The sequence below is a fragment of the Spermophilus citellus genome (genome assembly GCF_964194105.1).
Source record: "Spermophilus citellus genome assembly, chromosome: 9".
NCBI lineage: Eukaryota > Metazoa > Chordata > Mammalia > Rodentia > Sciuridae > Spermophilus > Spermophilus citellus.
Window position 1 is genome coordinate 113,090,384 of NC_138191.1, and position 57,485 is coordinate 113,147,868.

The 57,485-nt window shown below is 39.6% G+C and overlaps 1 protein-coding gene across 2 annotated transcripts; it reads right to left on the reverse strand.

Moving 5' to 3' along the window:
* Positions 1-4,781: 4,781 nt before the first annotated feature.
* LOC308655855 (protein argonaute-4) lies at positions 4,782-44,174 on the reverse strand. Of its 2 annotated transcripts, none has more exons than XM_081306195.1 (18): positions 43,706-44,174; positions 37,962-38,127; positions 34,748-34,868; positions 32,187-32,368; positions 31,726-31,862; positions 31,481-31,615; positions 29,991-30,078; positions 28,632-28,779; positions 28,258-28,377; positions 27,975-28,103; positions 27,390-27,523; positions 25,759-25,943; positions 24,557-24,716; positions 20,911-21,226; positions 20,647-20,781; positions 11,135-11,236; positions 10,673-10,872; positions 4,782-8,556 (listed from the first exon to the last, which is right to left on the reverse strand). In XM_081306195.1, exons 1-18 carry the CDS (start codon positions 43,776-43,778, stop codon positions 8,448-8,450), a joined length of 2,640 nt encoding a protein of 879 aa, XP_081162321.1. In that variant the 5' UTR covers positions 43,779-44,174; the 3' UTR covers positions 4,782-8,447. The 2 variants fall into 2 exon arrangements, with proteins under 2 accessions (XP_081162321.1, XP_081162322.1); XM_081306196.1 differs by having other exon boundaries at positions 43,760-44,173.
* Between the last annotated feature and the right edge of the window lie 13,311 nt (positions 44,175-57,485).

A 57,485-nucleotide genomic window follows, 5' to 3' on the forward strand; every position in this document is an offset into this window, starting at 1 on the left:
AACCAGCGAGGCGCTAAGCAACTCTGTGAGACCCTGTGTCTAAATAAAAATACAAAACAGGACTGGAGATGTGGCTAAGTGGTTGAGTGCCCCTGAGTTCAATCCCAGGCACCTAATAATAATAATAATATAGCTCCTCAGCCTGCCTTGAGGTCGTTTCCCACCCACCTGAGTCCATTTTCCACGCAACTTCAAAATGTTTCTGACTCCAGATTAAATCACTTGCCTGCACAGAGTCCTTCAATCGCTGTGCCCTCAGAATTAAAGCCACAAAATCCTGTGAACCCTAGGGCACCAAGAGGGACTTGCTAGGTGGGCGGGCTCGCATAGAGTCCTCGAGGTTTGCATTCCGCGCCAGCCCCGCCCCGTCGCGCAACAAGTATCTGATTGGTGAGCACCGAGGAAGATCTGAGCATGCGCGACCTCCCTCCCTCCACCCTTACTGTGAGATACTAGGTCGACAGAAATGTAGAATTCCTACTCTTCCCTAACCCCACAAATTCTATTGCTGTGTAATTGCCACTCAGTAAACCGGACGTATTTAAAATGTGCAATCTGATGAGTTTTGCCATAAGTGTGCACACAACCAACCACCACCACAATCAAGATAATAACATACACATTGCCCCCTAAAGTTTCCTTCTGTCGCTTTGCTTCCTATTCCTCCTCCTCCTCCTCTCTTCTGCAACCACTGATACACTTTCTGTTGCCATTGGTTTGTTTTCATACCGGAACATTTTTGCGCGGCAGGAGAGCCTGGCTTCTTTCACTTGCTACTTTACTTTGTGATTCACCCTTGGGTGTATCAATAGTTCCTTTCTTTTTATTGCTGAGTAGTATTCCATTGTATGGATATACAGCATGACAATTTATGTATTTCACATGTTGATGGATATATGGATAGTTTTTACTCTGGGACCATTACTAATAAAACTGCTATGAACATTTGTCTCTAAGTCTTTGGATATTTTAATTTCTCTTGGGTAAACACCTAGGAGGAAAATGTTTGGGTCTTAGAAGTGCATAACTTTTTAAATTTTTATTTCTATACTAGGGATTGAACCAGGGACACTTAACCATCGTCCCCAGCCCTTTTTATTTTTTATTTTAAGACACAGCTCATTAAGTTTCTCAGGGCTTCTCTTTAAATTGCTGAGGCTGGCTTTGAACTTGTGATCCTCCTTCATCAGCCACTTGAGTTGCTGTGATTACAGGTGTGTGCCACCTTGCCCAGCTTTTAACAGGTCTCTTGAAGAACAAAAAATGATTTTGATGAAATCCAGTGTATTGATATTTTACTTTCATAGTTGATGCTTTTGTGTTACATTTTTAAAAATCTTTATCAAACTCAAGATCACTAAGATACTCTTATATTTACCTTTTACATTTAGGTTTATGATACATTTTGAGCTAATGTTTTAGTGTGGTGAGAAATAAAGGTTTAGCTTTATTTAATTGTTTCCAGCATCAATTGTTGAAAAGATGACCTACTTTAAATTCACCTGGAACTTGTTTTGAAAAGCAAGTGGTCAAAGGCCAGAACTGGTTTTCATCTGGAGCCTTGACTGGGAAAGAATCCACTTTCCAGCTCACATGGTTGTTAGCAGCATTCAGTTTTCTGCAGCTGTGTAACTGGGAACTTGTTTTTTTCTTGGATGGTAGCTGGAGGACATCCTTAATTCCTACAACCTCCGCACAAGTCCTTGCCACATGGGTTTCTCTAACACGACCAGCAAGGAGAAAGACAGGGAGAGGAAAGACTCCAGAGTGAGTAAGGCAGAGTGTCTCATAGAACTCAATGTAATCACAGGGACATTCCATCACCTTTGCCATATTTTGTTGGTTAGAAACCAAATTGCAAGTCCTGTTTGCACTCAATGGGAGAGGATTCTACAAAGGCCTGAACGGTAATCCCAGCAATTTAGGAGGATGAGGCAGGAGGATCACAAGTTTGAGACCAATCTGGGCAACTTTGCAAGACTCTTAATAAAAAATTAAAAGGGTTGTGGATATAATTCGGTGGTAGAATACTTCCTTAGCATGCACCAGGCTCTAGGTTCAATCCCCAGTACCTTAAAAAAAATTGTGGCTATTGAAGGATATATTTATAATCTTGACTGCAGTATTTGTTTCACAGGTGTACGTTCAAATCTACTAAATTGTATACATTAAATATGTGCAGCTTTATATATATCAATTAACCTCATTAAAACTGTTTTTAAAAGAGAGTGATTAACTTTAGGCAGAATAGGTTCAGGTAGTGACTATCTTACCACTTCTAGTGGTCCTGGGGCCTTCTGGAGCACTGATAAGCTTCTGTTTTTAAATTTGGCTAAGAATTACATGAATGTCTTTCCTTTGAGAAAATTTGAACTGATAACTTATGATACTTTATTATATGTACATTATACTTCAAAAAAGTTAGAAAATGCTATGACATACAGCCTCCTCCCACTTTTGTTTTTCTCTGTTTTTCTGCTTATGTGTTGGATCTTTCCCTTTTAATATCCTTCAAGTTCTCCCTCTATCATTTTTTTTCCTTTCCAGTATTTCCAATTTCTACTTCTTTATTTGCTCCTTCCCCACAGCATATATATGCTGAAATCTCTCCCATTCTGAAAAATGAACTACTTCCCACTCCAGCTAACATTGAAAGTCATTCTTTCCTGTTATCCCTAACTAGAGGGTCTGTACTATAGCTTCCTCAGATCTCTAAAGTCAAGGTCTGCCCCCTTCAGCACAGACATTGCTTTCCCCAGGGTCACCTCTAATTTTCCTGCTGTAAATTCTAATGGATACTTTCAGATCTTTTCTTTTTGGGGGGTTGGTGGTGGTGCTGGGCATTGAACCCAGGGCTTCACACATGGGAGCCCCGTGCTGTATCTCCAAGCTATACCTCTAGCCTCATGATTCCTTATCTTTAAAAGGGGATACTACTGTCAGGACTCAAAGAACTGTTGTGGGACTAAAGATGTCAATAGAGAGGCTGGGGTTGTGGCTCAGCAGTAGAGTGCTCGCCTAGCACATGCGGGGCGCTGGGTTCGATCCTCAGCACCACATAAAATTTTTTTAAAAAAAGGTATTGTATCCAACTACAACTAAATATATATATAAATACACACACACACACACACATATGTGTGTGTGTCAACATAAAGTGACTGACATACACTTGGCACTCCAATACTGTTAATCTCAGTGCTTCCTCCTCCACCCCATGTCATATTAGAATGAACTTTTTTTTTAACCTTAAAATTCTACATTATTACAAAGATGAATCCTGATCCTTGTGATGGGCTAGCCCATGGATTTCTAGAAGGGAGGATGGGCCCCCTAACTTTTTGGATTCACAGCAACAGGGGCAGCCACTTGTCATGTCCCATCATGCTAGATGAAGATGTCTTTGATCTCCTCTTTGGAAGCCTCATCCACATATTTCTGGTAACAGACCACCAGAGCTTTGGAGATGAATTTACTGATAGTGTAAATCTGGGCCACATCACCACCACCCTTCACATGGACCAGATGTCCAGCCAGCAAACAGCTTCTTGCATAGAATCAGAAAAGGCTCCAGGAACGGACTGCAGCACACGTGGCTCGAACATCTCCAGCAGACCTCAGTTAACCTTGCTGAGCCCAGTTATGAGCTATGCTTGCAATGCTCCATGATCCTGACAGTCTTCTTGCATCAAAAGACTTGCAATGACGGCAGTGAGTGGTTTAACTGCACGGCTGGGAGTTTAGAGGAGAGCTTCTCAGCCCGTAGCACCACAGCTGGAAAAAGGCTAGCATGAACTCTTTTCAGCAGGGTGTGGTGGTGCACACCTATAATCCTAGATACTTGAACAGCAGGAGGATGGCAAGTTCGACACCAGCCTGGGTAACTTAGTGAGACCCTATCTCAATATAAAAAATGAAAAAAGGACTGGGGACATAGCTCAACAGTAGAGCACCTTATGTTCGATGCTACAAGAAAATAAAAAATGAGATTTTGCTCTTCTGTGTTCCCAGAACCTAAGTACAGTTTGGCATGTACCGAGTTCATGATAAATGTTTGATAAGTGACAAATATGAAGGAAATATTGTGCTGATAGAAAAACAAAAAAGAAAAACTCACCTTCTAGTAGAGTTAGTTATATGCAAGTCTTTCTTTTCTGGTACTGTAAAGTTCCATGAGAGTAAGGGCCATATCTGAAAATTCCTACATTTCCTTACCATGACTTAGCAAAAGGGTTTTTTGCTGGTAATGAATTCCAAAAAGAAATGAACTAGGCACAGTGGCACATGTTATTTGAGAGTCTGAGGCAGGAGGGCAGAGATTTCTAGGTCAGACTGGGTAACATCGTGAGGCCCTATCTCAAAATAAATAAGTAAATTAATTAAATTAAAAAAAAAGACATAAGACTGGAAAACCCCAGGTTGGTTGGATTTAGAAAACTTCCTGGAGAACTTAGTATTTTAAATGTAAGTATGTGGACACCGCCCTGTCTTGGGACTTAAATTTTTCTTAAGGCCTCACTGAAATAGATCTTCTCATTGAAAGCTGAATCCAGAATTCTGATGAATCATAAAAGTTTCCATTTGTGAAATGTTGCTGAGAAACTCTTCTAAAATTCTCATATAGCAATTCCTAAAATACGGTGACCCAGAAGTTCAAAACAAAGTTTTCCCATTTTTCTTCTTTGTCGAATTTCTCAAGCTGAGGAAATTGGTTTTAAAAAGCAACATGTATGTTGCCATACAGTGTACTCCATAGTTATTAGAAAACTGACAAGAAAAACAACTTTTGGCACAAGAATGCCAATTTATTCCCTTTTTTTTTTTTTTTTTGGACACATGAACACAAAATATCCCTGCAGGCCAAAAAAAAAAATTTGCAAATTTAAACAACCATTATTTTATCTCCACATGGGGATACAACCCCTCCCTTAATAGCTTAGAAAGTACCTCGTATTGCTAGAGACATACATCCAGTCCAAATTTAATAAAATACATTTTAAAACATTACAAGTCTAACAGTAGAGGAACAAAAATCACACCATTAGTCAAATGAACCAATGCAAACATTTTCAGCCACTAGACATGAAAGAGCATGAATATGTCAATAGCAAGGGATAAGAAAATGGTTAATTGGTAGATAACAAGCTCTTTCCTTTAATTTTACAAGGAAAAATTCTTGGAGTTGAAGCAGTATTGATACAATGCCCTCAGCCTCCACCTTCTTAAAATGAAAGCAGAGTAACCACCTTGCTATTGAGCAAGAAAACCTTACAGCACACCATAAAGGGTTGCTAGGACAGGGTGGAGAGGGTGAGCTTTGTTAAACCTTTGCCCATGGGAAGGGGTAGGTAACTCAGCCAGATAGGTAAGCTCTGATATAGGCTGGGCACCAGATCCTAAAATACAAACTATATAGAACATGTCTGCATGTAAATCATCACCTTTGGAAGCAGCAAATAGAATTTACAGTAAGAATGAATATGTTCTGCCTGCCCAGAATGCTGGCTGCATTACACCAGCTGGTTCGCTTTATAACAGCTAACAATAACAACAACAAAACATAATTAGTTCAACATTTGGGTCTTCACCACTCTCTTAATGTCCTGCTCCTTATCCTCAAATTGTTACTCTTTAGCATTGCTACATTTAAATCTTTCACACCACATGACAGAGCCTAAACAGGCTGCATTTTTAAAAAACCAAACAGCCTAACACTACTTCTAGAGAATGCACACCTCCCATTGATTGACACATGCATAACGATTCAGTCAGTCCCAAGGGGGTTTACCTATTGGCTCGTCAAGCCAAATTAAATTAAAACTATGCATTCAGACTTGCTTGCAATGGAATTGCTGCAATTCTGATTGTGCAGTAATTATCTTTTAAAGATTCACCCCTCAGCAAGTTTTTCCCAATAATCCTACTTCTTTTTGTCCAAAATGACAGCATTGCACCCTTACTGGTACTGTTTTCCTATAAAAATAGGCCTCCCGGCTTTTCCTCCACCACCACACTGATTGGCCCCAGTGTACTAGGACTGACTGAGGTCTACAAAAGGTATAGTTCAAGGTTGAGCATACAGCCCAACTGCAGGCAAGCGTATCAGGGCTTCTGGGCACTCGGCCTTGCTCCCTGCTCCGTAGATGCCAGGAGATGGTGAGCGTTCTGTGCGTTTTTTAAGAAGCAAGCCCGAGGCACTCAAGTGCAGGTGTAGTGCCTGCTGGCCAGCCAGTCAGCCACCAAGAGTCCTTCTTCTCCTAAAAAGCTTCCATTTTTTTCCTCCTCTTGGGTCCAGAGCGGCCATGCTGAAGAGTATTTTCTGTGCTCTCCCTGAACAAGTGTGAATAAAAGCAGCAGCCAGCCCCTCACCAACATGTCCTGATTTGTATTAACCAAGTGAGGTATTTGCAAAAAAGGAAAAATCTTAAGAAATTAACATCTGCCATCTCTTCTCTCCTGCCTATGTTGTGCTTCAGTCACAGAACTTGCTTTCTTCCCACTATCTGCAGAGATTAAGGACATCTGCACTCATGGTAATGAGCTATAGGACTTGATAGACATTATAAAACTCTCATTCAGAGACCAGTCTCAGCAAACACTGGTGGCACCGCTGAGCAACAGTACATGGAAATGTAAACTTCAATGTATTTACAAGCTTGTTTAAAAGACTGAAGAAAAACAGTGCTTTATATTGCTGGGATTTTGAGAAGGCCAGTTTAAGAGATTTGGACCAACTAATGAGTTCAAGCAAACATCCTTCACCATCTGATCCAGTGTTTCCCACCAGCAGTTTCCAGACAAGCGGCAAAATTGTTTTCACCACATTGTGTCTGTCTCTTCCCCCAGCATCTTCCTCAGCCAATGGAGTATGGCTCCTCCAGGGCCCTTAATCTCTCACTCCAGTGGTTCCAGGATGGAGAATAAATCAATCAGTAAAATGTGGGCTGGGAAACACTGGCTGGAACTAACAAGACTCTATGTAACTGTCGTCCATTACAAAGTATTATCTACACTAAATACAGAATATATTTTCCCTTACATTTTAATTGATGCTTGCTTTAGATCAACTCCCTTTTTTGGGCAAGAAAGGAATCCTGTCTCCCTGTGAGTGGATTCCAGAATCTTCAGAAAAATCAACCTTTTCTACACAGTTTTAGTTGAATAAAAGGAAGGAAAACCCAAGTACATTTCAGGTTGAAAGAGAAAGAAAAAGGAAAAAAAATGCACTGCAAGTAATTGTGTAAATAAACTTGATTTCCAGGAAAAAATGTTCAATGCTGGTACTTTTTTTTTGCAAGTGCAACATCACTGGCAAACCCTATCCAATAAGGAAGCATCCTGGTTCTAGCTTATTTTAGAACAAAATGACAGGACACCGATTCTGACTATAAAACAAGTAAAAAACAATTCTTTCAAAAGGCATGGAAATATATGTCTTTTCTGACTGGTTTCAGAAATTGCCAGATTATGATATATAAGAAATAGCTGATAAAATCATACCGAAATCTCATCTAGAAAACTACATCATTGGGGGAAGAAGAGGAGGGACCTTAAAAAATGTTTATTGCCAAAGTTAACTTTCTATGAGAAAAGTTTAAAAATCATTTAGATCTAACAAATCACACCACAGCAGCATAAAATGGGCACTTTTGAAAACTTGGAAAAATAACTAAAAGCTAATTTTTTTTCAAATAGAGAGAAACATGTACTTTTTCCATGGCAGTATTATCTGTCACTGTGACATGCATTTCATCTGTTTATGTCACACATTCATTAAAGTCAACTGAATAAGAGAAGTGCCTGTTTGAATCTGCAGCCAAATATAGTGCAATTGCCTAGCAGTCTATACTTGCACCAGCACAAGTCTGCAGAGATCAATAAGATAAAGTAGTAAAACTAATAAAACTCTGTAAAACTTTCAAAAATTAATGCTCGTTAAAGGCATTTACAGTGGTAAAGTCAGAAATCTCCATTAAAAAGTCTATGGGCTCATCCAATTAGTTACACTGAACTGAAGTAGTTTGTTTGGTTTTTCTTTCCCACTTATGCATACACCCCACTCAATAAACACAGAAAAAAAGGGACAATCTTCTCTTATAAGACTAGAGGGATGCGGTGAACACCACAGCTAGCAAAATATTCCATAGAAACCTTTCTTGTAAAGTCCTTTAGAAAGTCAGGCTGATCAGCCTTTGCACATTGAGGTAAAAATTCTGTCCAGTGCATCAGAAAAGATAATCTATGAGTATCTATTACTTTAAAAAAATGGCTCAATTTGTTGATGCATCAGACAGTGCTGCAAAGTATAGATTCAGTGCAACTATTCCGAACTGCTGGTAGAAGACCAACTGAAGTCAACTTGGCTCTATCTAGAGGCGGTAGGCATTTGAAACATTTTGAGGCTGTATGGGGTACCAAACTGGTTGAGTTCTTTTTTTCTGAGACTCTCAGGCAAAATACATTGTGTGCTGGGTATCATGGTGAATCTGCACAGCCTTAGCCAAGGCCTGAGGATCCCGGCCGTTGCTCTGTCCTGACACATGACTGCCTTCCGCGCTGTAACGAGAATAAAGGAAAAAAAAAAAACACATATGACAGAACAGTGCTTCAAACTTCACCTGTTTCAAACAGCACAAATGATACTGGATCAAAGAAGATCTTAGGTTCAAGCCTGGGGTTTCTTTAATAATTTATGTCTCTCTAAACATCAACTGAAAAAAATGTAATGCAACTTATTTAATGAGTGGTTACAATAATTAAATAAAATAATGTCTATAAGAATCAAATCTTTAATGATACCTATATAAGGACTTCTATGACCATTGTGTCTGGTTAATTCCTACTAGGCTTCATTTGGTTACATGTCATTTTCTACATAGTAATCTTTCCTGCCTCTTAAGTCCAGGTCAGGATATTCTGGAATATGGTTTTATAGAATCCTGTACTTTTATTTTAGGGTACTAAACACAATTGAAATGAAATTATTAACTGAGTAATTATTTCTTTATCCACGGGAATGTAAATTCAAAGAAAGTAAGAACTTTGTCCATTTTACTCACCACTGTATCTGTAAGGCTTACCACATAATATAGTCTCAATAACGGTTGAATGAATGAATCTCTGTGCCTAGCACAGTGCTGGAACATAGTAGACACTGCAAATGTTACTGCACAGCCATCTTTTCTTGCTTTCCCCTCCTAGCTACACAACCTTGGACAAGTAGAGAGGCCTCTGAAATTTTTTTTTTTTTGGGGGGGGGTAACCAACAACTTGTAAATATACTCCTTAAGAATATCATGTGATAAAAAGAGCTCTCTTCTAACTTCTCTTCACATTATTATCCTTATCATTTAGGTCCAAAATCTTTCATCTTTTATTTTATCCTCTCCTCTGCCACTCATACTCAATACTGTTAAATCCTGTGTATTCTATCCCAGGAAGACCTTTTTACATTTAACAAGACAATCTTACTCTAACATACTTTTCCAGCCTCAGGCTTGCTGTTTCCCCTTAATATGCTCCAGACAAACATGTCACTTGATTTCTCTCCTTTATGCCCATTGTTCTCACTGCCTGGAAGAATCCTTCTCTCTTCTTCATAGAGCCAAATCCAGCTATATACTCAACTAGCTATAAATCTCCTATTGCACTTTTATCTATATTGATTCAGACTGTCTGCACTTCTATATTTGCCTGTATGTCTCCCACACTGAAATATAAAATCCCCATAGACAGGAAGCCTGTCTTACTCATCTTGGTATTTCTAGCCCCTAGCAGAGTACCAGGCACACAGTCAATACCTAATAAATGTGTTGAATGAATGAATGTATATTACAGAATGAAAGGTACAAAGCCACAGCTGGGCATTTTCCATAATAGTGTATTTTCAACCCTTACAGAAATAGACTTGCAGTGGAATGTCTACTATTTAGCAGCTGAATTCAGACTTGGGGGAGAGCCCAGAAAGGGCTACACTTCACAGATGGTCATTTGGAAAAGAAAATTAATGCAAAGGGCTTGTTTAGCTATTTAATAGTAGCTCAGTAACAGGTCAAAATGTCTGATTCTCTTGGGATCCCTATTTGGGGGTGAGAAGGTCTGGCTCCACTCCTACAGACACCCAGGTTCACTCTGGTGCATTCTTCCAGAGGGTACCAAAAACAAAGTGAACTAGTCAGGGCTGGGGTTGGGGCTCAGCAGTAGAGCACTTGCCTGGCATATGTGAGGCTTTGGTTTCGATTCTCAGCATACAAATAAATAAAAGTCTATCAACAACTAAAAAAAAATTTTTTTAAAGTGATCTAGTCAGGGAACCCCCTTACATGAAGTAGAATCCACAGGCTTGTGATTGCTCTGATAGGAGCACTGTGCTGGGTACTGTTGGAGGTTACTCAGGACCTAATCAGAACTGAAATGTATTTGCTATATGGGAAACCCACAGGCAGCTCCAAATCAGACTCCTGTAGAGACACAATACAAGTATAAACAAGACTGAGCACTTCTTGGACCAGAAGTTATACTATGAGCTCTCAGAGGCTTAGGCAAATTTATTTCTTCTGTGCAATTTAAGCCCTAAAAGGAAACTTAAATCTTTCAGAGTTTTCTGTAGTAGCTCATTTTTTTAACATGCTGGTAAAATAGAAAAAGATTTTATTGTGCCTGAGAAACTTGCCTGTCATGATCTTTATCCACCAGATGATACCTCGCCCTAAATGCTACTAGCCGGGCATAATATGCAGGGGCTGGAATAGAGACTGAGCGTGTGCACCTCACATAGGTGTGACACAGCTGATAAGTCAGTAGCTGGAGCTCATCTGCAGTGAAGCAGTTGTCATCCCACAAGACCTGGTAATGTGAAGGGCGGCTGGTTCCCTGGAGAGAGAGTTTTAGGATTAATGTATTTCTAACATAGGTGGACTACTTGAGAGGAAAACTGAAACCTAATCCTCATACTCAGAAGTATTACTCCCTAGCACACCTACAAGCAGATACCCAGATCAAAAGATAACAATTTTAGAATATAAGTATTAAAAAGTTAAGCATAATATTTAATAACAAGTCTACTCAAGCTAGTTGCTAAATTTTGCAAACATCTTCCAATCAGGCCAATGATCTGAATCAGCTTTCAAATTACCTGAATTCCTGCATGACTACAAAGGTAAAAGTCAAACTCAGATGGATGTGTGATGGTACTATCCACCGTAGTGCCTGCTGGTACATTGCCACTTTTCCCCACCTAAATATAAAAAAAGTAATTAGTCAGAAAGCTATGCCCAGGCCATTTTCTTCTTTGATGTGTTAATTGGTAACATGTTGATAAACTGCTCTTAAGTGGAGTCCTGAAAAACAGTTTAGTCCAAGATGTTGAATTCCACCCACATTTCTCTTAACCCAATCATTCATCCTGAAGTATTTTCTGACACAAATACCTATCCAGGGTCTCTCTAGGGAAGTCTAGACAAAAAATTAGTTTACCTATGGCTCTGTGCTTCATACTGTCATCTATTTATAAATGACATGCTGATATCTTCCCAGAGGAAGGAAAATGAGTATTTAAGGGCTAGAGATGTAGCTCTGTAGTAGAGCAGTTGCCCAGCACATGCAAGGTCATGAGTTCCATCTCCTGCACTGGGGGGAAAAATTTAACATTCAAGAGGGATAATGCTGGTCATGGTGGCACACACCTATTCTACTTGGGAAGCTGAGGAAGGAGAATTGCAAGTTAGAGGCCAGCTCAGCAACCCTGTCTTAAAAAGTAAAAAGAGGGCTGGGCACATCAATGTTTATAGCAGCACAATTCACAATAGCTAAAACTGTGGAATCAACCTAGATGGCCTTCAGTAGATGAATGGATTAAAAAATGTGGCATATATACACAATGGAATATTACTCAGCAATAAAAGAGAAAAAAATCATGGCATTTTCAGGTAAATGGATGGAGCTGAAGATAATGCTAAGTGAAGTTAGCCAATCCCCAAAAAACAAATGCCAAATGTTTTCTCTGATATAAGGAGTCTGACTCATAGTGGGGTAGGGAGGGGGAGCATGGGAGGAATAGACGAACTCTATATAGGGCAGAGGGGTGGGAAGGGAAGAGAGGAGACAGGGGATTAACAATGATGGTGGAATGTGATGGACATCATTATCCAAAGTACATGTATGAAGACATGAATTGGTGTGAATATACTTTATATACAAACAGAGACATGAAAAGTTGTGCTCTATATGTATAATAAGAATTGTAGGGTGGGGATGTGGCTCAAGCGGTAGCGCTCGCCTGGCATGGTGCGGCCCGGGTTCAATCCCTAGCACCACATACAAACAAAGATGTTGTGTCTGCCGAAAACTAAATAAATAAATATTGAAATTAAAAAAAAAAGAATTGTAATGCATTCCACTATCATGTATTTAAAAAATAAAATCAGGGCTGGATTGTGGCTCAGCGGTAGAGCACCCGCCTAGCACGGGTGGGACGGGGTTCAATCCTCAGCGCCACATAAAAATAAAAGGATTGTGTTGTGTCCATCTACACCTAAAAAATAAATATTAAAAAAATAAAATTAGTTTAACAAATAAATAAAAAATAAAATCAATTAAAAAAAAAAAAAAAGAAAAGAAGGCTGGGGTTCTAGCTCAGTGGTGGAGCCCTTGCCTAGCAATTGTGAGGCACTGGGTTCGATTCTCAGCACCACATATGAACAAATAAAAATAAAATTCTATTAACAACTAAAAAAGGAAATACATGTATATATATATATATATATATATATATATATTTTTTTTTTTTTTTTAAGTAAAGAGAACTGGAGACATAGCTAAACGGTAAAGCCTCCCTGGGTTCAATTTCCAGTGGCAAAACAAAAACAAAAGAAAATTATGGATAAGTTTCTTGAGGAAAAAAATCAGTTTCATACCTTACTTGGGAAAAAATTAAAACAAAAATCCACAATTTTTTAGTAAAAGTTAAGATGAAGGAATCTTTCAACTGATTGACCAGGTTCAACAAAACTAATACTTACATGGGATCACTAAAAGAAGTCACTCTTTCAGGAAGAGAGTACTGAAATGGGGATTAAGAAATCAGTTTCAGATCTAGGCTTAGCCTTGCTACTATACATCTTGAATAAAGCATATCTCTCTGCCTTAATATAATCAGCTAAGAAATTAGAGATGATCTTTTGTGTTTCTAAGATTCTAAGGTTTTTCTATGGCCAAACTTTTCTAGAAGTTTGATTTTAGTTTTTCTAAAATCAAACTTCTAGAAAAGCAGAGCAGGAACATTCAGACATGCATTTATAAGGAATGGAATTAAATCTTGCTATTTGGTTACCCTCTTCAGCTGTATAGCAGAGTTCAACATGAGGAAGTGTATTTAACATAGAGGTACAAATCTGATGGGAGTTTCGTTGGCTCCATTTTTAACTGCTGTGACCTTGGGTTAAAGATCATACAACAATGCATGTAATAATTCTGAGTATAGAAAAACCTCCTTCTGGGCTGGGGTTGTGGCTCAGTGGCAGAGTGCTTGCCTCACATGTGTGAGGCACTGGGTTCAATCCTCAGCACCACATAAAAATGAATAAACAAAATAAAGATATTGTGTCCATGTGTAACTAAAAAATATTTTTAAAAAAGAAGAAAAGAAAAACCTCCTTCCATCAAATTCATGTGTAAACTTGGGTACCAAAGGTAGTATAACTGAGTTATGGTAGTTCCCCCTTATCCCAGGTTCTGCTTTCCACAATTTCAGTTATCTAAAGTCAACCAGGATCCAAAAATAGTACTAAAGTACAATGAGGGATTAAGATATTTTTAGAGAGAGAAAGAAAGAGACCACATTCACATAACTTTAATTACAGTATAGGGTTCTATTTTATTCAGTAGTAGTTGTTGTTAATCTCTTACTGTGCCTAATGTTTATTTATTTATTTATTTTGGCAGTACTGTGAATTGAAACCAGGGTCTTGCAAATGCTAGGTAAGTGCTCTACCTCTGAGCTGTATCCCCAAGCCCTTTTTAATTTTTATTTTGAGTCAGTGTCTTGGTAAGTTGTCAAGGCTGGCCTTAAACATGCAATTCTCCTGCCTCAGCCTCGTGAGGGTTAAACCAAAGTTTAAAAAGTTTTCCTTTTTAGCTATAGGGTTGTAGCTCAGGGACAAGTTACTTGGCTGGCACGTGTGAGATCCTGGGTTTAATCCCCAGCACAGAAAAAGATAGGGGGCTTTTCTACTGTATAATTTTTCAGAAGCATTCTTAAAGTATAATATTTAAGAAGATGATAAAAATTTCCCAAAATTACTTCACATAGAGCCTCTTCAAAATTTTTTTAAGTTCTACCGAAAGAGGTGGTATCTTGGGGAAAAGGGAATTCAGGCACATTCAATTCAACAATTATTGCTTGAGCACCCATGTGCTAGGCTCTGCAGCAGATGTTGGGGATGAGAGCCAGAGGCAGAAAGAACTAATGAACTTGCCTTCCTTAAAGTAATATGCAATGCAAGCACTGTAATGCAATGTGATAAGGGCATGTGTAAAGCACTAGGAAAATCTGGGGGAGAGAATAGTTGAGCCATGCCTTTTAGGATAAGTAGGAGTTGAAAAGAAAGGTGGAACAAAGACTCCAACCACTCCAGGTATCCCTAAAACAAGAAACAGATAAACTGTGGCTTGTCCATATAATGAAATACTACTCAGCAATAAAAAGAAACACATTACTCATATACACAGTAACTTAGATGAATCTCAAATGCATTATGTTACCTAAAAGAAGACAGTCTTATCAAAGGCTATGTGGTTTTAGTTACATGACATTCTGGAAAAGGTGAAGTTATAGGACAAAATTCATATCAGTAGTTGCCAGGGATTAAGGATAATGGAAAGGATGACTTCAAAAGGGCAGGTGATAATTTTTTGAGATTTATAAATCTTTACTGTGGTGGTGGTGACAGAATGACAGGCACGTCAAAACTATACATTAAGCCAAAACTATTCTCTAAATGCAGTAAGTTTTACTGTGTGTGTTTTATACCTTAATCAAAATAATTACAAGATTGGAATGGATATAGTCATCCCAAGGATAAGAATGCACACCGTAGCTGGGCATGGTGGCCCACACCTGTAATCCCAGCTGCTCTGGAGGCTGAGGAAGGATTAAGATTTTTTTAAAAAATATTTATTTTTGGGGTGTAGATGGACATAACACAATGCCTTCATTTTTATTTGTTGCTGAGGATCAAACTTGGGTCCCACCCATGCTAGTCAAGCGCTCTACCACTGAGCCACAATCCCAGCCCCAAGGATTACAATTTTGAAGCCAGCCTGTGCTCCTTAGTGAGATCTTGTCTCAAAAGTAAAAATAAAAAGGGCCAGGTATGTAGCTCAGTGGCAGAGGGCTTTCCTAGCATGTGTGAAGCCCTAGGTGCAGTCTACAATGCCACACACACAAAAAAGAATGTGCAGTGAATATGGAAAATGGGAGGGATATGAAGTCATGGCAAAAGAGGTTTGTTTTGGCTCCCTTGGAAAAACAGCAGAGGAAAGTGTTTGTAAGCAATGGTGGAATGCTTGAAGAGTTCTGAGTAGTGGAGTGGCACAGTAAGATCTGTGTTTTAAAAACCTAGCCCTGGGCTGGGGATGTGGCTCAAGCTGTAACGCACTCGCCTGGCATGCATGCGGCCTGGGTTCGATCCTCAGCACCACATACAAACAAAGATGTTGTGTCCGCTGATAACTAAAAATAAATATTAAAAATTCTCTCTCTCTCTCTTTAAAAAAATAAAATAAAATAAAAAATAAAAACCTAGCCCTGACAGCAGGGTGGAGAAGACACTTGTGAAGGAGAAATGGAGACAGGGAGACTGGTAGGAGCCTCCTACGAGACAGACAAGTTCTGCCTAGGGCAGCAGGGATACACAAGAGGAAAAACTGAGATGAGAGAACTTCGAGTAGAACACAGAGGGCTATTTGACCTACTGGACATGGGGACAACAAGGGAGGAGAACAATTTACACTCAGCTATGAGCTTTCCAGCTTGGCCGATTTGATACACAGTGATGCCAAGTAACAGAATAAAAGAAAAACTAGAGGAGAAAGAGGTTGTGGATGGAGATGAAACAGTAAGTGGAAGGTTTAGACGTGTTTTGCTTGAAATGCCTGGGGTAGGTTATATCGCTGGTGCCAAATATTCTTGTGCCCCTCCCTGGGGAAAGATTAGACATCCGCACCCAATTATCTCAGGAGGGGCCATGTGACTTGCTTTGGCAGAGAAAATGTGTCCTGAAATGTGTTACTACTGGGCAGAAGCTTTAAGAGCCACACATGGCTTGTCACGTATCTTTTTTCCCCTCTGCCACGATGATTGGCTATGTTCCAGATACATGCGTCTCTGCCAGCCTGGGTTCTGAAGGGAGGACAGCAGGGTCACAGCTGTAGCACAACCAGTGAATGTGTAATGTAAGCAAGAAATAAATCTTGGTAAGCCTGTAAGATTGTTTTGTTGTTGTTGTTACTGCTGCACAGTCTAGGTTGTCTTGGCTGATTCAATGCCTATAAAGCATCTAAGTGAATATGTCTGGTAGATAATTGGAAATACAGATCAGGAGTTGCATAGAGTGTTTGGGGGCAGGAAATACAGATTTAGGAATTGATAAGAAAATAAATGAGCCTAGAAAAGGGGATGAGACTAAAGAGAGAGTTGAAGTTGAGAAGAGAGAAGTATAAAATGCCAGGAAGCAGCAGTGTTTCATGGACACAGGAGGAAGAAGAGTCAGAGGAAACCTGATTACAAGGTGGGGAGCAAACCTAGACAGACTGCTAAGTCCAAAGGAGGCAAACTTTGTGTGAAGTTCTAAGAAGAGGTCAGTGAGGGAATCTGACCCCCTTAGAGATGAGCAAGTCACTGAGGGAGGGAACACCTCTTGATCTCTGGACTTCCTGAAATTGAAGTCAGTCTAGAGAATTGAAGTCTGATGAGAGCAGGTAAGGACAGAAAGCCAAGTGATTGGTTTTGCAAAAAGTTAAGCCGTGAAAGAAAGAAAGAAAGAAAAATAAGGTATCAGGTAGACTAAGGGAGAAGCAGAGTGAAGGGATGTTTAATGGAAGAATCGAGGAAGGCAGGGGCAAGTGTATAGGGTGAAAAAGAGGTCACAGGATGAGAAAGACTGAAATTCTAAAAACAGAAGGGGTCACTAATGAAGTGAGTCTCTAGAGAACGCAGAAAGAATTAGGGTCAAAAGCAAAGATGGAACCGGTGTGGTGGCTGTAATCCCAGTGGCTTGGGAGGCTGAGACAGGAGGATCATGAGTTCAAAGCCAGCCTCAGCAACACCGAGGCACTGAGCAACTCAGTGAGTCTCTGTCTCTAATAAACTACAAAATAGGGCCAGGGATGTTACTTAGTGGTAGAGTGCCCCTGAATCCCTGGTACCAAAAAAAAAAAAAAAAAAAAAAAAAAGGAAAGAAAGAAAGAAAAAAGAAAACCCAAAAATAAAGATGGAGAATTAGCCTGGGATGTTAGAAGAAGATAAGAAAGCAGAAGATTTGGGACAGGGATGTGGCTTGGTGGTAGAACTCTTGCCTAGCATGCACTAGGTCCTGGGTTTGATCTGCAGCACCACAAAACAACAAAAACAAAACACAAAATTTAACTAAATTAGAAAAGAGCCATCTGTGAACACTCACATCTTCCAGATCTTATTTTCTGGGGAAATAGAAGGTAGGACTTAGTTGACAGTGAAGACAACATGGGTAGGTAGGGGACTTGAAAAAAAATATAAAGGTTTGGAACATATGCTAGGGAGAATAGTATACATTTTAAAATTACAGAATCTAAGGCCTGACTGAGATTTGCAATTTGTTATCATGTACTTATAATATGGTTCATGATTGAACAAATTATTTTCCCTCCAGTAACTCTTGTCAGCTAGAGAGTAGAAGCAAAGAAAATGTCAAGTGAACTAATTCAGATTTAGAGATGGCAAGAGGCAAGTTTAGAGAACTGGAAATGTTGGTAAGGATCAGTGATATGAAGTAAACCAAGAACTGCAACTATCAGTATTGCAAGGAGTTTAGTGACACCGGATGGTAAAGAACAGAAGTAGGAAATAGTCTAGGATTTTGGAAAGTCCTAAGGCTACAAGGACAGCAAGTTCATAGAAGTGTGGAGAGGTGACCACAGCTGTTGAGGATGGGTGGCAGGATACTTTGTGCCCAGCATTCAGGTAAGTGTTCAGAAAATTTGTATTAACAAAGTTTTAGCAAAATCTAAAAAGTCCTGTTAAGTCAGAGTTTGGGAAATTTACAAGACAACATTTTTATTTTATTTATTTATTTTTAAGGTACTGGAGACTGAACTCAGGAGCCTTCTAACACTGAGCTCCATTCCTAGCCCCTTTATTTTTTATTTTTGGTACTGGAGATTGAACCCAGGGGTGTTTTACCACTGTGCCCCATCCCCAGCCCTTTTTTATTTTGAGACAGGGTCTCACTAAGTTGTTGAGCATCTTCCTAAATTGCTGAGGCTGGCCTTGAATTTGGCCATTCCCCTGCCTCAGCCTCCTAAGTCACTGGGATTAAGGCCCGTGCCACTGCACCTGGCAAGACAATATTTTTAATTTAAACTGATTGGTAGGCCCACAGAGAGAGAGAAAAAAAAAACTTTGCTCTCTATTACTTTTTAAAATTTTCTAATTGGATGGGGGTACTGGGGATTGAACTCAGGAGCATTTGACCACTGAGCCACATCCCCAGCCCTATTTTGTATTTTATTTAGAGAAAGGGTCTCACTGAGTTGCTCAGTGTCTCACTTTTGCTGAGGCTGGCTTTGAACTCACCACCCTCCTGCCTCAGCCTCCTGAGCCACTGGGATTATAGGTGTGTGCCATCATACCCAGCCAACCTTGGTTCTTTAAAGATTCAGAAATAAAAACAAGTGGGGTGTGGTGGTTCACATTTGTAATCCCAGCTACTTAGGAGGCTGAGGTAGGAGGATCACAAGAGCAACTTAGTTAAGACTCTGTCTCAAAATAAAATGAAAAGGGCTGGGGATGTAGCTCAGTGGTAGAGCATTTGCCTAGCCTGTAAGAATTTTAAAAAAAGAAGGAGAAGGAGGAGGAGGAAGGGGAAGGGGGGAAATAAAGAAAGAAAAGAGACAAAAAGAAACACCTCATTCTTGGATTAGACAAGAAGCAAAGGGTGTACTAGAAAATAGTGGGAATGTGGCCAACCAGATTTCATGATTAGGCAATGAAAAGGTCTGATCTCTTGGGGATGGATCAGGGAGGGTCTGGACAAAATGAGGTAATGTCATAAAATATCAAAGAAGCAAAATTGTGGGGGCACAGTGCTTCAGGACCATAGTCACAGCTAGTCAAAAGGCTGAGGCAGGAGGATCACTTGATCTCATGAGTTCAAGACGAACCTGGGCAACATAATAAGACTTTTGTACCAATTTTTAAAAAATAGTTTTTAGTTGTAGATGGACACATTTATTTTATTTATTTATTTTTATGGTGCTGAGGATTGAACCCAGTACCTCACATGTGCAAGGTACGCGCTCCACCTTGAGGTACAACCCCAGCCCTCTTGTACCAATTTTAAAACTATATGCTAAAATAAGGAATTCTCTACACTGATATAAAATAGTTTGGGGAGAAAACTTTTAAAAATATTTTTTAGTTGTTGATAGACGTTTATTGAATTTATTTACTTTTTATGTGGTGCTGAGTATTGAACCCAGTGCCTCATACATGCTAGGTAAGTGCTCTAGCACTGACTTACAACCCAGTCCCAGGAAGAGAAATTCTTTACTTCCAACTGTGGTCCAGGCATTGGCAGTAAAAAATAGCAAATGGCAATGAAGTTCAAACAGATAAACTCCCCCTTAAGTTTATCTTTGTCACCCTAATGTACTTGGTGTGTTTCTTACTCCTCTTCCCCAATAAAGCTCTAGAAGACAGCATTTCTATCACACAAAAGAAAATTCATTCCTGAAATTTGTACCATTCAGAATTAGCCAGGTAAACTCAACTGCAATTACTATGTTTATTAAATTATTATTAGGTACTTGTGCTTTTGAGGGAAATAAATATAAATATGCCCACTTCAGATCTGGCTGGAAGTGATGGCACAGTCTTGTACCCCACAGCTATTCTTTTTTTTTTTTTTTTAAGAGGGAGAGAGAGAATTTTAATATTTATTTTTTAATTATCGGCGGACACAACATCTTTGTTTGTACGTGGTGCTGAGGATCGAACCCGGGCCGCACGCATGCCAGGCGAGCGCGCTACCGCTTGAGCCACATCCCCAGCCCACCCCACAGCAATTCTGTGGGGTAGGAGGCTGAGGTAGGAGAATCAGAAATTCAAGACCAGCTTGGACAATTTAGAGAGATCTTGTCTCAGAAAAAAAAAAAAAAAAAAGGGTTGGGGATGTGGTAGAACCACCCTGGGTTTAATACCTAGTAGTGCGAAGGAAGGGAGGGAGGGAGAAGGAGGCATTCAGGGGCAGTGGGTGGTAGAGCAGGATGCTTAGTGTGCACAAGGCCCTAGTTTCAATCTCCAGAACCAGAACCAAAACCAAAACCAAAACCAAAACCAGATTCCCTTGCCACAGAGTCAGATAATGAAACTTTACACTACCGTCTTCTTACCCTTTCTGTTTTATCTGCACAGAACAGTCTTGTGTGATGTCTCTTTTGCACCACAATATATGTTATTCCTGGCCGATAATCTTCCTCCAAACTGATACATGCCTTTCGAATCGCTATTAATTCCGGCCAAGCTACCTAGGAGACAGAAATGGAATCATGTCTCAGAGAGTATCTCTCAGAGCTGATTTACTGAGGAGCCCATGGGAGGAAGCCCCTTTAGATTCCTAGAAGCTCCAGATGGCAACAATGGGCTAATGAGAGTACCTGTTTCATTTGTCCCTCGGATACCCCTCCGCGGTAATAGATGATGCGAGTGGGTTTGAAGCGCGTGGATTTGTAGAACTGGATCAGAAGTTCTCGAACCATGTTAGTGAGGTCCTGGATGACCTCCTGACTGTAGAGGAGCTCTTGGGAGATCTCCTGCCGGGAAGTCTGCACCCGAACCGTGGCGCAATACCTGCTGGGGTGGCCATCCATACTGCCCACCACGGCCGCTATGGAGGGCTTCTTCCCATCTCCCGCTGGAGGGTGAGTGACATCTGCTCCCAGGAAGATGACAGGTTGCTGGAACACCGAGGGCCTGCTCAGAATCAAGGAAACAGCGCCACTCAGACATACGGGTGAAAATGTTTGGGTCTCGAAAAACTGTATCATTATCATGATCATAGATATAATCTTAAGAGAGAATCTGTGCCTACGAGGAGAGAACATAAAAGTACCCAAACCTCAATTCTCTTTAAAATGTGCAACTCAGGAACAGAATCAAGCCTATCTTTTTCTTGGTTTTATTTTTCTCCATAATGTTTATCACTTATACTATATATTTTCACTTATTTATTTTATCTTTTTGTCTGTACACGCCTGTGAATGTAAGCGCTATAAGGGTTTAGAATGATGTCTTGTTTCGTTTTGGTCACTGTTATTTCCTAGTGCCTAGAACACTGCTTTAGCTCATACTTGGCACTGAATAAATATTTATCGAAAGAATGAACTCATTTATTTGGCACTGATTTCTCTATCTAAGGAATCAAGGAAAAAAAATGGCTTGCATGTTTCTCTGGTTAAAGCTAGCCAAAAGAAGGAGGAGGGGGGAGAAAAAATATGATATGAAGTTTTAAAATTCTTAAATATAGGATTTGGGACTGTGAGTATTCATTCTTCATCTAGGAAGCATCCCAAATCTAACAATCTCATGTAACAGGTATTAAAGATGAGATTCCATGAAGACAGAGGCTGTGTGCTGTTTATTTCCCTATCATCAGGAAACACAGGCTCAGCATTGAACAATTAATAACAACAAACATATGTGCCATGTATATGAACAACATAGTATCAGCTCGTGTATATTATGTGAGAGCTACCCTGCTTCTACCTGTATTAACTCATTTAGTCTTCACAACAATTCTATGAAAGAGGTAAAATTTTTCTCTATTTTCTAGATTTAAAAAAAAGATGAGACATAAGAGAATAGAGAATGTGCCCAAGATCACAGACTTAGGAATACAAACCCAAGAAATCGACACCAAAGTTTGCACTCTAAGCCACTGTATTATCTCAAAAGAACGAAGTAAAAATTAAGTGATCTTAGGTTCTTTCCCTATGACCTGTATGCCTCATCACCAATGTTTCAAAAAAGATTTATTTACCCAGATGTTTCACTCAAGAACAGAAATGAGAATTGTGATAAGATTGCATAAGTACAAATCACTCAACATCACACCCTCTTTTCAAATGCAGCAATGACTAATGCTACAGTCCTAAATTTAACTTTTCAAATCATTTTCACATATAGGATTTCACATTAAAAACAATATTTTAGATTTGATAAGGCAGATATTATTATCTTGAAAGATGCTGGTATATGTGAGGGTCTAGGTTTGATCCCTAGCAATACAAAAAAGAACGAACGAAAAAAGTTCATACGGGCACCAATACTCAAATCTCCTTTTAAAAAAAAATTATTTTAGTTGTCAAAGGACCTTTATTTTTATTTATTTATATGCAGCAATGAGAATCAAACCCAGTGCCTCACACATGCTAGGCAAGTGCTCTATCACTGAGCTATAACCCCAGCCCCCCCCCCCTTTTATTTAGAGACAGGGTCTCATTGAATTTCTAAGGCCTTGCTAAGTTGCTAAGGCTGGCCTTGAACTCATGATTCTCCTGCCTTAGCCTCCCAAGCCACTGGGATTCCATGTGTGCACAACCATGCCTGGCTAATCTCCTAACTTTTAGCCAGTACTTTGCTTATAATATCTCTGTCTTGCTTTGGCATTTGGTTACTCCAGAATGGGTCTGAAAAATTCAAATTTAAACAAAAAGCCACTGGGGTTAAACAGGCAAGGTTCCTTCTTTATTTAAAGGTACCAGGGATCAAACCCACAGCCTGTGCATGCTAGGCAAATGCTCTACCACTGAGTTATATATAGCCCCAGCCCTCAAGCGAGGTTACTTAACAGGACATAAAAAAGTTGATCAGGGAGGCTGTGGTTCAGCGGTAGAGCGCTCGCCTAGCATGTGTGAGGCCCTGGGTTCGATCCTCAGCACCACATAAAAATAAATAAAATAAAGATACTGTGTCCAACTACAACTAAAAAATAAATATTAAAAAGAAAGTTGAGCAGGACTGAGGATGTACTTCAGTGGTAAAGTACTTGTCTACCATGCATTAGGCCTTGGGTTCAATCCCCAGAACTGGAAAAAAAAATTAAAATAAACTCAGCTCCATTAAAGTTTATAGAAGTTGGGAATGTAGCTCAGTATCAGAGCTCTTGACTAGTACAGGAGGCAGGCCTCAATGTACTAGGCCTCATTTTGCAATCCCCCTGTCTCAGTCTTCAGAGTACCTGGGATTAAAGGTATGTGTCTGTCACTGCAGCTGGTTTTAAGATAAAATTTTTTTAAAAGGATGAGACTATACCTCAAAGATAGAGCACTTCCCTACTATGCCTGAGGCCCTGGATGCAATATTCACTATTACCAAAAAATAAAAAGAAAAAAAGAAAAAAAAAGTAACTATTTAGCAGAGTGAAAAGGCAAAACACAGAATAGGAAAAGACATTATGTATACATATATCCTAGAAAGGACTTATATTCCATAAACCACAAAGATGTATTAGTGAAAAAGATTCACAAAAGAACTGATAATTCCCTGTGTTGGTATGAAGCAACTAGAACTCTCAGTGGGAAGTAAATCGGTATAGAAACTTGGAAAAGTACTTGATTGTATCTATTGATGCAAAACATAAATATTCTCTATAACTGTATTCTCTATAACTCAGCAATCTCATACCTGGAATTCACACAAAAGAAATAATGCTCACACCCACCAAAAAATGTAAAATTATACAATAAATGTATAAGAATATCTTCCATACAGATGAAATCTTGTGAGTTATTCATATAATGAAATAATGCACAGCAATGAGAAAGAATGAACTACTGTGAAATGCAACAACATAAATGAATCTCATAGATAATAACATGGAGAAAAAGAAGATACACAATATAATACATACTATATGAGTCTGTTTATATCAAGGTCAAAATTAGGCAAAACTAATCTATGATGATAGAGGTCAAAATAGTGGTTACCTTTGCGGAGGGGACATCTATTTTGTTCTGTTTTGCTTTTCGTTGGTGATGCTGGAGATTGAACTCAGGGCCTCAAGTGTTCTAGGCAAGTACTCTAACACTGATCTACACTCCTCATCTATTTGGAGGGGCCAGAGGAAGCCTAACTCGGTGCTGGAAATGTTCTACATCATAACTGGGTTGTGGATGGTACATGAGTGTACACATATAAAACAAATAATAATCAAGATGCATATTTGAGATACCTAGGCTTTACCATAAATTATGTAAGTTAGATGTTAAGCAAATGTAGAAAAAACAGAAGTTAGAATCTTACCTTTGATGAGGTACAAGTACATTGTTAATTCCTCCAAGCTTTGCATTTATCTTCAGGCAAAGATTGGAAAGGGTTTGGGGTGAGGTCTTCACTACATTTTTCACCTGGACACACTGTGTGGCCATACCTAGAAGGGTATCTCCAACACGTTTTACCTCCGCTACAAAAATAAGTTAATTATTTTAATTAATTTCCTTTACCAAGAGTAAAAGACCCCACACATTAACATTAACAGAGCAACTATTATATACTGCAAATAGTGCTAAGATGTTTAGCACTGGAGTAGATGGTCATTTCATCTGCTCATCCTCCAAGGTAGGCCTCCCTTGGATTGGTTCTCCAGGCTCCTCTTCTCCTTCTTGCAGGCCTTGATGCCAGCCTGCTTCCCTTATTCTTTGGTGCTGTCTGCCACCACTTGCTCAGTCCCTTGAGGTTTCTTCTCCCACATAACTGCTCTGGCAAAGGAATCAATCTCCTCCCACTTGTTTCTCCCTCCCAGCCCTTTGAATTTTACTTTTCTGCTCCCCACTCCCAACACTAGGGATAAACAGAAAGTAACAAAAGAAGCAAACACAGACAGGGATGAAGACAGTTTTATAAAGTCTAAGGGCTGGTCAGTGGCTCCTACAACCTTTACTTCCATGATAACCAAAAGAACTTTGTATCACTGTTATAATAGATACAAACTAAGCAGATCCTCTTCTGGAAGTGGCAGGCTCCGCCCCCTCCTCATCCCCACTCTAATATTTCTAAGTGCTTTTCATCACACATTCCAGTTCTCCCAGTTTTCTAGGCCGTGACAGGATTGTACTGCATTTCTTGCCCACATCCCCACCTGTCCTCCTGTCCCCCATATGGTTGGTTATGGCCAAGGAGATGCAAACAGAAAAGAGAGTGGAGGGCTAGCAACATTCCAAATAGTGACTGCTCTGCCAATCTGGGTCCCAGAGTGGGTATGACATGATGGCAAGGAGCAGAAGTCACCATCTACCTTCAATAGATACAAAGCAGAAGCAAGAAAGGGCCTTGTGAATGTTAGGCAAGGGCTCTACCTTTGAGTATACCCCTACCCACAATTTTCTTCTTTTGAACCACGAAGAGTTTGAGATTTTTTGTGACCTAGCTAGCCCTACCTAGCTTATCCTGACTGTCACACCTACTACTTGAAATCATCCCTCATTCAGCATTAAAGTGATCCATACCATATACTGGTGTCTTTCCCGGCAAGATAACAACTATCAGCTGTAGGCCCACATATGTCATTTTCAGATGTTTAAACATGGGCTCCACGCTGTCTGCACCTTGTGCGTACTTGCAGAAACATGGCTGACCCTGGATGGGCATTCCTGCATCCTTGGAGATTTTACGCAGTTGGTCAGTGAAACTTCTGTTGGAAAAAAAAAACCAGTGGCATAGTGCTTTCATTTCAGTGCACATTCTTAGCATGAATATCCTCTTAAAATACTTTCAGTTCTACAAATTCTTAGCCAAAATTAGAACAAACAAATAAACAAACAAAAAAATTTTTTAACTAGTTGCCAAAATAGACTGGCAGTTGTACTACTGCAATTATAGTAGATAAGAATCTGTATTAATAAATCATCAGATTATCGTTTTGATTTTTTTCCAGTGCCAGGGATTGAACCCAAGCATTGAACCCAGGAATTGAACCTTGCACATGCTAAACAAATGCTCTACTACTAAGCTAAACTGCCAGCTCCATCATTTTGAAATTTTCAATGATTATGGCTCAGCTGGGCCCCAAGACTAGAATAAAACTCCTGTTCAAAGATTTTTTAAAATATTGAAATTAGTCATTCTATTCAGAAGAAAAGAGGATCAAAATTTCAGGTAACAAACATTTTGGTAAGGCATACAAGAAGAGTTGGGTAAGCTTGTACTCAACTGAGAACACAGAAACTTGCTATTACAAAACCAGTGTATTTAGGATTACCATCAAACTTGTAAAAGATCTGTTTCAATAATAGTATCAAAAGAGATCACTTAAAATTGAAATTCACTTTTAAGTTTTAAATTTCAAATTTAAGATGTTATTTCAATCTATGTATAAAGCTTTTACAATAATTTCTTTGCCAATATTTTGTAGGATTCCTTTCTTTCATCTCAGCTCACTTGACTTTTTCACCTTTTCCTTAACTTCCTTTATGTAGATAGATGCATCTGTAAGATGTGAGCCAATACTTCCAGCTAGTGACCTTGCCATCAAACAGGATCACTAGTAAAGTATTATTATCATCATCATCATCATCATCATCATCATCATCATCATCATTATTTGAGTTCCAGGGATTGAATTTAGGGGCACTCAACTACTGAGCCACATCCCCAGCCCTATTTTGTATTTTATTGGAGACAGGGTCTCGCTGAGTTGTTTAGCGCCTTGCCATTGCTAAGGCTGGCTTTGAATTTGCGATCCTCCTGCCTCTGCCTCCCGAGTCGCTGGGATTACAGGCGTGCACCACCACACCCGGCTACACTAGTAAATAATAATGGCTAAAAATAAGTGAATTTTTATCTTAGCTGAAAGATAAAATCAGCAGGAAAGGAATCTGAACTAAGAATTCTCCAAGTAGCGTTGCTTTAGCATCGTCACTTACAAAGTTCTGTTCTAAATATATAGAAACTGAGTTGGGTTCTTAATGTAATTCCCACGTTTGCAATTTACTATAACACAAGGTCTTTTCCACAGAGCCAGAGGGTATCACTACAGGAGTCAGGGATTTAGTGCCAGTGTACATAGCACATTCACATAAGGATGGTACTTTCATATCTGGAAGGGATACTACTAGGCTGAAAATACGAAGATACTCACTTTAGTAAATCTTCCCTACATTGTTTCTGAGGCGCAAAACAAGCAACTGCCCAAACTTTAATTTCAATGCCAGCATAAAACTGCTTTCCTCGCATGTCCCAGACACCCTGGTTGGGTGTGGCTACTGTTTTATTCTTAAAAAAAAAAAAAAAAAAAAGAAACAAAAGAAAAGAGAAAGACATTACAATCTAAGGCCATTTTAATGTTGAGGAGGGAATAAACAAAATTCTATCTGGCATAAGCCAGAAGACAAAAAGCAATAATAAGCACAACTATGGGTAAATTCAATGTGGTGAAGTAGAAAAATTCTGGATTATAATCTTCTTTTGACCGGCGTGGCAGAAGCTTGCTGGGATTTTTTTTTCTTTTTTTTTTTTTCTTCTTTTTTTTTTTTTAAAGAGAGAGTGAGAGAGGAGAGAGAGAGAGAGAATTTTTAATACTTATTTTTTAGTTTTCGGCGGACACAACATCTTTGTTGGTATGTGGTGCTGAGGATCGAACCTGGGCCGCACGCATGCCAGGCGAGCGCGCTACCGCTTGAGCCACATCCCCAGCCCCTATTTTTTTTTTTTTTTTAAAGCTTACCCGTCCTCCATATTGCAGCATTGGTGCTGGAAGCACCCTGCCTGTGAGCTCTGTCATTTCATTGTGCACAACAATCCCAAATTCTTTCAGGTAAGGATCAGGTCCACCCACCATACTGTTACTCTTCACCTAAAAAACAACAACAACAACAACAACAACAACAAAAACCCAGAAAGTTTGCATATATAAAAACCAGAGCAACTGTGTCCCATCAGGAATCTTCTAGTTTTTTTTGTTTTTTCATCTTAGAGCTGGCTCATCTTGAAGACCAGGCCTTACTGACCAGTCTACTGATCTCTTCCTGTCTGTCAGGAGCAGATCTTGCTGTGGCTTTGATCATCGTGGAAGTCTGATTGTCTGTGAGTTTCTTTATACATCGCTGTCCTGCCACTATGTTACAGACCTGCCAAGAGGCAAAGAGAAATTAGTCTGTGCAGTAATGGGTTTCTTCATTGTAAGCTTTTGCCAAATTATCCTATATCCTCCATTTCTAGAAAAATAAAAACTGTGAGACAGTGAAGTTGTCTACCCAAAATACTTCAGAAATATTAAATCCTACCACCACTTTAGAGTGGTATCTTTAATAATAATAACAACAATAATAATAATAACACAAGAGATTGGCAGATTGGCAAAACAAAATGTAGTTTAGCTTACCTCAAGTGGCAAGTATGTATGCTTTTGTTCTTGTCCCACTTGGAGACAGGGAAGATGGGGATATTTCAGCTGTAGACTATACTTTTGCTTAAAATATTGAGCTACTGTACATTCCATCGCTTGACCATTTTCTAGCTGCAAAGGAAAACTATAGGAGAGAATTTTAGAAATTCAAATTTTCCTAAATAAGTAAACAAATAGAGCCTACTAACATTTTCCTACCTTGATCAGTCACTTAAAAAACAAAGATCGGAGCAGCAGGTGTGGTTTAGTGACAGAGCACGTGCTAAGCTTGCACAAGGCCCTTGCACAAGGGTTTAATCCTTTGCATCACCAAACCCCCAGCCCAAAACAAACAAACAAGATCAATCTTTGAGTATTTTCAGTTGTCTCTTTAGTCTTTAGTCGTGAACCACAAGAAAAGAATTCAATTGAAATGATCTGTTTGTTAAAACTATGATTACAAAAAAATTTAATTCAAAAATTGAAAGAATTTTTTTATATTTGTTTTTTTAGTTTTCGATAGACACAATATCTTTATTCTATTTATTTATTTTTATGTAGTGCTGAAGATTGAACCCAGGGCCTCACACGTGCTAGGTGAGCTCTCTACTGCTGAGCCACAACCCTGCTGCCCCTCAGAAAGAGTTCAATCCCCGGCCCCTGAGTTCAGTCCCTGGCACCCCCCTCCCAACAACAACAAAAAAATTACAAAGCAATATGTCTTCCCATGACAGGGTTATATGACTTCTAGGTTTCAACAGAACTTGCAGGCCCTGTATTGAGAACTACAATAGTATGATAAACGATGCTGATAATATGGCTCTGCATTGTTAAATACAAGTTGACCTATGTTTAACATGCTAATTTTAAAAGGTAAATGGAATTGAAGGCAGGAAATATGTTTCATAAAAATCTGTCCAAGGTGGGTGTAACAGCAGATAAATGTAGTCCCAGCTACTTAGGAGGCTAAGGCTGGAGAAGTGATTGAGCCCAAGTGTTCTAGACCAGCCTGGGCAAAAAAAGCAAGATCCAACTCAAAAGAAAAGAAAAAGAAACAAATATCTCCATGAAAAATATTTCAAACATTTTTTAAAGCTTTGGTATTAAAATAAAGATTCTGGTAATCTTGAAAATTATACTACATGTGGCTCAGTGATAGAGTGCTTGCCTAGCATATGTGAGGCACTGGGTTGGATCCCTGGCTCCACATAAAAATAAACATAAAATAAAGGTATTGTGTCCATCTACAAATAAAAAAATATATTTAAAAAAATTATACTACAGTTTTCACAAATAATTTTAGTAGCTTCCTTTGTTACCAAAAATGTTATGTCATTTTAGATGTGATTAACATACGTTTGATGACTGGCTGGTCGTCTAGTCACATTACAAACTCGATATTTTCGTTTCATCTGTCCACAGTGAGTCACTTCAACTTTGAGACCTAAAGTTAAAAAAAAAAAAAGCCAAAACATTACAAAAACTGATTCAAGTGTTGTTTCGTTTTATTTTTTTGCCATACTAGGAATCAAACCCAGGAGCATTTTTGTTTTGTTTTGTTTTTATTACTGAGTCACATCTCCAGACGTTTTTTTTTTTTAAAGAGAGAGTGAGAGAGAGAGAGAGAGAGAGAGAGAGAGAGAGAGAGAGAGAGAGAGAGAGAGAGAGAGAGAATTTTTTTAAATATTTATTTTTTAGTTTTCGGTGGACACAACATCTTTGTTGGTATGTGGTGCTGAGGATCGAACCCGGGCCGCACGCATGCCAGGCAAGCGCGCTACCGCTTGAGCCACATCCCCAGCCCCAAGACATTTTCAATTTCTATTTTGAAACAAGGACTTGCTAAATTGCAGTGGCTGGCCTGGAACTTGTTGAACATTGTTTTTTTAAAAAAATCATGACATTACCTGGCCAGGTGGTGCACACCTGTAATCCCACAGACTCAAGAGGCTGAGATAGGAGGATCACAGGTTTGAGGCCAGCCTTGGCAATTTAGCAAGACCCTCAGGAATTCACAAAATAAAAAGGCTGAGGAACCTCTGGTACCAAATAAATAAATAGAAATAAAAATCATTAACAGGCAAAACCCCTCAACTAAGCATAATAAATTAGAACTCAGATGATCTAAGATGTTTAACATACTCTGTTAATTCATTCAGTAAATATTTAATAAGTATTAACTACGTTCTGAAATTTATTCTCAGCTCTGGAGACAACCCTCATGAAATTTATACTATAGTGAGAGAATATAGCTAACTATAAGTGAAGAAGAAAAGAAATTCCAAAAGGATAATAAATAAACTTGCATTATTTTATTAAAAGGTAAAGTTTTTTTTTTTTTTGGAGGGGGCAGGGATTGAACCCAGGAGTGCTTAACCACCGAACCAATCCCCAGCCCCTTTTTCTATGTTTTATGTTGAGACAGGGTCTCGCTAAGTTGCTGAGGCTGACTTTGAACTTGTGATCCTCCTGCCTCAGCCTCCCAAGCTACTGGGATTACAGATGTGTGCCACTGCATGTAGCTGGTAAAGTTTTTAAGTAGGTAAGGATAATTTTATTGAGAGACTGACACATGACAGCTATTGTACCAGGAAACTTTGTAAACCTAATTGCATTTAATTCTCACAACTCTGCAGACATATATTATTGCCTGTTCCTTGAGATGAATAATTTAAATAAACCAAGACTCACAGTGTTAGTTTATTTAAATTATTAGGTAGGTGGTTAAGGAACTTGCCCAACTAACTAGGCTGGGATGGAAGCCCAACCTTTTCTGACTTCAAAGCCAAGGCCACTTACACCATACATAGTTGCCTCACCAAGACTATATTAATGGAAACACCTACCTCTGATTTCTTTGGTAAACTTGACACGCTGGGAGTCTGTTAGAGGTTTGGTCTGTTCATTGATGTTCTGAATGTCTAAAACCTCACACATGAACTCAATAATAGGCTGAGCCCTGTAGAAAGCAGTTGCAGATACTAACAGAGAGGAAAGATGTTTAGCTTTAGGGGGAAGGGAAGGGCCAAAAAACAAACAAGCAAACAAAAAACAGCCAAAAAGTTAATGAATAAAGAGAGTTCCATCCTACCATCAATGTTGAGCATCATGTTCCACATAGCAGGTCTTACAGACTGATGGAAACCAAACCAAACCTCTCTGCCCCCTCCCAGAGGGTGGTAGTAACCTTCAGGAGGTGAGAAGAAGGAACGACCCACCGGAGTATACCTGGAGAAATAAGAGTGCATGTTTCATAACAAAAACTTGAAAGGGGCTGGGGTTGTGGCTCAGTGGTAGAGCGCTTGCCTAGCATGTGTGAGGCCCTGGATTCGATCCTCAGCACCACATAAAAATAAATAAATAAAATAAATGTCTATCAACAACTAAAAAAAAAAATTAAAAAAAACCTTGAAAGATTTTTCATTTCACTCTGAACTTTGTGAGCTGAAATTAAGTTTGAATTATGACTTATACAGAACTTTTCAGTGGTTAAATGTAACCTACCAAAAAGTCTGAACGTCTACGGAAAAGAATCCAAACCAAGGTACTGACCTCATAGAGGGAAGATGTCTTGTGATAACATCAAGTGCTTGTACTGAGTCATCTGGGACTTCATTCAAGTGCCCAGCTAAAGCTTCTAAAAGCAACTGAAGGCTTACAACAGACACCCATTGAACAGACACTTTGAAGGTTTGGTCTTTACCCTCACCTGGGAGGGTCACTTCCATATCAACCTAGGAGAAAAAATACATATGTACAAACATACATGTTTACAAAGTCTGTGGGAAAGATTTCAAGAATATTTAATAATGACTTATGCATAAATGTCTTCATTTTAATATTTTCTGTAATTATAAAACATTGGAAACAATGTAAGTATCCATCAATAATTTAATGTGGATTACTGTACAATAGTTAAAAATAAGTAGATACTACAATATGGATGAAGTTTAAAAACATTACACTAAGTGAAATAAGCCAGACAGAGCCATGCGTCACCACAATCCCAGTAACTAGGGAGGCTGAGGCAGGAAGATTACAAGAGCGAGGCCAGCCTCAGCAATTTAGTAAGGCCCTAAGCAACTTAGAGAGACCCTGTTTCAAAATAAAAAATAAAATTAAATTAAAAGGACTGGGGATGTGGCTCAGTTGTGAAGTGTCCCTGGGTTCAAACTCTAATACCACCACCACCAACAACAAAAGTCAGACACAAAAAGACAAATACTATGTAATTCCACTTATATGAGGTACCTAGAATACTCAAATTCATAGAGAAACAGTAAAATAGTGGTTACCAGGGACTGGGGGCAGTTAGGTATGAGGAGTTACCATTTGATGAGTTTCTGTTTGAGATGATAAAAAAAAGTTCTGGAGATGGGTGGTGGTGATGACTGTGCAACAGGGTGAATGCACTAAATGATGGTGAATTGTACACTTAAAAATGACTAAGATGATATATTTTATGTTATATATATTTTGCCATAATAAAATAATTGAAGTTGAAAAAAAATAAGATAGATCTAAATGCATATAAATGAAAAGACCTCCTAGGCATATTGCTGAATGGAAAAACAAATCACAAAATATATGTGGAAAAAGCATATCTATAAATATGCATGAATAATTAATACATATAAAATATTTTAAAAGATATATGCCAAATTATTATAGCAATATCCTTTAAAAAGGAAAATGGAATGCAGAGGTGCAAATAGGAGGAAGAGGCAAGAAGCCACAACATTTCTAGACTGTCTAGATAAGCTATAATGAGCATATATTCACATATTACTGTTTTAATTTTAAAAAATAAGTGTTTGGGCTGGGGATGTGGCTCAAGCGGTAGCACGCTCGCCTGGCATGCATGTGGCCCGGGTTCGATCCTCAGTACCACATACAAACAAAGATGTTGTGTCCGCCAAAAAAACCCTAAAAAATAAAAATTAAAAAATTCTCTCTCTCTCTCCTCTCTCACTCTATCTTTAAAAAAAAAAATAAAAAATAAGTGTTTAAAAAAGTACTATGGTATTATGAATGTATTTTCACAAGTGAGAATTATAAAAACTCCACTGTTCAGATCTAGATAGTATTTCTTTAAAGTACATTATTAATATGAGAAATTTTAAATAAGATATAAGTAAAGAAGAGATGACAGGGCTGGGGTTGGGGCTCAGTGGCAAAGCGCTTGCCTCACACATGTGAGGCACTGGGTTCAATCCTCAGCATCACATAAAAATAAACAAACAAAATAAAGATATTAGGAAAAAAAGATGAGATGACAAAATCAATTAATAATAATAATTAATTAATATTATTAATTATTAATTATTAATTATTCTGTAGATTGAACCCAGAAACATTCTACCACTAAATTATATCTCCAGCTAATTTTTACTTTATTTATTCATCTTTTAATATATATATTTTTAGTTGTTGATGGACCTTTACTTTTTTTTTTTAGTTGTAGATGGACACAATATCTTTATTTTCATTTATTTATTTTTTTATGTGGTACTGAGGATTGAACCCAGCACCTCATGCGTGCAAGGCAAGCACTCTACCACTGAGCTACAACCCAGCCCTGGACCTTTATTTTATTTATTTATTTATTTATTTATTTATTTATTTGCAGTGCTGAGCATCCATCCAGTGCCTCACATATGCTAGGTAAGCACTCTACCACTGAGCCACAACCCCAGCCCTTTATTTATTTATTTATTTATTTTAAGTTATAGATGGACACAATACATTTATTTTGTTTATTTTTATATGGTGCTGAGGATCAAACCCAGTGCCTCACACGTGCAAGGCAAGTGTTCTACTGCTGAACCCCAACCCCAGCCCCTTACTTTATTTTTTGATACAGGATCTCATTAAATTGCTGAGGCTGGTCTTGAACTTGCAATCCTCCTGCCTCAGCCTCCTAAATAGCTGGGATTGTAGGTATGTACCACTGCACCTGGCTTCAACCTAAATTCTAATGCTCATCTCATCTTCAAGAGACAACTGAATATGGACAGAATATCACATGTATCATTACTATGAAAAAAAAAAACATTTTTGCCATATGTAATTACTACTACTTGACCTAAGTGTTTCTTGCTGTTAACACTTACCCTATCCCGTCCAATTGGCAGTGGATGTGCTGTGTACATGTTTCTTTTGCCATCATAGCCAGGCTGCCGATCACCAAATATCTGCATCTTGAAGTGTCTCACCATTGTATCTACTACCTCCCTTAACAGTAATGGAGACAGTGGTAGTTAGCTTTGTGAAATGGTGAACAGTAAGGGAAGTATCACTGTACCTTCATCATCTAAATTCAGTTAATACTACTTGGAAAATGTAAGAGTCAGTCTCTACTGATTCAAATAACTTTTAAAAATTAGTTATCTAAAGAAAGGTAGCAACAAATGAACAAAGGTAACTGTAAGATGATAACACAAGGGGAAAATAAAAGGAAAAAGAGCACAACATTTCTGGCATCCTCTCAAACTCCTCTTTCCCAAATCCTCTCCTGAGACAAACAACTTTTAAGAACAACCAAACTCAGGCCAGGTGCCCTGGCACACACCAGAATTCTAGGGACTTGGGAGGCTGAGGCAGGAGGATCACATATCAAAGAGCCTGGGAAACTGGCAAGACCCCATCTCAAAAAATAAGGTGGTGCATGCCTGTAATCCCAGTGGCTCGGGAGGCTGGGAGGCAGGAGGATCTCGAGTTCAAAGCCAACCTCAGCAAACGCAAGGTGCTTTTGCTCGGTGAGACCCTGTCTCTAAATAAAATTGAAAATAGGGGACTGGGATTGTGGCACAGTGGTAGAGCACTCCCCTAGCACGGGCGGGACCCAGGTTCAATTCTCAGCACCACATAAAAATAAACACATTATGTTGTGTCCATCTATACCTAAAAAATAAATACTAAAAAAAAAAGAAAAGAAAATAGGGCTGGGAAGGTGGCTCAGTAGTCAAGCGTCCCTGAGTTCAATCCCTGTTTATCCCCCATACCCCCCCAAAAAATAGCTGGGGATATAGCACAAAGGTAGACTATTCCTGGGTTCAATCCCCAGTGCTTCAAAAAAGAAAAAAAAAATTTAGGCTGGGGTGCAGCTCAGTGGTAGAGTATGGCCTACAAGAATGCATGAAGGCTGGGGTTGTGGCTCAGTGGAATATTTGCCTTGCATGTGTGAGGCACTGGGTTCAATCCTCAGCACCAAATAAAAATAAGTAAATAAAGATGTTGGTGTTCATCACTAAAAATAATATTTAAAAAAAGAGAATGCATGAAAAGGAGCTTTCTAGATTTCTAGAGTTTCTCTAATCTTACCTCCTAGCATATTTATACACACACATATGAATACATCTCAGTGGCTCCCCCCAACCTTATTCCTATCTTTCTATCCTTCCTCTCTGCTTTATTTTTTTTATCACATCTTATTTATCTACTTTTGCTCTTCCCAATCAGAAGAGAAACTGAATAGAAACTCTTCAAGGGTATGATTTTTTTTTTTTAACCGATTCAGGGTCTTTTACTTTTCTCTACACCTTTTATGCCATGAATTCCTAGGGCATAAGTTACAGCAGCTTAGACGGGCTCTCACAAAGTTTGCATCTCTGGGCAGAGCAGGTGGCACTTCAGCTGAACCCAGGTCTTCTCTTTGGCTTCCTTCCTTTTGTGATCATTTTCCTTTGCACGTTTCATGAGGCTATTTTCAGCTTACAGAGAGAGTGCTTAATATGCTCAATATGCACATTTGTTCTCTTGGCAGGAAGTTTGCTCTTAACGCATTTGTTTACAACAATGCCAAGAGCATGCTGGCCAACACCAGAGACTCTTCCAGTTTTACCATGGAAACACTTTGGGGCATTCCTTTTTGAACAGGATCCATTCCCTTGATGTTTATAGCAACACCTTTTCTATAGATTCACATGTATATGACCAATGGAATGATACCATGTTTTCTAAAAGGCCTAGAGAACATACAGCAGGTACCTCTCTTCTTTCCCTCTGTGTTCATCACTTTATCAAATTACTGGAACATTGCAGCTCTGGTCAAAAGGCAAGAATAAAAACTTTTGCCTTTGTGGTTGTTGTTCATCTGTTTTGCAGTGCTGGGGATCGGACCCAGGGACTTGAACATGCTAGGCAAGTACTGTACCACTGAGCTTCATCCCAAGCCTGTGCCTATTTTATTCATATTGTATTCCCACAGCACAGAAAAACATCTGGTACAGAGTAAGCACTCCTGACAATATTTGTTGAACGGACCAAAGTTAGTCATTGTCATCACTTCTATTACCATTGATCTCAGCTGTACCATAGTTGAATAATTATGGTCTTACATAACACTGAACTGTACCAGAAAGCCACATGATTAATCTATAATGAGAAAAAAAGTTAAGCAGCACAAAATATTTCACTTGACAGCAAAAGCATTCTTAGAAAAGCAAGACTCAAAAAATCAAAGACTGATTAAATATCACTACATGGAAATAAAGAAAAGTAAAGTGGATATAGATTAATTTTTGCTACAGGGTATATATTCATATCTGGTAAATTCCTGATACCAACAATAAAACTTATATCACCTAATCAGACCCCCTCTTGGATAATGCAAGAAACAGATATCTCTGTAAGCTTACTTTTTTTCAGTGCTACAAGATAATCTGTCTTTCACTTAATACTTCTCATGTCCAGTAAAACACTTAAAAATAAAATTTGAATTTCCAGATACTTCTATTTTCCATAGACATGAATGTCTTCATCTATTTTTTACAAATTTCAGCTAGGTCAAGCAGAGTGGCACACATTCATAATCCCAAAGACATTTGTTGTTCTAAAGTAGGAGTAATATAAATTTGAGGCCAGTTTAAGACACTTAGCAAGAACCATCTCAAAATAAAAAGATAAAATAAGCCACGCACGATGCTGCACGCTTATAATTCCAATGATTTGGGAAGCTGAGGCAGGAGAATTACAAGTTAAAGGCCAGCCTAGGCAACTTTGTGAGATCCTGTCTCAATAAAAATTAAAAAGGGCCCAGTGGTAGCATCTTTGGGTTCAATCCTCAGTACAGAAAAAAAAAAAATGTAAATAAAATTTCTGCTACCCTTGGTTAAAGAAAGAGCTATCTTTTTTCATTCAATGATTGGCTAATGAAATATGCAGCACTTTGTTAGAACCAAGGAGGATAACTACCTAAGAAATTTACCATCTTGGATTACAAACAAAGCATATCTGTTGAAAGAATTCAGATAGCAATATGATACATAATAAACAAATCATATGCACTTATATATATGAAGAACATATACTCTTTCTAATCCTTACCTGTTGACTCTACGAGGCCGTTTTTCTGGTTTAATATCCACATCATAGTGATACACATCTATTTTAGGGATCTGAACCTGAAAATGATTAGCTAACAGTCGAATTGGTTTTCCAACAGTTCCAAGGCCCGGACGACGAGGTGGCTGAAAGAGGCTAGTTGGAGGTCCTAAAGAGACAGAAAGATATTTGTGCTATTTGGTTAAGAAGGAGAATATTCCTCCTCATCATCATCATGATAGTTGTAATTACCAGTATCTTACTATTCACTGAACATCTCTGATATAGAGTTTAGGGTGTTTGTTCACCTAAGGGTCTCCATATTTCTAAATATTTTGCCATATTGCTATTATTTTGAATATAGGAGTCATCAAAATTAGATAGCTAGGTGTGGTGGCACATGCCTGTAATCCCAGAGTCTCCAGAGACTGAGGTAGAAGGACTGCACGTTTAAGAGCCTCAGCAACTTAGTGAGGCTCTATGCAACTTAGCATGACCCTGTCTCAAAATAAAAAAATTAAAAAGAGTTGGTGAAGTGACTCAGTGGTTAGGCACCCCTGTGTACAATCCCTGGTATGGGGAAAAAAAACTCAACTTTTAAACCATTTTTGCTGTCTACTGGTATTTACTTCTAAATATTGAAGTAACATGCTTATAATGTTTGTTCTTGGTTTACATAGAAGATGATTATTTAGTATGCTTATTATCACCCCATCTCCACAGAATTCCTCTCTCCTCTCTTTCTCCCCTCTCCTCTCTCTCAACTGAACATCTACAACTTTTCATCAGGAAAGGATTTTGTGTTACAATCTGGGAAATATTTGTCTAGATAAACCCTTACTTCCTTCGATGAGAATATCAAATGAACACAGGCCTTAAAATTGAGCATCTTTTCTGCTCTGAATAGGTGTGAAGCAAAGTGGGTTATGGTGACAATGGAAAGATCCAAATTTTTCTGCAATGGCATTTCACTAAGAACAAAGAATTCAGTGAGGAGAGAAAGCTTTGGCAGGATAAGCTGTTCTGATGCAACATCTCTTAGGATAATTAGAGCAAATATTTTAATGAAATATGTAATGGTTGATCACCATATATTAATAAACCACTAAAATTTTTTCACCTGTTATACCCATTGTTCATTTTTCTCCTAAATTCTACTTGTTCTTCAAAACTCAGTTCAGGTTCTGGGTATGGCGGTTCATATCTGTAATCCCATCTATTTGGGAGGCTGAGGCAGGAGGATCGAAAGCAATTTATCGAGGCCCTAATCAACCCAACAAGACCCTGTCTCAAAATAAAAAGGGCTGAGGATGTGACTCAATGCTAGAGTACCCCTGAGTTCACACCCCAGTACCAACAAAACAAAACAAACACTCCCAGTTCAGGGGCAACCTCCTCAGAAAGTGTTTCTTGATCACTCCAGACTAGAGGCTCCATCCTCTATATTCCCACGCTTCTCTGTACAGGGTAGCACTTAGCACAAGCATAAGAAACCACTTCTTAAATTACCCTGTCTCCTCCTCTAGTCTGTAAATTCTTAGAAGAAACAGATCTGCAGTTCACAATCTCTTCAACATCTAATTCAACATTTAGCATGTTATAAGAACTCAATAAATGTTAAACTGAACAATGTCAATAAACCCAGATAGAAACTAAACAGAAAACTCATCCCTAACATTCATGAATTATTTTTTCAATAAAGCAAAAGCACATAATTTATATCAAAAGCATTTTTAAATTTTATTAATGGTTGTTGGATATTTATTTTTATGTGGTGCCGAGAATCGAACCCAGTACCTCACACATGCTAGGCAAGCACTCTACCACTGAGCCATAACCCCAGCCCTCAAAAGCATTATTGCTTAAAGTTGTTCCACTTTTAGTGTAGAAGGGGATCTATTTGGGTGTGATAAGATAACTGTAAACAAGGCAAGAAGTAAACAATAAATAATGTCAGAAGCAACAGGCACACTGAATCAACCCAATTAAATCAGATAAACCATCGCTGAATTTTCCAAGACACATTTAAGCAATCATTATAACAAATTAGAAGAAATCCAGCTTTATAGTAAAAATTTGGAAAAAGAAACTTACACCAAGTACCTTGCCTATGACTTTGATTTTAAATAATGACTAGAATCTAGGTCTCCTAACTCCCAATCAGTACATTTTCCCTCCAGTGTTCTACACAATCCTCTGGATACTTCACTGAAGTGCCTTATGTCTAAGGAACAGAGGCAGAGGGATTTAAAGAAAAGGAATTAAGAAGCAGAAGGCTCGGGGCTGGCATTATATCTCAATGGTAGAGCGCTTGCCCAGTGTGAGGCACTGGGTTTGATCTTCAGCACCACATAAAAATAAATAAATAAATAAATAAAATGAAGGTATTGTGTCTATCTAAAACTTGAAAAAAAAAGTAGAGGGTCAGAGTGTAGCTTAGGACAGTATCTGCCTAGGACACAGAAGGCCCTGGGTTCAATCCCTAGCACCAAAAAAAAAAAAAAAAAAATATATATATATATATATATATATACACACACACACACACATATATATGTGTATATATGTGTATACATATATATGTATATATATACACACATACTAATTTTTCTTTCTTTAAAAAATTTTTTAGTTGCAGTTGGACACAGTGGCTTTAATTAGTTTATATATTATTTATTAATTATTATTATTATTACTAGTTAATTAATTAATTTATTTGTTTATGTGGTGCTGAGGATCAAATCCAAGGCCTTGCATGTGCTAGGTTAGCAAGCTACCTCTGAGCCACAATTCCAGCCCCTGTTTTTTTTTTTTTAATAAGAAAATGTACAGAGTGATCATTTTTTAATAAGCTTGGAATAATTAATAAATTAATATTTAATAAACTTGGAACACTTGGGGGAGGAGGTACTGAGGATTGAACCCAGGGGCACTTAACCACTGAGCCACATCCCCAGCCCTTTCTATTTTTTGAGACAGGGTCTTTCTAAATTACTGATGCTGACTTTGAACTTGTGATCTTCCTGCCTCAGCCTCCCATGTCACTAGGATTATGGGTGTGGGCCACCTCACCCAGCTAAAATCTTTATTCCACATCTGATTTTTTTGAAATTGGTAAACTGTCTACTTACTTAGTGAAGCAGTAAAATACAGTGGCTAAAGGCTCTGGAACCAAACTACCTGGGTGTCAGTTCTGGTTTTACCACTTCCTAACCTCATGACTTGGGGCCAGTTTTTGGTTTTCTTGCACCTCAGTTTCCCATCTATAAGGTAGGAGTGTGTGATAATATCATCTGTTTCATAAGGCTAGAGTGATGATTCTATGAAATGATGTATATAAAAGGCTTACCATAGTGCCTTGCAACAGTAAGTGCTCAATAAATGTTAGCTATTATTATTGCACTTGCATAAAGATTAGAGCTAGTTGGCTGGGGTTGTAGCTCAGTGGGACAGCGCTTGCCTAGCATGTGTGAGGCACTGGGTTTGATCCTCAGCACCACATAAAAATAATAAATAAAAATAAAGTCATTGTGTCCATCTACAAGTAAAGAAAAATATTTTTTAAAAAAGATTATAGGGCTGGGGATGTGGCTCAAGCGGTAGCGTGCTCGCCTGGCATGCGTGCAGCCCGGGTTCCATCCTCAGCACCACATACCAACAAAGATGTTGTGTCCGCCGAGAACTAAAAAATAAATATTAAAAATTCTCTCTCTCTCTCTCCTCTCTCACTCTCTCTTTAAAAAAAAAAAAAAAGATTATAGATAGTGCTGAAACTCCTGAATTTTATATTGGTGGCATTTCCAAAATTTGGTAAAAGATTTCCCCAAAAGGGAAACATGTGACTTAACCCAGAATAGATGAGGTCAACCTTAAATGAGAAGAATATTAAACAAGGAGTCAGATGTCCCAGACTCCGGTGGTCACTTGACCACTCAGCTTTGAGACATTGATGAAGTCATTTATACTCTCCAATCCTTACTCTTCTTATCTGTAAAATGGGGAAAATACCCATCTTTTCTACCTCCCAGAGGATCAAAACAGCTAATAGTTATGAAAGCACTTTCCAAAAGCACTGCAAAAATAAGTTATAATCAATAGAACCAAAATAAATGTGTAAGGCACTGGGTTTGATCTGTGGTTAGTGAGAATTTTCTACAACCTTAACAATCCTGGGTGAATGATAAGTCTTCAAACCTGCAAAAGCTGAAATCAAACCAAGTAGGGAAAGATGTCTCTTGAGCAATTTCTAAGGACACCAGGCTGATCCTTTCCATGAAACTCAGTTTGTGACACAGTTACATAGTCTCTTTCCATATCATCTCATAAATGCAACAGTTGTTTCAATTACAAATTATTCATAGGAGGAAGGGAAGAAACACTTGTTGAGTATTTCTAATGCATTAGTCTTTACAATAAAATTTCTCTCATACATTATCTCATTTCATTCTCACAACAATCTTATACCACATAATTATTATTACCCTCATTTATTGATGAGGAAATGGAAGTTCAAAGGAATTAAGTAATTTGCCCAGGGTCATCAACTATTAAATTACTAGACTGAATTTGAACAGAGGTCTATTACATTCTGAAGTCCTGATCATGCCTTTAGCTGAGGGCCATATGTGAAGTAACTTAGCATAACACTCATACTGAAGTTTATCAAATAATGTGAATGTGGCAAACTAATTTATTTTTATAGGCATATGAAATTCGATTATGAGAGACTTTAAAAAATTAAACTTTAAGCAGCAAATTAAGGTATGGTTTAATCACTCAGCTATGCAAACAAGTTCTAAGTAAACAAACTTGCAAAGTCTCCAAACTCCAATGGTAAGTCTAATTTTCTATGCACTAAAAAACAAAATTAAACATTCTACAACTAAGTCGTTAGGCAGATAAGGTTTGAATATTAAAATTAATTCCACCATGGCCCTAAACCTGCCCTACTTAGCCAACGCATTAGAAACCTGTTGGGGGTTTGAGGTGGGTGCATCAGACTCCAATCACAGTGCAGCTTGGAATGGTCCCTCTGGTGGGCTGAGTGAGGGAGATAACCAGAGGCCATCACTACCCACCGGGAGCTACAGTTTCCAAAGCACTTTCTCCTTTATTTGATCCTCATAACCTCTCATGACCCATTAGAAGAGAACTCGGGTTATTGATGTCTGTACTGGGGTGCACTGGCTAGAAATTCCCTTGTCACTCAAGGCTAACCCACACCATTCTGAGACTGACAGAAGCCAAACTTCACGTTGGACATTTTGTCCCTTAGCCTTCAGGCGTCATGAGAAGTGTTTTGGGGAAGTTCTCCTTCATCTGAGGGATCTGGGCCATCTCCCAATAGAAAGAAAAACAGGGGTGCGGCCCCAAACCAAGAACACCCTTAGTAGTAGATGGGGGGTCCTTCCTGGGCTGGGCCAGGCCTCCGCATGCACCGGGCTCAGGTTGTCATTTATGAAGCCCAAACTAGCCCTGGAGCACAGATCCTCTCCTGAGATTGGGTCAGGTCTCCCCTGTCTCCGGGGGCACGGGTCACCTTCCTGGGCCTCCCTCCCCTAGACCTCAAGATTCAGTCCAAGGCTGGGGCGCGGTCCCCGCCCTCGCCCGCCCGCTCGCGGCCCGGGTTAGCTCTCTCCGCCTTGTGCAGAAGGGCAGGGGTCCCCTTCCCCGAGGCCTGGAGGCCCGAACCCGGGTACGCACGGGCCGGTGAGGGCGACAGGGCAGAGACAGTCCCGCCCGCCCACCTGTCCGCCAGTCCCGGGCCCCGGGTCCGGCCCCGGCCCGAGCGCGCTCCTCACCGGGTCCCAGCGCCTCCATGGCGGCGGCGGGGGCCGCCTCGCCCCGGTCCCCGGTGCCTCCCGCTCCGGGCCCCGCCGCCGCCGCCGCGTAACGCTTGATCTCCGGAATATTGGCGCTGGGGGGGCGCCGCGGAGACGCGGGCGCTGGGCAGGGGGCGGCGGCGGCGCCCGGCCCGGGGACAGGGACCCGGCTCCCGCGGCTCTTCCGGCCTCAGCGACAACAAAAACAATCCCCGCCGCCGCCACCGCTGCCAGCGGGAGCGGGAGCTAGAGCGGGAGCTAGCGCGCGCGCCTGCCGGGTGGGGAGGAGGCGACGGGCGCGCGCGGCCGGGGGTCCCGGTTGGCCAAGGGGGCGTGCGCGGCCCCGGGCGCGGGGTCCACTGAACCCGGCCGGGGACGGGGGCGGGTTGCGGTGGGGACGGACGCGCGCCCGGAGGGGCAGTGCCCAGAGGACGTGTCGGGCACGCGCCCGCCGGCCCGCTCTGCCCTGTGCTCTTGAGGCGGCCAAGGGGCAAATGGCTCTCGGAGCTACTTGGGACCACCACCTGGGTGTCAGGGTGCGCAGCCACCCTTAAAAGATCTGAATTCCATCCCTGCTGATCCACAGGGCCAGTTCTCCACTTCTGTTGGTGTCCTGAGATTCACATCGGGTACCTCTCCTCTCTCTTCTAATCCTGTCTGTATGTCTCTTCTTTCTCCTGTCTTCTCCCGGGTCAGAGAACATTGGGTCACTTCAGACACAGCAGTCCTCCTTCATTCCACACCACCCACCGGTTACCTTTCCCCATGTAGGTCCCTATGACAAGCACCTCTGGTCAGTAAATCATCAGTCACCTTAGCAGCCAAGAGCCACGGTCAACCCAAACAGACCAAGGTCAACCCAAACAGACCAGCATCAGTAAAGCTTTCAGCAGGGACCTCAGGTTGGGGAAGATAGGACAAGTCAAAAAGCAGATTTCTAGCAGTAGAACAAGAGAGCCCTGGGCTACCAATTAAAAAGGTATGGTATATGCTTAATGTTTTAGTTTTCTAGGGCTGCCAGGGCAAAGCATCAGAGTCTGTGGCTTAAATAACAAAAATGTATTTTCTTGCAGTTCTGGGGGCTAGAAGTCTAAGATTTAGTGTCTGCAGGGTTGGTTTCTTCTGAAATTTCTCTCGTTTACTTGTAGATGACTGTCTTCTCCCTGTGTCTTCACATGGTCTCCCCCCTCTGCTGCCTATCCAAATTTCCTCTTATAAGGACACCAGTGGTGTTGAATTAGGGCCCACCCTAAGGACCTCATTTTAACCTAATACTTTTTCAAATATTCTATCTCTGATTGTAATAACCTTCTGAAGTACTGAGATTAGGACTTCAACATATAAGTTGCGGGGCACATTTTAACACATTCCATGTGTAGTGAGATAATCATTTGAGCATCATTCACGTGCAACCATAAAGCCCAATAATTTTTGTATGTAATGATTTAAAAATGTCAAGGTCACACCGATGCCAGATCCTGTATTAGAGGCTTCAGCCATTAATCTTTAGAGCTGCCTGTAGGATAGCTATTATTAAGGAAGGTATTTGTACACACGAGGAAACAGAAGCTCAGGGAAGCACAGTAAGTCAGTCTCCGTATTATGTATTATGCTTTAGTTAAGCGGGAAACATTGGAGTTCTAAATCCTGCATTCAAGTCCTGGATGATTCTGTCTCTGACCAGCTATGGAACGTGGACTTTTAATCTAGTAGTTAGAGATTCTAGTCTACTGATACCATATTCTATATTTTTTCTACAGCATCATGGGGACATCTCTGTTAAACCAAATGTTAACTGGAAACCATAGTTGGGGACAGAAAGGTGAAAGGGGTTGAAGTATTCACTAAATGAACAGGCTGATGTACAACTAAAGAGGAAAAGAACAACCACCTAGAGCTTAAGTTTTGAGTTAAACCTAATAGTCACCTCCCTTCTTCACCCCACACTAAGTTCCTCACACAATTTTAACAATTCTGGTGGCTCAAATAACTTTGTTTGAATCTGACTTTCCCTGGCCTACTTTCTTTCTTTTTTTATTTTTTTATCTTTTATTTTTTTTAAAGAGAGAGTGAGAGAGGAGAGAGAGAGAGAGAGAGAGAGAGAGAGAGAGAGAGAGAGAATTTTTAATATTTATTTTTTAGTTCTCGGCGGACACAACATCTTTGTTGGTATGTGGTGCTGAGGATCGAACCCGGGCCACACGCATGCCAGGCGAGAGCGCTACCGCTTGAGCCACATCCCCAGCCCCTACTTTCTTTCTTTAAAAAAAAATATTTATTTATTTTTGTGTGGTGCTGAGAATCAAACCCAGTGCTTCACATGTGCAAGGCAAGTTTTCTTCCACTGAGCTACAGCCCAAGGCCCCAGGCCCACTTTTTTTCTTTTCCTTTTTTTTTTTTTTTGTGGTGTTGGGGATTGAACCCAGGGCCATGGGCAGTGAGCCCAGGGCCACTTTCTAATACATTTTCTCTTTATTCTCTTTATTCTGTTTGGTATTCTATCTTATCCCCCCACCTCCAGTACTATGGATTGAAGCCAGGGCCTTATACATGCTAGGCAAGTGCTCTACCAGTGAGCTACATCCCCAGCCCTCTCTTTGGTACTCTGAGCAGAGGCCATAGATTGTTCTCTGGATTAAAAACAGCATTACCGGGGCTGGGGGTGTGGCTCAAGCGGTGGCTGGCATGCGTGCGACCCGGGTTTGATCCTCAGCACCATATACCAACAAAGATGTTGTGTCCGCCGAGAACTAAAAAATAAATACTAAAAAAATTCTCTCTCTCTCTCTCTCTCTCTCTCTCTCTCTCTCTCTCTCTCTCCCTCTCTCACTCTCTCTTAAAAAAAAAAAAAAAACAGCATTACCACTAGCTTCAGAAATCAGAGCATGAAATGTGTAGTAGTATTTACCCTGTAATTTCAGTTAGCACCACAATGTCACTCACCTAAGTCTCTCAGTCCTGTCATTCTTTTTCGGGGGTGGGTAGTACCAGGGATTGAAATCAGGGGCTTTTGACCACTGAGCCACATCCCCAGCCCTATTTTGTATTTTATTTCGAGACAGGGTCTCACTGAGTTGCTGAGGCTGGTTTTGGACTCACAATCCTCCTGCCACAGCCTCCTGGGATTACAGGTGTGTGCTGCTGTGCCTAACATTCCTGTCATTCTTGACCATTCTGATTATCTCCATTCTCATTCCCAAACTCACTCCTATTTGGGCACCTACTGCCCCTCTCCTGAGATTAGAACCCTTCCCTTCTGAGCCTTCCCGGATCAAAGTTGTATAGTCAATAAACTCCCCTACTCCTTGGTCTGTTCAGCAAGCCCTCCCTCCACTTCCTGTTGTGGCTGAGAAGAAGCCAAGCCCCAGAATACCACTTCCTCTTCAGCTCTCTCTGACCATGGCTGTTCATTCTCCTAAACCTCACATGCCTCTGGGATATGGTAAGGGTAAATAGAAAATTGATAATATAGTCACCCACAGTGTGCCAAAACTTGAATCATATTTTTATATTAAAACCACTTGCCACCTGACCAAACCAATCCAGGACCTCCCTTGGTGGTATAATGAACTCAGCTTCTGGTCTTATGTCTCAGTTCAGGCCCAGCTCTGGCTGTACTGAAAATCCTTGAGGTTAGGGCCCGTGCTTTATTCAGGTATTCAGGTTTGTTGCGTAACAATCTACCAGGCACTGAATGCCTTTGGGGGGACATTTATGGAATGAATGAATGTGTAAATGGTAGAAGCTAAAAATGGTTCAGTGGAAACATTTGGGTGAAGTGCCAATATCTCTAAAGAACATACTTTGAATCAGATTGTACTGGGTTCAAATCCCAGGTCTGCAGCTTGCCTGCCAAGTACTTAGGGCAGGTTTTCTTAACTGCTCAAGGGTGTCTTGAAGAGGAAGTTAAATCCTATATGTGCATACTCTTGTATGCGTGGCACAGAGTAAGCAAGTACCGCATAGTTCTCTGTCCTTCCACCCTTCCCCCAGCTAAAACCCACAATGTACTCTCTGCTCCACTGCTGCTGTCTTACTGTCCCTTGAGAAACAATGAGCTAGAGATCTCTACTCAGTACAACTGAGGAGAGCAGAGCCATCAGGGACTAATCATGTTTACACATCCTGTGTTTGAGCCACCTGAGAGGGATTTGATCTGGAGATGAGAGCCAGACACAGAGAACATGCTTGGTCAAAGTTCATGAATGAAACTGAACTTCTCAAATGTGTCAGTGCTCTCCTGAGGCCAGGCTGTGCCAGGGGGAGCCTCACTAGTTGATGCCAGGCCAAAAGGTAGGACTTGGGCCACCAGCGCTGCTTGTGGCACTCCATTTCTGTCTGGGCTACTCTCTGTTGGTGCTTTGAAGTTGAGGAGGAACTTCTTTGCAGGATATGGACTTTCACTCTTTTTTTAAATTTTTGTACCAGGGATTGAACCTGGGGCACTTAACCACTGAGCCACATCCTTAGCCCTTTTTTATATTTTATTTAGAGACAGGGTCCTGCTAAATTGCTTAGGGCCTCGGTAAGTTGCTGAGGCTCACCTTGAGCTCTCAGTCCTCCTGGCTCAGCCTCCCAAATTGCTGGGATTACAGGTGTACACCACCTTATCCAGCAACTTTCATTCTTCTTTAGCTGAGGAACTCCTTATTCAAAGAAACAAACAAAAAAAAATTAAGTGGAACTTAAAGAGAAGCTATTCTGGCTGAGAGGTACAGAGACCCATACTGAACACTAGATTAGTTTACCAAGAGCCACCCCCTGACATCTAAATGGAATTACTGCCCACTTGTTTCTATTTCACTGGCATCCTTGCTCATTTGCCATTTTTTTTCCTTTTTTTTTTTTTTCTGTTACTAGGAATTTAACCCAGAGGTGCTTTACCACTGAGCCACAACCTCAACCCTTTTTAATTTTTTTTTTTTTTTTTAATTTTGAGACAGGGCCTTGCTAAGTCGCTGAGGCTGGGCTTACATTTTCAATCCTCCTGCTTCTGCCTCCCAAGTTGCTGGGATTACAGATATGTGCCACCACCATACCCAGCTCATTGCATTTTTATTGAGATATAATTCTTTTACCATAAAATGCATCATTTTAAAGTTTACAATTCAGTGACGTTTATTGTATTCACAAGGTGCAACTATCACTACTATCAAATTCTAGAATATTTTCATCTCCCCCAAAAAGAAACCTAAACCCATTAGCAGTCACCGCCCACTCTCTCCTCCTAACAACCCCTAAAAACACTAATTGACTTCCTGTCTCTCTGAATCTGTCTATTCCAGCCATTTCATACAATTAGAATCATATCATATGGGACCTTTTATATTTGTTCTCATCCATTTAGCATAATGTTTTCAAGGATGCTTTTTAAAAAATATTTTTAGTTGTAGATGGACACAATAAAATAAATAAAAAATATTTATTTATTTTTAAGTGGTGCTAGGTAAACACATTACCACTGAGCCACAACCCCAGCTCCTTCATTGGTTTTTATAGCTAATACTCCATTGTATGGACATACCACTTTTTGTTTATCCATTCATCAGTTGGTGAACACTTGAGTTGTTTCCACTTTTTGGATATAATACCGCTACGAATATTTGTGTACTAGTTTTTTTTATGTAGGTATAAATTTTTGTTTCTTTTTTTTTTTTAAAGAGAGAGTGAGAGAGGAGAGAGAGTGAGAGAGAGAGAGAGAGAATTTTTAATATTTATTTTTTAGTTCTCGGCGGACACAACATCTTTGTTGGTATGTGGTGCTGAGGATCGAACCCGGGCTGCACGCATGCCAGGCAAGCGCGCTACCGCTTGAGCCACATCCCCAGCCCCCCTTTTTTTTTCTTTTCTCTTCCACATGTACCTACCTACTTGCTTTTCCATTGTCTTACATAAAATGAAGTAGAATGAGGCCCTCACAGAGGCTGGCACCAAAATGACTTCCCAGCCTCCAGAACTGAGTTTAATAAGTCTCTGTTTTTTATAAATCACCCAGTGTTGGGTGTTCTGTTATAGCAACAGAGAGCAGACTAAGAAAATCATGTTTTTAAAAAATATTTTGTTTTTTAGTTGTACACAATACCTTTATTTTGTTTATTTATTTTTATGTGGTGCTGAGGATCGAACCCAGGACCTTGCACGTGCTAGGCGAGTGCTCTACTGCTGAGCCACAACCCCAGCCCCCATGCTTTGTTTGTTTTAATTTTTTGGTAGTTGTGTATGGACAACATGCCTTTTATTTATTTGTTTATTTTTATGTGGTGCTAAGGATCAGACTCAGTGCCTCACACATGCTAAGCAAGCACTCTGCCACTGAGCTATAGCCCTAGCCCCTGTTTTTTGTTAAAAATTTTGCCTTATTTTCTTTTTTTACTACATTAGCTTAATTACCTACTACTATGACTTGAATGTGTCCTGTGCCCCAAATACATATATTGGAAACTTGATTTCCAAATCAACAGTTAAGAAGTGGGACATTTGAGAGACCATAGGCCATGATGGTTCTACACTCATGATTGGATTAATGCTAAACTTTTAATCTCTTTTAATCTCTTGATTTTTCTCTCAACCTCCACCATGGGGTAAAGAAGTAAGAAGGCCCTCTCAAGATTTCAGCACCTTGACATTAGATTCCTTGTGTCTAAAACTGTGAGAAAGAAACTTTAAAAAAAAATTAATCACTGGGCGCACTGGCACACGTCTATAATCCCAGTGGTTTGGGAGGCTGAGGCAGAAGGATCACAAGTTCAAAGCCAGCCTCAGCAAAAGGGAAGCACTAAGCAATCCGTGAGACCCTGTCTCTAAATAAAATACAAAATAGGGCTGGGGATGTGGCTCAGTGATTGAGTGCCTCTGAGTTCAATCCATAGTATCCGCCCCCCCCCCAAAAAAAATTACTCAATCTCTGGTCTTCTTTTATAGCAAAACAAAATGGACAAAGCCACCTATCCATTATGGTTTTATCTTCTTTCTTGTTTAACTTTTTTAAAAAAGATTTAAAACTTTTTTAGTTGTAGATGGACACAATACCATTTTATTTTAGTTATCTTTATGTGGCGCTGAGGATCAAACCCAGGGCTTCACACATACAAGACAAGCACTCTACCACTGAGCCACAACACCAGCCCACCTTGTTTAACTTTTTGTTCTTAGAGTTAATAAGTGACTTATTTTTCATGTGTATAGTTTTTTTAAAAAATTTCTTAATTTTAGTTATACATGACAGTAGGATGTATTTTGACATATAATACATACATGGAGTAAAACTCCATTTTTGTGGTTGTACACGATGTGGAGTTATACTGGTCATGTATTCATATATGAATATAGGAAAGTTATGTCCGATTCAGTCTACTGTCTTTCCTATTCCCATCCTCCTTTCCCCTCATTTGTATAGTTTTCAATGTAATAATTTATAATTCTTTCAATTGTTCAACACAATTATAAGATATATATATATATATATATATATATATATATATATATATATATATATATATATTTGTGGTACTAGGGATTGAACCCAAGGTGCTCTACCACAGAGCTACATACACAGCCTTTTCTTTCTTTCTTTCTTTATTTTTTAATTTTGAGACAGTCTTTCTAAACTACCCAGGCTAGGCTTGAACTTGCAATCTTCCTGCCTCAGCTTCCTGAGCAGCTGGGATTATAGGCATATGCCACTGTGCCTGACTTAAAATACCTTTAAAACAATAAATAAATTAAACATTTATTGATATGACATTCACACAACAGAAAATTAGCCACTTTAAACAAGTCAGTGTCAGTCCATATACTCAATGTTTAAAATTCCTCTTAAACTGGACACATTGGCACATGCCTGTAATCTCAGTGACTTAGAAGGCTAAGGCAGGAGGATCACAAGTTCAAGTCCAGCCTCAGCAATTTAGCAAGGCTCTAACCAACTTAGCAAGACCCTGTCTCAAAATAAAAATAATAAGGGCTGAGGATGTGGTTAAGCACCCCTGGGCTCAACCCAGTACTAAAAAATAAAATTAAAATAAAATAAAATTACTCTTAAGACTATTTTCTTATGGTCATACATATACAATAAATGATTAATTGAATTTCTAGGCAGCACGTTCCTTGGTGGTCTCTATATTCTTGCCCCAATCTAGGCTGCTGTACTGTGATTATTCTGGACCTCTCCTTTGCCCTCTCCTATATTTATATAATAAACCTGTGTTGGGCTGGGGATGTGGCTCAAGCAGTAGCACGCTCGCCTGGCATGCATGCGGCCCGGGTTCGATCCTCAGCACCACATACCAACAAAGATGTTGTGTCTGCCGAGAACTAAAAAATAAATATTAAAAATTCTCTCTCTCCTCTCTCACTCTCTTTAAAAAAAAAAAAACCTGTGTTTACTAAATCCTACCTTTTCTCTTTCTAGAATTATTCCTTTATTTATGAGGAGCACATCTTTCATGAGCTTCCTGAAAAAGGGAGCAAGTTAGGGGACTTGTTTTTGTCTAATTTCACATTCTGGAAATGCCTCTTGAAGCCTAACTCTTAAGATTGAAGGATCTCTGGAGTGCAAGGTTTATTGACCATTGCAGATGCTAGTCAGAAGGACCAGGTTCTAGGACAAGTTCCCACAACTACCAGCAGCAGGGCTAGAGAGCAGTTGGAAATATGTCTGCTACACAAGAGCCAAGGGCATTTTTAATGATGAGAAATTGAGGAAAGAAAACATATATTGTTTACATTAACCTACGTTGGCTATAAATAAGAGGGGTGGGATTACACTAAGGCAGGGAAAGTCTAGGGATCAGAGTGAAGTTCATAAAGAGAATTTATTGCTGCTTCTGGATTAGTTGGGATTATAAGCAGGATATGGTGCCATCTAGATGATTATGATGGAATTTAGGGTTTTGGGGTTTTTTGTTTGTTTTGTTTTGTTTTTTGGTGCAAGGGATCTAACCCAGAGGTACTTTACCACTAAGCTGCACCCCCAACCCTTCTTTTATTTTTTATTTCGAGACAGGGTCTCACCAAGTTGCTTAGGCCTTGCTAAATTGCTGAGGCTAGCCTTGAATTTGCAATCCTCCTATCTCAGCCTCTCAAACCACTGGGATTACAGGCATGTGCCCCTGCACCTGGCTAGACTGTAGTGGCATTCCTTCTTGAATGGAATACAAAATAGCCTTCTGTTTTCAGTTAACTGATTAACCTCTCCTATCTTTCTTCCTCTATATCCTCTGACCCTTGTAAATTAAATTTAAGATTCTCAGAATTTTTCTCTTTATTCCATTCTCATGCTTGCCTGATGGTTGATTTGATATGGAATTCTGGGTTAGATAATTTCCTAAAGGATGTTGAAGGCATTGTTCCACTGTTTCCCAGTTTTGCTACTGAGAAAACTGATGCCATTCTGATTCTTGATCCTTTGTATGTGACCTATTTTCCTCTCTGGAACTTTTTATAGAATCCTCTTTTTATATCTGGTGTGCTGGAATTTCAATGTAATATCCCTGGCTGTGAATTTCTGTTTTCAAAGTCATCATGCACTTGGTGAACCCTATTATTCTAAAAATCTTGTTCTTAAATTCTGGAATTTTTAAATACTATTTATTGGATAATTTCTTTTCCCATTTTTCTCTTTTTCCCATTATAGACCTCCTTTTAATGATTATTAAACTTGCTAAACTGATCTTTGTTTTCTTATATTTACTGTATGTTTTTGTTCTACTCTCTGGAAAGCTTCCTCAACTATATCTTCTAACGTTTCTATTAAATTTTTAGAATTTCAGTCATTATATTATACAACTTCCAAGGATTTTTTGTAGTTTTATGTACTTGTTTTATGGGGGGTAATATCTTCTTTTTAAAAATACCTTTATTTTATTTTTAATGATTTTTATGTGGTGCTGAGGATGGAACCCAGTGCCTCATACATGTGAGGCAAGCGCGCCATCACTGAGCCACAACCTCGGCCCCTAATATCTTCTTCTTCTTCTTCTTCTTTTTTTTTAAATATGTTTTTTAGTTGTAGATGGGCACAATATCTTTTTTTTAAAATTTTTAATATTTATTTTTTAGTTATCAGCGGACACAACATCTTTGTTGGTATGTGGTGCTGAGGATTGAACCCGGGCCGCACGCATGCCAGGCGAGCGCGCTACCGCTTGAGCCGTATCCCCAGCCCCACAATATCTTTATTTATATATTTTTATGTGATGCTGGGAATTGAACATGAAATGTTTGTTTCTTAAAAATTTTTTAAGTTGTTGTTGGAACTTTATTTTATTTATTTATTTATATGTGGTGCTGAGTGTCAAACCCAGTGTCTCACGTATGCTAGGCAAGCACTGTACCACTGAGCTACTTCCCCCAGCCTTTCACCATAGTTTTTAATGTTTTCCTGCTTCCTGTTCTGATTCTGTTTCCTCTATATTCCTCCTGGGGGTCATCTGTTTCTACTTTAGTTGCCTTTCTTACATGTTTGATGGTATTTCATTGTCCATTTAAATTTTGGAGTAATGCAATTAACTGGGGCTGGGGAGATAAATAAGTACATAAATAAATAAATAATTTTATTTAAGTAAGTTTTAATTATACAAATTTGTACAGAAGTCATGCTTATTTTCTGGTGGGCTTTACTAATCTGTTTGAATCTTTTCACTGGAAGACCTAAACCTATCTGAGTTTGTAGACTTTTCTCTTTTTTAAAAAATCTTGTTTTAGTCATTGATAGACCTTTATTTTATTTATTTATATGTGGTGCTGAGAATTGAACCCAGTGCCTCACACATGCCAGGCAAGTGTGCTACAGCTGAACCCCAGCCCCAGCCCTGAAGGCTTTTCTCTTAGTCAGTTTGGGGGGAGGGAGCGGAAATCGATCCTCTAATCTCCAGGCAGAGATATACATTTGACTGCTATTATTCTCAGAACTGAGTGAGGTGGCCGAGGGTATCACCATTGTGTGTGTGTGTGTGTGTGGGGGGGTGCTGGGGATTGAACTCCAGCCCTGTATGCATGCAAGGCAAGCACTCTACCAACTGAGCTATATCCTCAGCCCGAAGGTATCACCACTTGATATACAGACTTCCATTTAATCCTCCGAGCATGGCTTACTAGAGGATTGCAAGGAACAAGAAGGACGACTGGGGCTGGGGATGTGGCTCAAGCGGTAGCGCGCTCGCCTGGCATGCGTGCGGCCCGGGTTCGATCCTCAGCACCACATACCAACAAAGATGTTGTGTCCGCCAAGAACTAAAAAAAATAAATATTAAAAAAAAATTCTCTCTCTCTCTCTCTCCTCTCTCACTCTCTCTTTAAAAAAAAAAAAAAAAAAAAAGGACGACTGCAGATTGAAACTGATTGAACAAGGAGAATATGAAAGATGAAGTTGGAGAGAAGGTAGTGGTCATGCTAACAATTAGGGCTTTGTGGACCATTTTGAGAAATAGGATTTTTATTCTGAATGATTCAGAAATTACAAGAGGATTTGAGCAGAAGTAACATAACATAATATTACTTTAATTTCAAAAGAATCAAAATAGATTTTAGGAATGGGTGGAAGTGTCATGAGTTGAATCGTGTCCCTCAAAAAACATATGTTGTGGGGCTGAGGTTGTGGCTCAATGGTAGAGCGCTTGCCTAGCATGTGTGAGGCTCTGGGTTCGATTCTCAGCACCGCATATAAGTAAATGAATAAAATAAAGGTCTATCAACAACTAAAAAAAAAAAATATGCTGTGCAGTGGTACACAATTGTAATCCCAGCAACTTGGGAGGCTGAAAGAGGAGGATCATACCTTCACTGTTAGCCCATGGCAACTTAGTGAGACCTTGTCACAAAACAAAAAAATAAAAAGGTCTAAGGATGTGGCTCAGTGGTAGAGTGTTCCTGGGTTCCATTCCTTGTACAACGTCATTAGGATGGGCCCTAATCCAATCTGAGATCTTTTTAAAAAGGGAAATTCAAAAACAAACACAGACATGTATGGAAGACAATGTGATGAAATACAGGGAGAACACCATGTAAAGACAGAGGATTGAGTGGTGGATCTCCAAACCAAGGAACATCAAAGACTACTGACAAACCACCAGAAAGGAAGAGGCAAGGAAAGTTTCCTCTGTAGGCTTCAGAGGGAGTGTGACCCTGCTAATACCTTGATTTCAGACTTCTGGTCTCCAGAACTGTGAGAGAATACATTTCTATTGTTTAAAGCCACTTAGTTTGTGGCACTTTGTTATGGCAACTCTAAGAAACCAATATAGGGAGCAAAGGTAGAAACAGGAAGACCAAGAAACAGGCTATTGTGATGACCCAGGAAGTATTAAAGATGGCCTGACTAAAGATGGTAGCAGTGAATTCTGGCTATGTTTTGAACATAGAACTGACAGAATTTGCTGATGGAATAAATATGACATATGAGAAAAGAAAAGCCATTAAAGATAATTCCAAAATTTCAGTCTGTTAGTGCCCCAAGTATCTGCATCTGTGTTCCTTAGGCCTTTCCCAGAAGTAAAATTCCTACCTTAGACTGGAAGTGCTGAGAAATTAACCCTGCCTTGAAGAAACTCTCAACCAGCAATTCTCTGGAGTTGATATATAAATATTCGAGCTTCCTTCCTCCTGGGGTAGGAAAATTCTGAGGCTTGAGTTTTATACTGTTTCCCTGCAGAATTAAGATCCAGTCAATCAGTGATAGCTGGTTTAATAGCCCATCCTTACTGGCTGCCTTCACTTCCATATTCTCCTACTGGTGGCTCCTGTATCTTTAAAATAAACTTCTTATACATTAGTCCTTATCTCAGGTTCTGCTTTGGGGGAAACTCAAACTAATACTCAGGTTTGAGCAACTGAAAAGACTTTTATCTATATTGTTTTATTAGTAAGTTGACATTTATTAGGATGAAGGAGACTTTGATTGGTGCGGGTTCTTAGAGCAGAAGGTCAGTAGTACATTTTGAACACATTAATTTTGAGGTGACTGTCACATGACCGGATGCAGAAATTAAGTACATACAGAGGTAACAGACTAGATTCAGGGGAAAGATTGGCCTAAAAATATGCTTTTGAGATGGGTGGGCTTTCAGGGACAAAGACACCTTCACTGGATGGAGAGCCAGATCTGTGAGCAGGAGGAGCCATGCTTGTCTCTTTAGTTACATGAACAAAAGCTCTAGTGTATGCTTGTACCCGATCAATTAGAACAAAAACACAGTCAATTTCAATGTCACCAGATTCAAGGTACCCAGGACTGATTTATGGCTAGACTGAATAACCAAGAAGAAATGTTCCAAACCCCCAAATTGAATGATTGACATGGGATTTTATTTTCACAAAAGCTTACCTGGGATCCTACACTTTTCTTCCCAGGAAAATCATATATACAGTCAGAAGCTCAACCCTGAGGGCGTCACTCATTTTCTCTGAGAGATGAGGGGTGTCCATGCCTTTAAGGTGTGTGTACTTTTGCTTTGTTGTCCTTTAACAAATCTTTGCTCATGCCTTGCTTTTTTTTTTTTTTTTAAGAGAGAGTGAGAGAGGGGAGAGAGAGAGAGAGAGAGAGAGAGAGAGAGAGAGAGAGAGAGAGAATTTTTTAATATTTATTTATTTATTTTAGTTCTCGGCGGACACAACATCTTTGTTGGTATGTGGTGCTGAGGATCGAACCCGGGCTGCACGCATGCCAGGCGAGCGCGCTACGGCTTGAGCCACATCCCCAGCCCCTCAT

What these genes read in the sequence shown, in the direction of transcription:
- LOC308655855 (XM_081306195.1), bottom strand. Translation starts at nt 43,778, where the DNA reads ATGGAGGCGCTGGGACCCGGTGAGGAGCGCGCTCGGGCCGGGGCCGGA. An exon ending in CGGCCTCGTAGAGTCAACAG is followed by an intron (nt 34,869 to 37,961) that starts GTAAGGATTAGA and finishes ATTACTGTTAAG; the next exon opens with GGAGGTAGTAGATACAATGG. An exon ending in ATACATACTTGCCACTTGAG is followed by an intron (nt 28,378 to 28,631) that starts GTAAGCTAAACT and finishes GCCTCTTGGCAG; the next exon opens with GTCTGTAACATAGTGGCAGG.